Here is a 72,089-nt window from a genome sequence, read left to right as displayed (position 1 = left end):
TGGGTAACGAGCGGGTGTGGCAGAGACAAAGCTAAACTGTATTTTTATACTTTTCGAAATCGATAAAAATGCAAATTAAACAGCGCAAATGTGTGGAAAGGGCAGACTTTAAAGAACAAAATAATGTATACAGAAAAATTGCGTATGTGACTGGAGGAGCATCGGCTCGTTAAAACCAAAGGCAAGTCAAGAAAATTGTAATGCCGGAAAATGGCTTTTGTTTTGAGTATGTGGTGCACACAAACAGACATAAATATGAAAATATACAGGAATGTCAAACGGAAACAACTTTTCAAGTCACTTGCATGATGGAGAACATGCTCTGGCCCCAGCACGAAGATAGTTCCCAAAGGGAAAGCAGTCGAGCGACAAATGAAAATTGTAAAAATGATCGGAAATGACCAATTTTAAATAAAAATGTGGCCAAGTGTGGGCGTGTGTGTGAGTGTGGCTGCCACAAATATTAAATGCAGTTTAAGATGAGGAGGGCCCAACTGCAACCATGGGTGTGTGTGTGCGGAAGTGGAGCGCTTGACAAGGACAGACACGCACATCAACACAGGACTAGGAAGCGAATGCAGTCGAAGGATGCGCCTGGCACTCGGTTCGTTGGCCCCAAGGAAGCAGCTCAGCATTTCAGACGACGTTTTTCCGCCTTGAGTTTGTCACAAGTAGAAGTCATGTGCATGAATCGCACTTAGAAATAGGTTTAGATCATAATCCTATCAAGACTGACCCGAAACTTATTGCCAACCAGCTCTGCTGACAGAAAAATTAGAAATTTGTCATGTGAGTGCTGGCCACATATCATATCTGGTTCAGTCTTTGCTCGTAAGAATTTAGTTTTTTCCAAGCATTTTTACGGGTTTCTTGAGGGTGCACTGACCTCCATATGGCACGCACTCACACCGATGTACAGCTCATAACTCAAAGCTGTCATCTTAAGTCCGCATCTGAAAACAATAACACGCAGCACATAGAAGATTTTTGCATATATACGAGCTTTTTCAGTTCGCCAATAAATCAAGAAAATCTTTTCTTTTCATTCTTGCTTGAGCAGCAACAAACTTAAATCTAACCCTTTTCAAAAGACGCCCTCAGAAAATTTTCTTTTTGTCAACTGCTGCCAAGCAATTCATCAGGGATATATTACGGAAAACAATTTCGAGTAGAAAATAATAAACATTTGTTAAACGGGAAGGCATTCGAAATTATTGTGTGTGAAAATTAGAAAATGTTTTGTGCATCTTTTTTATCTCCCGGAAATGTGAACATTACTTTTGGAGTTGATGCAAACAAAGAATCTGGATATTTTTGCCCTGCAGCACTTCTGTGAAATCAGATTGTAAAGGCAAAGGATTTTTTCAAAAAGGAAAACAACGAGAAAGAAAGGCTATCTTCGGCACGCCGAAGAACTAATACCCTTGCAGACCCAAGCTTTTTATAATGCTTATAGTGCTTTGCCCGTATATAAGAAGTACCGGGAAAATAGTAAATGTCGAGTTTGGAAAAGATATCTTGATAAACAAAAAAGGTTTTTAATCAAAAACCTAGTTTTCGACCGAGCGTTCCTATGTCAGATATATGATATAGTGGTCCGATCTTAAAAGGATTTTGACGATATAGTGGTCCGATCTTAATAGGATTTCGCATATATATGAGGAGTATAGTAAAACTAATAAATGCCGAGTTTGGTCAAGATATCTTGAACAACAAAATGTTTTTCATACAAAAATTTAATTTTCGACCGATCGTTCCTATGGCAGATATATGATATAGTGGACCGATCTTAATAGGATTTTGCATATATATGAGGAGCATAGTGAAACTAATAAATGCCGAGTTTGGTCAAGATATCTTAATAAACAAAATGTTTTTTCATACAACTTAATTTTCGACCGATCGATCCTATGGCAGCTATATGATACAGTGGTCCGATCCAGCTGGTTTGCACATATGTGCTGCGTGCAACAGAAAGACGGACTTCTGCAAAGTTTCATTAAGATAGCTTTAAAATTGAGGGACTAGTTCGCATAGAAACAGACAGACGGACAGACGGTCAGACGGACAGACAGACAGACGGACAGGCGGACATGGCTATGACTCGGCTGTTGATGCTGATCAAGAATGGGGTCAGAGATGTCTCCTTCTAAGCGTTACACATTTCACGACAAAATTATAATACCCTCTGCAAGGGTATAAAAACATAAAGATCTTTCAGAAAATAAGGTGAATACTTTTAACCAACTTAAATATAAAGGCTAAAAAAAATATTTTATTGAGAAAGACATTAATATTTTCTTTTGCAGGCATGCGGAAGAGATATTTATTATTTTTTTCTAAATTTCAGCCCATATATTCTTTATGTCTTGAGTAATTTCTCAAGATTAAGATAAAAGTATACGATTTACTTAAAAGATCGCTTGCAAAGCATCCTATTTTTCTCATATTTACTTTGAATCAATTCATGAGGCATTCGCTTCCTTTTGTGGAAGGTTTTAAGTACTTTCCATTTCCTGAGTGCAACTATTTTGGCCAAAAATGCACAAAAGTGAAATTTGGTTTCCACTTTAACCCTGTCAGCAGTTTTTGCTTAGTTCTCTCGCTGACATTTTTCGGGCAATAACAATTTGTGTCTGTTTGCTTTTGTTGCTGCCGTTGCAGCTGTTGCAGTTGTCGGGATGTAAAAAAATGTGTCAACAACTTCGCGTCGCAATTAGCAATACGCTCGCAAATATGGCAACAACATTTTTTTGCTGGCTGTAATCAAATGAGAATCTTGCACATGCCATACGAGTGGAATGCCAAAAGAGCCATATGAAAATTTGCCAGTCTAAATTTAGGCACACACGCACACACACTCACTGATAAAACCTGAACTGCATTTTGGACATACGACCCACGTACAGAAGCTCTCGCACAGCTGCAAATGTCCGCTTTTAGTTTCGTTTTAGTTTTATTAAGTTTTTAATTAATGTATGAGCAGTTAAAACTTGTAAAAGTGCTGTCATGATAAACTAAAACAATATTTCTCACATGGGATCCCAACGACCCACACACACACGCTCATGCACACACGTCCACTCATGTCGACCAGGCGATGAGGCGTTCAGAGTGGGGCAAAGGCGAAAAGCTGTTTAAATAAATGAAGTTATGGGCTGCATGCATGTGTGCGTGTGTGGGCGTCCCTCTGTGTGTGGGTGTGTAAGTGATTGGTTGTGCCATTAAAATATTTTCGCCTCATTATTCACTAAAGTGAAATTTGTGTTTGGTATATTCGGAAAAATGTTGCTTGCGTTTTAGCTTTCTATGTTAAAGCATGACAAGCGTTTGAAAAATTTTAAATGCTTTAAATTAAATATTTATAAATATTAATGATTAAAAAATCGAAGTCAAATTAGGTTGAGCTGACAAAATTAATGTACTGTATTAAACTAATATATAAAATTTATTGTTATTCAAACTTTTAACATTTCATTTGAACAACTTTATAAGGAGGGAAAAAGACCAACTCCACTGACCTAGTCAATCGACGCCTTTAGTGAAGCATTCAGACCCTTAACAAAATAATTGAACACAAACAAATTAAACATCATCTTTCTACTAAATGTAAACATCTTAGCTAAGCTTTCTTAAGTTAAGTAATTGTTACTTTGCAGATATAAGTTGCTATACTATAGTTCCAGAATTTTAAATAAAAAAAAATTTTTTTAATTGCTATTTTAATGGTATATATTTTAACTCTCCAAGCTTAAGAGCAAAATTTGACTCTTAGTCTTTTAGATGCAATTTAAATTTACTTTAGTTGACAAAACGAACTCCACTTTGTTATTCTTTGTAAAAAGCACTAAAAAGTGTATTACAAAGTGTATTCACAATTAGATTATATCTGTCAAAGGAATTTTTGTACCATATTGCTGTTTATATAAAGAAACAGGTTAAAGCGTTTGTGGCTTGCCATTTTGGAAACGGAAGAGTTCTAGCTTATCGGGAAATTGAATTTGTGGTTGGCACCCAATGAGTGTGCTAAGTCATTTGGCAAACAGACTACAGCAAGTGGCACGGAAGCTTACGTAGACACACAGATACATGAACACACGCACACGTACGCACACACATTTTTCAGTAGCCTTGCGGTGCAGGATTGCAATGTGGGGGAAAGGGGCAGGGGCAGGAAACGTGTTGCAGTGAGTGTTTGTGTATGCCTCTCTAATCCTTTATGCATTTTGTGCCCCAGACACAGACTGACCCCATTCACAAAATTTAGAATGCCATCTATCAGCACACACACAAAGAGGACGCACACAGGACATGCAGGCGACACGGTCAAAACTTTGCACAATTAAAGTTTAAGTGTTCCACAAACTTGTGCCATGTGCTTGAGAGCGGCAACAAAGGCGATGATCACCATGATGAAATTACATTGATGATAATCCCGTTGCCGGGGAAAATGCATAAAATGCATTTTGTTATTATAGACTTTTCTAATGGCATGGCATGAAGGTGTATTTGCCTTAGCCCAAAAAATAACACATATTTGAAAAGTTCGGGACGCAATAATAAAGTGTAATTAAAAAGTTAGTCAACACTTGCATAAATAATGAAATCGATTATAAAGCGACGTTATGCTTAAGCTTCAGGTTAAATTTGTGGTCAAGGTCCTGAATATCTAGCAATCGAATTAAAAACTCTAAAATAACAATTTTTTGCATTTTCCTTGCGACTGCTTGCCAATTGCATTGCTCTCGCTGGCCATTGTTATCGTGAATCTAGGAATCAAAGCAGATTATTTTGATAAAAAACGGTAAATAAACGCATTTTTATGCATTAGTTTCTTTGGCATTTTTCTTCGTCTTTCGCTGTCATGACAAAAAGAAGTGAAATATATTAAAGAGTGAACTAGAAGCTACCCTCTAACAAACCTTTTTCTTGATTAAGGAAGAGTTTAAGGCAGTTAAATTAAATAGATTTGGCTCTGCTAAAAATAACTTTATAGCCACAAAAATCCTTTATTCCCAATTTACACACAAAGTACCCAGCTTGAATGTACACTAATGGCCCTCTTTTTTGCATATAGGTTATAAAAAAGGAAGAGAAATGAAAAATTGGCAAATGTTAATGCAATTGCTTGAATCTTTTTGCTAGGTACGCATTACGAAAACCAAGTTGAACTATTTGAATATCTTAAAAGATTTTCGGGACAGCTCAAGTGCTGTTCAATGGAAATTTAGGAGTAATTTGTTAAATGAACTAATTAATGCAAACTATGCTCACTAAATGGCCTTCCCAACAGCTTAATATCAGTTCGCGAAGAGTATGAGCTTTCATCTGACCATCTACCCTTACTTGCAACGGTATCTACGTCTGCTCAAAGGACTGTAAAAAAGCGAAGGCTTGTCACCCCCCAGTCGAACATACAACGCTTCAAAGCTGAACTGAATGGCATGATTGATCTAAGCATGCCAATCTTGACAGCCGAGGATGCCGACGCTGCAGTTCAAACCCTGCTGTATCAAATACATACCGCGGCTGCCAACGCTGCGCCAGCACAAATGTATTTTACGCCTACAAGCCAACCTACGAGGACGCTTCCCCCCATCGTTGAAGGCCTTCTTTGCCTGAAAAAGCGGCTGAGGAGGGAGTACGTCCGGACCCAGGACCCCAGAATCGATAGGATCTATCGCCGTATCGCCAACAGAGTCAGAAAGGAGTTGACCTTACTGAGAAGAAAAGCCACAGACACCATGCTGGAGGAAGCAACGGCAGACGAGAGCTCCAAATTCGCACTGTGGAAACTTACCAGTCGATACAAGCGGCAACCTGCACCAAAGTTTCCCGTTCGACATCCCGATGGCACCTGGGCCAGGTCGCCAATGGAAAGAGCCGAAGCCTTCGCCTGTAACCTGGAGGAGCGTTTCAACCCGTTTGAGACCGCATCGCATAGAAGGATACAGCGAGTCGCGCAAATCCTGGAGGCGCCGCTACAAACGGCACTCCCTTTATCACCAATCACCTTCCAAGAAGTAAAGCAGGAGATAAAGAGCCTAAAAAACAACAAAGCCCCTGGGGAAGATCGGTTGGACAACCAGACAATTAAGCTATTGCCATACAAGGCGGTGCTTTTTCTCGTAGCCATTTTTAATGCAACTCTTCGGCTAGGTCATTTTCCAGTAGCCTGGAAGAAGGCGCACATCATTATGTTGCACAAGAGCGGAAAATCCCCTAATCAACTGGACTCTTATCGCCCCATCAGCCTCCTGCCTACCTTTGGCAAGATACTGGAAAGGTGCATCCTTAGAAGGATCCTGGATACGAAGTTCCAGTTTGGGTTTAGACTGAAACACGGTACCCCTGAGCAACTCCATCGGGTCACAAATTTTATTTTGGACGGCTTTAACAGGAAGGAGTATGTGGTGGCAGCATACCTCGACATCCAACAAGCTTTTGACCGGGTGTGGCACGCAGGACTCCTCTCCAAGATTAAGGGCAAATTGAATCCGCAGCTCTTTAACATCATTGCGAGCTTCTTGAACGAGAGGACATTTAGAGTGGTACAGAATGGAGTAGCCTCTCAAACCAAACGCATAAAAGCGGGCGTACCACAAGGCAGCGTCTTGGGTCCCACGCTATATAGCCTGTTTACACATGACATGCCCACAGCAAATGCAAGCAGACGGAATGATCGGCAGGACCTTCTGGTGGCCACGTTTGCTGACGACACGGCAATCCTTGCAAAAAACAAATGTGTGTACGTGGCAACTGACCTCTTGCAGGAATACCTCAAGCGATTTGAAAACTGGGCTTGTAGATGGAACATCGCAGTGAACCCTGGAAAATGCGCCACGGTTACCCACACTCTACGCAAGGACTCATGCCCCGGACTTTTTCTTCATGGTGAGCTTCTAGAGCAATATCGTCAACACAAGTACCTAGGTGTCACTCTCGACAGACGACTTACATTTAGTAAGCACGTCTCTGCAGTAACGAGCAACATCAAATCTAAGATAAGGCGAATGAGCTGGCTCCTCAACTCCAAAAACAAACTCTCGCTCCGAAACAAGGTCCTAATCTACAAGGTAATCCTTGCCCCAGTGTGGCGTTACGGGCTTCAAGTTTACGGTATAGCTGCAAAAACACACCTGAACAAAATTCGCATCATTCAGGCCAAAACCCTGCGCAAAATAACTGGAGCCGAATGGTATATTCGCACACGCGACATCGCCAAGGACCTTAAGGTTACTATGGTAGGAGACCTTATTAATCAACAAACAGCAAGTCACTTATGTAAGCTCCGCAACCACCCTAACGTCTTGGCAAGAAACCTGCTAAGGAGGCGAAGAAGGAGGCTTAAAAAGTGTTATCCTATAGACCTGGCCAAACGCCGACTATAATGAAGCAAAATTAACATGTACATATATATACACATTGTAAATATTTAACTTAAGCTTTCATTACCCAAAACTCACGCTGATAAAAGTTGCTAAAAGTGAAAAGTAACAGAAAATTAGCAAAAATAAAAGTAACTTAAACCATAAAAAAAAAAAAAAAAAAAAAAAAAAAAAAAAAAAAAATCACTAAATGGCCGTTAATAAAAATGGAAATACTTAGAGATTGTAAATTTGTCGAGCAACAGAACTTATGGAGCATACCCAGTGGGTATTACCAATTCATATATCGCCTTTGGGCACTGTTGTTATAAATAAATAAACATATAACAATTAATTGACATATTTATATAAAGAAGGAATTATATTAATAATATCCATACATATTATTAATCTCCAACCACCATACGTATGTCATTATTAATTAAGTACAATGCGTGCGCTTTATGTGTGTGAAGTGTAACAATTCGGTCTGCTATTGATTTCAGGTTAATCATACATTTAAATTTAAGTAATCTGTTATTAATAAAAGAGATTAAACGGACAAAAATTAAGCGCAGAGGAAAAATTGTAGATTCCATCAATGCTGCACAATTAACAATATTAATAAGCTGTCGAGTTGATGGAACCTATATATTATTATTAATATCTGTAAAGAGGATCCAATAAATTTATACAAAAAATCCTTTTTTTCAGCTACAAGTACCCACAAGTGCATTTAATGTGTTTTATATATAAACTGCATCTTCATTATTTCTATTTAAAGGAATAACAATTAAAAACTTATATATTTTTTCTGTTCTTAATTTTTCAACATTATTGAAGTATTAACATTTTTAATGAACCAATCTGCAACTATAATCATACTCCACATATTTTGCATATATACTTTTCTGGCCAGCAAATTCCATGTGCAAAGTATACAACTGTTGTACTTTTTAATTAATTATTCATGACGTAAAAATTATTAACAAGCCCCCAAAGTCATAAATAAATCCAAGAGAAACATGGTATGCAATTGCATATAAATTATATTTAAAACGCGTTTCTTAACAACAAGTGAAATATATTAATAATAAAATGTAAATGATATGAAATACACGAAAGGGCCCAAAGAATGGTTTAAAGTCAATAAAAGGATAAACAAATGATGTGTGCAAAATTAATGAATGCGATAAACGTAACAATAAAATAAATATTTCAAGCGGATATAAAAAAATTATGTTAATTATGTAATGTTCAATTTAAGCATAAAATACAAAAGTACTGACTGTTTTGTCTTTTTAACTTAATACTTTATAAAGATAAAAGTGAAGCTTAAAATACCAACTGAATAGTTTTTGTATATCATGTATTTGCTGTTAAGTTGACATTTCCACAAGGGGCTTTGCGTTTCATCATCAATTTACAAACAATATTAATGTTTGTGATGCATCTCGTCAACATTATGAATTTGTTTGCCCGTTTGCGTCTATCCACATGAGCTGGCCGCTGTTGTGTTCGAGTGTCTGTGCAAGGCATGTCCACTTTTTGTTGTGGTTGTTCTGCTGAAAAGCCGACAAATGAATAGTGTGGTTTTAACTGAGCAGCAAAGCGGCTGAGCAGAGGCGGAAAAAATATGCGTACATGAATGCATGCATATAGAAATCCATGTACAGATACACAATTTTGAAGGCATCGATAATTAAACATATTCAGATACAGATGTAGAATAGACGTAGTAGATAAGACATAGAATAGATACAGATAATGACCAGCAGCGAATTAGATAAAGATATATGATATTGATATATATTTATATTGATAATAAATTAGATTTCCATATAAGTCAAGCTGAATTAGGTGTTGTATAGAAATATTTACATATATCAAACAAGTAAGAGGTTCTAGTCGGGAGCTCCCGACTAGGGTATACCCCGAACCCTCTTCTTCCAACATCAAATGCATATATATATTCTATTTTAGAAGCTATATGTCAAGTTTGGTGACTATAGCTCTTATTATATACCAAAAAAAAGACGGACAGACGGACGGCCAGACAGACGGACATGGCTAGATCGACTCGGCTATTTATGCTGATCAAGAATATATATACTTTATGGGGTCGGAGATGCTTCCTTCTGCCTGTTACATATATTTGGATTTTGCAACAAATACAATATACCCTTACACCCATTTTTAATGGGTTCAGGGTAAAAAAACAGATATAGTTACAGGTACAGAAACAGATACGTGTGTAGAAAATCGGATGCATATATAAAATAACATTTAATCGATTTTAGGCACAACACAGGCAACAACTTGCTTCAGCGTCCTTTTACAATTTCTTTTTCATTTTTCGGTTTTTCGGTTGCCCTAATCCAAAAGAAACACCTGCGCGATAAACTTTAAATACGAAGCGACAACAAACAAAGTTTTACGTAGCTTAAAACGGGCGAAAGCCCAAAACAGAAATAAAATCATTCGAGTGTAACTCAAATTTGTGTTGTGTGTGTGTGTGTGTGTGTGCGTGTATGTGTCGGTGTGTGCTGCTGACAAAAGTAAAACTTTTCGATTTGCCGCATTTATTAAGGAGTTATTTTATTGTGCACAGCTACGGTCGCCGAGCTTGTAGCTTTAAATGCAAATAAGAAAATTAAATGAAATTTCGTATTCAAAATTATGGATACCCACTCGTTTGGCACTCACAACACACAACACTCGCAGCACATTCACACCTGCTGCTGATGATTATTCACAGCGTGGACTGGCGGAATAATCATGCTGACAATGCAAATGTTAAAGGTATCTTGTCAGCTGCCAAATGTATTACGCTGAACTGTAGTTCTAGTTGGGCAATTATTCGTATTATCATTAATTTATTAGAGCCAAAATGTCTTTGACATACACACACACATACACATGCTTAGCTTAGACTGTGAACAGCGAAAAATTTCAATGGCAAAGTCCTGGCAACAATCATGTTTGCTGTGTCGCACATTTAGCTGGTTATTGTTTTAACATTTTGCAGACCCGCTTGGCGCTGTCTTCGCTTTTATCTTATCATTATTAACGTTCATTTTATTGCCCTGCTGTCGCTGCTGCTGCTGCTGCTACTGCTTGGCACTGTTTGTCCTGCCACAGCCACTCGCTGTTGCCATCATGTTTGTTGTGTATTTTAAGAGCGCTTTTTATTATGTCATTATTGTCATTTACTTAGCTCCTGGGCAACCCCCTCCCGTTGCCAACCACTCTACACACCCTGATCACTTCGCTAGCTTGCATTATTTTGATTATTTGTGACTTCGCTTGTAAATGGGCGCTTTCAGCACATTATGCTATGACTCTAGCTCGGCACTGCGACTCGTTGATATTTTGATGGCACTTTTCATTTACAGTTTCATTTTGTCTAAGGCCCCTTTAATGACCAACATCGTGTATTACTTGTTTTTGGCATTTTGGCATTTTAGTATTTAGCTGTGATTTACATAGCCCGCAGATTATTTTAATGACACACACAAATTTTCATGGCTTTGGCTTAGCCGAATAATATCTCTTATTGATGCTGAGCACTGTTTTATTTGCTTATCAGTATATTAATTCAACATGAGCAAAAGCTTAACTAGTTTATTGACCACCAAATTCGTAATTGTAGATGAATTCAATGGGTGAAAGAATTAAAGAAATATCAGACAGAATCTATACATTAAGGTAAGAGAATACATTAACATTTATAAATTATCTCTAAATATAAAACTGTTTGTCCTGACTGACTGACTGACTGATTGGTGATCAACGCACAGCCCAAACCGTGAGAAGTAGGCGCTGAAATTTTCACTGTAATTGCCTTATGCGATGAAGGTGCACGTTAAGACGTTAAAACGTTTGTATGAAACTTTTTTGTTTACCATCCGATCGGCCTCGAACTCAATTTCAAAGCTCTTTGTTCAACTTCATTTGAGGGGTGTTTCACACATTTCCAAAAATGAATTCCTCCTTGGTGGAAATGTGGGTCAAAGATTTGGTGGATGACGTTTCGATCAGTTTAAACATAATTTTCAAATCTTTTTGAGAACATTTATTTTATAGGTGCCACGGGCAAGACCGGGCTATACCCGGTAGTATATAATATTCTAGAAGCAACATATCAAGTTTGGTGATTCTAGTTCTTAACTTGTTCAAATATGAGGATGTTGATACCGATTTTTATCGATGGCTTGGAAACTGAGTAAGTTATCGATTATCGGAATCAAATTCGATCTGCGTAGGCACCAGGAGGACGTACAGCTTAAATTTCAATTCAATTTCTCCAATTTCTCCAATTTCTGATATCCTCGTGTTCATACATACAGACAGACGGACAGACAGACAGACGGACAGACGGACATGGCCAGATCGACTCGGCTATTGATGCTGATCAAGAATATATGGTGTCGCACATGCTTCCTTCTGCCTGTTACATACATTTGCACATAACATTATAACCTTTTTACACATTCTTAATGGGTTCAGGGTATAAAAAGGATTGACCAACGAGTGACATACGCATATAGGTCATCGATTATTAAGCGATGAGTAAAGAGCAATGTGTATACAGTAAGGATTATTAAGTCTAAGGAAGTGATTATAAAAAATCGAGTAAAAATAGTTGATAAATTGAATGTGAATAGGAACTGGGGAAATAGAAAACAGATGTTAGACACATAACCGCTATAAATTAAGAAGTTTGTCAGCGAGGATAAAACGAAAAGTGAAGAGCAATAAGTTTAGAAAAAATAATATCGAGTTTCACAATGGGCATATAGAAGCGTGTATTGATGAATTGAATGTAAATAGGGACTAGAGAAATATGCGACGGAATATGTCGATATTAGTTCCATTACAAAATTTAATATATGTAATATACTTAAACGAGTAACAAGTGCGCAACAAGTACTAAGCAACGAATACACCGCAAAGAATGGAATGTAACAGTAAACACTCGTCAGTCTAGGAAACTCTTGGGAGTCAGTTAAGTATCGGACCAAAGAGTGTTAAATAACGAATTGAAAACGGCCAAAAAGAGCACTTGGGACCGCATCTGCATGCCTTAATTAACTAAATGTGCAGGATCTTAAAGAATCTCAATAAACCAGATTCTATAGAAATATAGTGCATTAACAAAATGAGCAACTTTTTATTCATATTCTGCAACTTTTCTTTATATTAACCCTTAAGTGGAGGCTGTAAGTATCTAGATGAGCGGCACTTCAATTAAAAATTATTGTTAAGCCAAAGTTTGAGTGCATCGTTGATGCCGTTAATGTGAATTAAAATAATGAGGGCAGTCAGTAAACAAAAATCCGAATGCATAAATTGATTACAGTATCAATTGCTGAACTCATGACTTTTAATTAAAAAGCCCGCGCACACAATAAAAGAATCGACTGGCAACTGTGCTCAGTTGGCAATTTGGCTTAAAAAAGAATTGGAAAATAGCACGGGAATCAGGCAAAAGCCGCGAGAAAAACGCATATACATAGTTTGTGCGTGTGCTATAAAAGTATCCTGGCGGGAGCGGTGCTGCTTGAAATGGAAAAGCAAACAGGACGCGTTGTTGGCAACAGGAAAAGTTAAAATGCGACGCTGGAAAATTATAAATCAATTTAACATGGCCGACCGTAACGCTGGCCACACACAAAAGTGCGAGTCGCATAAGTAAATGTGCGGACAAGTTTCCATTACGGGCAACAGCGCCCACCGAATAACTGTATAAATTGCCAACTGAAACGGAAGTGCAATGACACCGGACGCCATTGACCGGGCCGAGACCGGGTACGGGCACAGGCATGGGCACGGGAACGGGTTTGGGTCTAAAGGCACCGGTCTGCTCCGTGGCTGGAACGCATGCGCGGCATGGTGAGCCGCTACATCATCCGGCTTGTCGCTGTCGGCACGGATGTACGCGCTTTAATCTGTAAACCACAAACGTTGGCATCAGCTACAGATACAGATAAAGCTATAGCTATATAGCAATGGATACAGCAGCCGCAGCTACAGCTTTGCTGACTTCGGTTTGCTATTGGATGGCTGCTGACTGCGGCTGCATTTTAAGTCAAGCAGTTAAACAACTGTTTGTAATTGCAGCCAACGGGGCAACATTCCCTGATATTGTGGCTGGGTCGTGGTTTACGGTTTTGGGAATGTGGGTTGGATGCTGGCATTGGCCGCGTGCTTGGGGGATCAGAGTTGAATTCTTACTGGCAAAAGTGCTTGTTACCGGATGTTGTGTAATAAAAATGCAAAGTATGCAAAAGTTTCTCCCCAATACCAGAGCTTAATGCCAGAAATGTTGCTGCTGCTGGTTACGTACTTTGGGAAAGGTTCAAATGGAGTAGAGTTACAATTATGTATTCTTTAAATGATAAGCACGAGAAACTGTTTAAGCAGTCTGCAAATATTATCAAACCACGTAATTGTGTGCAATATATAAACTATATTTAATTTAATATTATTGCTGTAAAGCAATTTGTATAAGTGTAAAGCATTCAAACCAATATATTTATAAGACAGAATCTGGAAACAATCCGAAGGGAATATCATATTTTACTTTTATTGATACCTTGATAAAACAAGTTTTTTATACTTTTCGACCGATTGTTCCTATGGCAGCTATATAATATAGTGGTCCGATCCAGCCGGTTCCGACAATTTTACTGCGTGTAACAGACAGAGGCACTTCTGCAAACTTTCATGGTGATAGCTTAAAAACTGACAGACTAGTTCGTATAGAAACAGACAGTCGGACAGACGGACATGTCTATATCGGCTCGACTGTTAATACCGATCAAAAATATATATACTTTCTGGGCTTGGAGATGTCTCTGTCAAAGCTATACACATTTCGAGACAAAATTATGATAAGCGCTGCATGGGTATAAAAATATTTCCAATCCCTATTGTTCCCGCCCGGGATCGGGGACCTTGTGCGTGTGAAGCACACGTGATAACCGCTACACCACGGAAACTTGTCGAATTTTAGAGCAAAATATCACCTTGAGAGATAAGGTTAATAAAATTAATATATAAATAGGTATGCAATAAATAATTAAATTATATTAAAATTAACTTACTTTACTTAATTTTAGTAGAAAAAGCCAGATAATTCCCAAATTTTATCTGAAGTTCCCGAAAGAACGTCTTTTATTACTCATTGAGTATCTGGAAACGGTTTTATGAAATTTTAAATTTAATATTAGACAAAATACACTTTCGTATAATGTAAATGTCAAATAATAAGCAGGCTTTAAAATCAGTTAAATTTGACAGAGTTGTCGGGCTTGCAATCTAGTTCCCCTAGTCTGAAGTCTAGTCTATCACTAGCATTCAACCTATTAAAAGTAACTTGATGAGCCATGTTAATAAGCATAGAGCTGCAATGCAAATGACTGACAGCTGATGTGCCAAGCAAAATGTGCAGTCAAGAGTCGATGAAAGCGGCAGCTCAATTCGTGGCTTAAGAACTTAATGATACATATGTGAAAATCACAAATTAAATTACTTATTTAAATGTGATTATGCGCATTATTTACAAGTTGCGCGGCCAAGGGGCACGGGGCGGCACGTTAAATGCAGCGCCAGAAAAACGTGTGTTGCATTTAAAGCACACTGGGCATTACGTATACGCAGCGGATGACATTGAGCGACGCTTGCGCTGGCGCTTATCGTATGCACGTCGCAGTTGCTGCTCCAGCGAATGGCAACTGAAATGACGCCCTGTTTGGCATAATGAGTGCCACTCGTACCCATGCAGCATGCAGCTTGCAGCATTAGCGTGCCAGGCCATGCGGTATGCCGGGCTGGATATGGAGATGTGGCTCGAAATCCTAAGTACGGAACGTCAAATAGCAAACAACGTCTTGCACCTGGAATGCATTAAATAAACATCATTATCGCTAAGACTGGTACAACGTATGCACATATACTACGTGTGTGTGTGTGTGTACCAGTCTTAGGGACACACATATGCACACACGCACACATACAAAGGTGCGCCAAACAATGCAAGTCTGCAAATTCGCACTTTCTCTCACACACAAGCACACACACGCGCGCATATTTGACAAGCAAAAGGATTTTGTGGTTGAATTGTGTAAACATAGCGGGAAAATACTGGGATGGATTTTCAACTCGCTGCTGCACACACCTAACACACACACAAAGCGTTGAGCATGTTTTTACGTGAAATCTGGTTTCATTGCGGTATGCATTAAGCTGTTTAAGCATAGCTGAATTTTAGATTTATGGCTTTCACTTGAATAAAATGTTTTAATAGTTGCTGCTAGAAATGTTTAAATATGTTTAACATTTTGTATACTTATAGTACTTAATTCGATTATTCGAATAAGGAAGTCAATTTTATGCAAATCTAGATTTTAAATTATTTTAATTTCCCTTAAAAATTAAATTGATCTATTTTTTTTAAATATTTGTCAATTTAACTCTTAAGATATTTTTTTTATTCTTTTTATACAACTTTTCTATGGCTAGAAAAGTTCTGTCGCTAATGTGCTGCAGGCAAGAAATAAGTTTATTTACAAATATTTGGCCATTTTTATTTTCACACATTATGCGACGTTTCTTACGCTTTTTTCCCACATACACACACACACATGTACACTAACACCCTGGCACACACATACAACGCGAAAACGCAGCGTGGCCATTTATCATTTTCACCCTATTGAAGTTTCTGTCTCGCGTCGACTACGACGGCGACGGCGACATAAAGCAGCGACAGCAGCGGGAGCCAGTGCCTGGCACGAGGCCGAGGAGGCGTGGCAGCCATAAGCAGAAGGCGCGCTGGCCAGGCGAAGACACAAAACAGCAGGGTTGCCAAAAAAATATCCCAAAAACGTAGCCGGGCACAAAAACTTTGGCCTAAAACCGAAGTAAAGGCGAGTCGCACAAAAAAATACCAAGTAGAAATGGATGCTGGGGGCGTAGTTGCGTTGGGGCAAACATTGGCTGCCATTTGTGAGCGTATGACATAATTTACGGTTTGTTATTTTTGCAAAGAAAAAGTATGCAAGAAAATATGTTGCGACTCTTTCATAATTTTCTTCGACTCTTTCGTTTTTTTTTGTTCTGCTTTGGTTGCTTGCACGAATGAAACAAAAGTTTGCACACACGCCAACAGTGGGTGCAAATGATGTGAAGACTTTAAGCATACAATTTAAGTCAATAGCGGGCAGTAGAGGAGTGGAGTTTTTGGACAGTGTAGCTGGGCCTTGGCATGCATTAATTAAAAGTGCAAACACAAATCGACAGCAAGAAAATGTTTGGCAAAGCGCTCGCTGCAAATTGCGCATAAATTAAAATCGCTCATTAAATATTTTCATATTAAATAGAAAGCAGCGCCTCAACTTAATGACCATAAATCGAAATTAATGACATTGCCAAACGCTGTCGCTGGCCAATCCCCGGCTAAGGACCATGGCCTGCAGCTCGTGGCCTTCAGCCTTCGTTTACGAGCGACCGCAAATGGACGCACCTGCTGCTTCTGGTGATGCCGATGCCGGTGCCGATGCCAGCCGAGGCTGGTAAATTGCGAGTGACGTTAATGACACCTGCGAGACAATTTCAATAACCAATATGTGCCGTTTTGGGGTCTGTGAATCAATGGAGCCAACTTAAATAATCGATGTCCGTGGTGGATCGTGGCTACGCTTTCATTTATCAACGTATGCTGTGTACCACAGTACGTATACGTACTACATATTACGTATACGCAAACCAAATATAAAAAATCTGGAAGTAATTTCTTAGCATGAAAAATAACTTCTTTATAAATCCAGCACAAACTTTTTAATTTTTCTATCCTGATATTTTTAATATATCCTTTGACTAAAAGCCCAAGTTAACCTGCATTAAAAATAAATATTACATTTTTTAAAATCAGCTACTTAATAGATTTTAAGCTCATAAGCAAATACTTTTAGGAAGTTCAATTTTTATGCCTTCGCGAATTTGCATATTTTATTAAACCCTTGCAGAGGGTATTATAATTTTGTCGTGAAATGTGTAACGCATAGAAGGAGACATCTCCGACCCCATAAAGTATATATATTCTTGATCAGCATCAACAGCCGAGTCGATAGATATAGCCATGTCCGTCTGTCTGTTTCTATACGAACTAATCCCTCAGTTGTAAAGCTATCTTAATGAAACTTTGCAGAACTCCCTCTTTCTGTTGCACGCAGCACATATGTCAAAACCAGCCACAGGAACGATCGGTCGAAAACCAGGTTTTTGATTAAAAACCATTTTTGGTTATCAAGATATCTTGACCAAGCTCGGCATTTACTATTTTCCCGGTACTTCTTAGATACGGGCAAAGCACTATGAGCATTATGAAAAGGTTGGGTCTGCAAGGGTATTAGATCTTCGGCGTGCCCTTCTTTCTCGTTTTTTGTTTATCATTCTACCATTATTTTTGACTTTAAAAATGTGCTTTAACATTTAGGGGAAAAAAAAGAAAATAGCTTGACAGCCTCCAGGCCACGCCCACAATATAACAATGAGGTGTCAAAACAAAGAAAATTTCTTCGCTTTTTTTTCCTTGGTTTATTTTTTTTCTTGCTGACTCGACTGGATTCCTGGCCCTTCTTGCAGTAACTCGACGGCGTTCTTCCAGCTGTTTACTTTGTTAATGGTCTTTTTTGGCTAAGCTTGTCAGTCGCACGCGTCCTCGAGCCACCCCTCCCGCCATGAAGGCCCAACCATTGAAATTTTGCTCATTTTCTGACCTCCAAAACGCGGCATTGAAAACATAGAAGCATTTTGATTTGTCCAGCAAAGGACTTTTTTAATATTTATATATATATTTTTTTTGTCTGAGTGCCTGCGAAGCGTTAAATAATTTATACAAAGCTCCCGTTGATTTCATTTGCTTTTGTTATACTCCGATATTTAATGGGAAAGCGGAAAAGCGAACAGAAAATGAATAAGCCCCGCCCGCAACGCCCCCCGACGCATTGCTTTGTTGATTTTGTTAAATACTTATTATTTTTCTTCGGCAAAGAACATTTCATGTGTAGTGTGAAGAAGCCCAATAACAAAGGCGCTTGAGAAATTTTTTTTTTCGTTAACTTTTCTATGGTTCTAGGATTAAAAAGTTTTAAAATATTTAAACTGCTTAATGAGCAGTCGATATGGAATACATTCGGTTAACTTATGCTTAACGATGTACATACAATTTAAATGGGAAGAGGAACTTATAAATTTAAAATAAGCTTATTATAGCAATATTTACATTTGCACTCAAGTTGTACAGAAACAAAAACTTACTTAAATCTTATTCATGAATAAATAAAATATGTCAACACAGAAATAAATGGCAAATTAAACAAAACAACAACTTGTGCTGGATTTTTAACTTGTGCAACTTTAAGTTACCACCCGAAAATTCATTTCCTTTTTTGGCATTGCAATTAATTCCTCACCCCCATAAACCTGCGAGGGGATGCGCACATTATTTTAAATAACATAAACCGTTCGTGTGTAATTTTTGTCATTGATTTGGCCCGCCCCGGCAGCAGTTTGCCGAGCACTTAGTACATTTGACCCCACGACAAAAGTGAACTGAACCCTTAGCCGTATTTTGGATGGGACGGCGGGGCGAATGGGGGGATTCGGCAGTTGCTCAGATTCAACGCCTTGAAAATTTATTACATTTTCGAGTATTTTTCCGGTTCTGTTGTCCGGAAATTGCCGAAACGTGTGGACGGTACGCCAAAATCCTTGAAATGTGCTAAAATAAATTATTAATAATTTCTATAACGCTTTCACAGTCCGCCCACAGCCTGACCCCAGAGCGCACAGACTTGGGAAATTTACACGTTGAATAAATGAATTATTTATTTTAATGCCAGTATTTCGGCTAAGCTAACTGGTTGCTCTTGCTGTTGTGTTTTTATACCAAATCTTTGAAGCTATTTCCCTTATCGAATGACAAACTGTTTTGTCATTTGCCAAATTTGTTTGTCGCTCAAACACAAATTTATAGTTAAAGTTGAAGTTTGACAGATGCTTGGCATTTTGAAATTCACATTTAATTTCCAGTCAGCTTTAATATTCTTATTTCTTAGTCATTTATTTGTAGCATTTGCAAGCTTTAAAAATTTAACTCTAGTTTCAATATGTCAGTGACAGCGACTGTCGAAAGATGTGGGGTAATTTAAATCTATCAAGTGAAAGACGCAACCGATGAAAGGAAATGTTATTCAATGAAACGCTTTCACTTTTCAATTAACAAGCCTAAAAACCAAAAAAATAAATGTATATGACAAGTCAAAGGAAAAACCGCATGCTGTTGCTTTATATACGAGTCAAGGCTTTGCAATTTAATTCCAATAATTTCAGAGACGCAGCAAACTGTCAGTCAATGGAAATGGAATGAAATCAAATCGATTGGAATTTAATGACATTATAACAATATTTTTGCATTGTTTTTTTGCATCACTTCTGGTTTATTTTTTGTAATCGTATGCTGTAATGACACGCAATTATTTTCACATTAAACCCCATTTCCGTTATTGTAGCGAGATATTAACGCCCGGCCACATCCGGTAAACATCTATGAGGGCTGTCAGTTAATGGCCAGCAAACAATATTGACGTTTCGTTGATTAAACAATCAATACTTCAATCGCATGCTCAATATTTTTTTTTCGCTGCTGTTGCTGCCTTTTTGAATGCACAATTTTTATCTCTGGCTTTTATACCCTGTACGCATAGGCATGTGTATGCACGGTATCATTGAGCTCTACAGGTAATGTATGCATATACTCTCAGTATCAAAACTTATATGTATTTTTCTGAGTGTAAAAACTTCAATATGCGATAGACATAATGAAAACAACGACTTTTTTCCATCCTGAGCACATCCCGTCGTGAAGCAAACCATATTCCATAGTTAGCGTTGCGTGATATCTGTTCTTTGAGCATGCTTGTCTAGAACATTTTTACTTATTCTGTCTGCTATTGTCTCTTCGTAATTAAAGTGATATGTAGGTGGGCAGACTGTAACGGTTCTCCGTGCTCATCAGCATTATCATTATGATTACTATCTTCATTATTATCAACAAGAGCCGGAGCTGGAGCTGGAGCCGGAGTAGCGGCAACAGCAGGAGCTGTGTCCTTGCTTGGCATCCAACATGCGCATATTAAAAATTATTTTTGCATATGCTGGCAAAATGAAAATGGGCGTGGCTCAAAAAGGAAAGCAAACATTTTTGGAATGAAAAAAGTTGCTGAAAATTGCATTTTAAAGCGCGCGAAAATTTTGCAGTCATAGCTTTAATAAATACCCATTTTTCGCATATATAATAACCATTTAACACTCTTTGCCCTATTTATGCTGTCAGGACACTCAAATTGAAATACACTGCAAATTGTCTTTCCTTTCAATGGGCAGAAGTATTAACATAACATCTATTTGTGTTATTTTCAGTTAATTGTATTTTAAATGGCTGCGAACAAGTAAAGGAAAGCGAAGTGACAGTTCTTTGAGCTACATTAGTAGTACTTGCTCCTAGGACATATTTGTAGTGGCTTAAAAATGAAATTGTATCAAAACTAGTTCACATTGAGTTGCAATTGTTTAGTAAACCAAGGAGGTTCAAATTTCCATCTGATTGTAGCCCACGATATTGTATAATTTTGCGTTGATAATTAAATACTTTCTACTGCATACTCTTATGCGGTTGGGGTATTTTATATATAAACACTTATAGAACATGTAAGCTCTTTCACGTCCATATTTGCAGGTTTCAAAGGACATGCTGCGTCCCAACTTTATCGTTTCGGCTTTAAGGGTTTATTTTATTTTGAGTAGTTGATATTTTTATTTAATTAATTGTTTTTGGTTTCAATTTTCCTAATTTTTTTGTTTACCTTAGCTCCTGCAAATTGGTGCCCCTTTAGTTTTTTTTCATGTTATGCAGAATGCTTAAGTCGCTTGTTATAATTTGGCCATGTCTAGACACTTTTAATATATACTTATAAATACTTTGGACCTGGGCACATGTGTATTACTCTTGTTGTTGCCCACTACTGTCTGCGTGTTAAAGTTGAAAGCCCTCATACGCCGCAATCCCCACATAAATCTTGGCTACGAGCACACTTACAAACATTTGGCCTACTATGCGTGTGTGCGTGTGTAAGCATGCACATTTAAAAGTTTGCCTAAGAGCTTATGGCGCCATTTGTTAAAAGCGATTTTTAATGCAGCTTCAAAAACTCAACCCTCACAGTCATCCGCACACACACACGCTTAGGAAAATTGGCACCCCCAATGCCATCGCTGACACATCTAATGGCTTTGCACGCAATAGAAGCAAAAGTTTTTTTATAATGAACAAACATTATTTTCATACACTGCAGCAGGGTAATCGAAATAAGTCGATGGAAATGAAAGCACATATTTTAAATATTCCTAAAACGTTTTTTAGTTCTAAAGAGAGTGAACAAATAATATTTATCTCTCCTGTAGCTAGAGTTTAATGGAAAGTTCAGCCATTCTAAGGGTTACACATCGGAATCAATTTCACATAGAATTAAATTAAAATTTGGGTGCTCCGTGTACTTTATTAACTTCTATTAAATTAAATAGAACTGTAGTAAGCGTATTTGGCATTCGATATGGTCAAAAGTAGTTTTTAGACGGTGTTTAGCATATTTCAACTGATATCCAGTTTATTGTGTGAGGCTTATTGTGGGTGGGCAGAGCGGGCGGGCACCGACATTGGCTGCTTCATAATTAGCTGAAGCGCATTATATTGGAATTAAATGATTTTTGTCAAAGCTTGACATTGGCGGGATTTATCTGAAATGGAGAAGGGATTAAAGACCTTCACTGGCAATTGCTGTCGTTTAATCAATTTAACTGTTTCAACTGCTCATAAAGTGCTTCGCCTGCATTTCCCACTGGCATTTTAATTGAAAAACTAAATAGGATAAAATGTCTGTGCATATCTGAAATTAAATCAAATCTGCGTATGTGTACATGTGTGTAAATTGTTTTTTGTCCAATAAATATATTAATATTTCAATTTCATGCTAAGTTTGCTTTACACAAAACAAAAATCATATAAATGATAAACAAATAACAAACAAAAAACAAACGCATTTAAAAATTTGTATAGCTATGAGTTTTGTTTGCTGCAACATTTAAGCATAAGTAAATTAAATTAAAATTTTATGATATATTTTGCTTATCACATAAATAAATTTTTGCAATTGGCTGAGAAAGTAAACTACAAAATAGTTCGTACATGATAAATAAAATTGTCAAAATTTTTAGATTTTTCAAAGCAACGAACGTTGTGCTTAAGTATAGTATACAAAGGGTATAATGACAATGCATACTCTAACCTGACGCGCCCTTTGGAATATTAAACAAACTTAATTGCACCAAAAGGCTACGCAGTAATAAGTTAATCTCAAAAGAAACATTTTTTGAAATGTTTCAATAAAAGTTATAATAAATATGAAAATATATATTTTTTTAAGGCTAACAAATATGCAGAACGCCATTAAGAAAAATGTGTATTAAGCATTAATTGAATACATATTATGGCGGATTAAATTTATGTTGATGTCATTAATCAACGAAAAACTGTTTGCTACCAATTTGAGTGCGACATTCGCCTGAGGTCAGCGTGAGGTCAGAGTGAGAGAAATCATTTAAAATCAGCTGTTATACTGACTTCAGCAACGCATTAATGTCAGTCAGCTGTGTAAATAATGCGGTTAACTGAACAGCAAGATCATCATCAGTAGCAGCAGCAGCAACAGCAACAATTGCAGCTGCAACAACAACAGCAACAATGAATGACGTTGGCTAATATGGCTAATAATATGGCTAATCTGTCTGGCACTGATTTGATTAAAGCAGAAACATTTGCCATTCAGCTCTGGGCCGTGCAGTGCGATGCAAATGCGACATATTCGCGGTAGCTCGAATGTCAGCAACATCATCAACATCAACGGCAGCAACAGAAACACCCAAACAACAACAACATTGACATCAAACACGTCAGGGCGAGGGCAATAATTAGCACTTGACAGCTTGTCGGTGTCTGTGTGCAACTACAAGAATTTCGTATTTGTTCTGTTAGTTGTATCTACATTTGTATATGCGGGCTTGTTTTAGCCAGTAGCCAAAAAGGCTTTCAGTGTCGACCGGCGTCATCGGCAAAGTTATTTACCGCGGGCAATTAATTAAACGCGGCGGCGTGATAAATTTTGTTTTCCGCAAATTCTCTAGCACGAATGAATACTTTGACTATTTGAAACGCGTTGTTTAAGTTAAGCACGTACGAAACCTTGCTATTAAATATGCCCAATTGCTGTACATTTTGTACATAAAACCCAAAAATAATACCTTCGCCTGAGCCAAACCAAAACCAAAACTTCTCTTCGTAGGAGCTAAAACTATATTTATTTAACTCGAACTAACGCAAAGATAATCTATGCTAAGCCTAGATCAAGATCTAGGCTTCAAGTGGAAAGGAAGGTACTGAGGATCTAGAGCTAAATGCCAATACGTAGGGTTGTGAAAGAAACCAGATGTTCCAGTGCCAGCCTAATCAGACTGCCTTAATCTTTCGAAATCGCCCTAAAGAGAAAAAACCAATTCAGCTTCTTTGAACCGCGATCATAAGGGCAAGCGTAGTGTAAATTATTGGTTTATATTTTCACTCCTACAACAGAATTAATCATGCATTCATTTGTCATATGATCGATGGACTAGACTGGTAATTGTCATTAGCTACAAAATTCTATAATTTTTGTATTTTAGGCTCAAATTTGTGTCAATTTATAACAAATTTTTTTAAATGCATATTTTTGTAAAATATGCACTGACTAATTTTTGCTTCTCGCCTAATTTCTCTTTTGCATACATTTATGCACATTTGTCTCATTTAATTATGAGCTTTTGCACGAAGTGAAGAATTTAATTGTTGCTAATAAATAAAAGAGCAACTTAAAAAATGTTCAATTCAGGTTCTTGGCTTCTTTGTATGGTTTTAATTTAATTTTATTGTTGCATTGCGCTTAACTAATTTAATTAATTTACTAGATTTTTATATGACGAGGAAAGGGCGTTAGCGTTGGCAGCGGACCGCGCGGCGGACGCGGCGTTGTGGACTGAAAATATGTTGCATACTGACGGATGAGCTCGGACGAGAAGCGCGAAGAGCCGGAGGTTCCGCTATCAATGCTGTTGGTTCTGGCTTCCACGCGTGCGCTCAGCTGCTGCGGCTGGGCAACATGTGGCACGCTGCGCGCGCTAGTGCTGCTTACAAACGGTGGTTGCTGCGTAGTGACGGCGGCGACGGTGGTTTTGCTGATGCTGCTGCTGCTGGCTGCCTCCACTTGTGGCTGCACCACATCCTCAGCGAAGGGCGGCAACAGATCCAAGGCGAGCGCAGGCTGCTTGGCGCTTGGCAGCTCAGCCCTGATGACCGTCTCCTTGGTTCTGGCCTGCTGCTGCTGCTGATAGTATGACTTTTTGGTGGGCTTTGTAGCTGGCGTCGAGGCCTCCGTTGTGGACTCCTCTAGTGGTGGCGGCAATAAATCATTGAATGGCACCAGTACGTCCTTAGGCGCCGCTTGATTTATGTGCGCCACATCGGCGACGCAGTGGAAAATCAATGCGGCAGCTGCGATTAATAACTGTAAAATAGTTGGGAAATGCTCTTAAGTCGTGTGCGGACGATACAAAGAATGATCGATGGCTTTTGGCGTGTGTTATTGTTTTTTGTGTTTTTTTTTTTTGTGTTTCTATTTATGTTTACACAATATAATTAGCGTTGCTTCTGGGCACAAATTATGCAGTCGTATCTGTTTTGGACGGAATTTTATGGCACAGCTCATTTGGTTATAGTCTAGATTTGAGCTTTTGTTCGCATAGTGGGCAGCGATCATTTTGAGCTGACCTCGAAAGCAATATCGTGAAGGGGAAACATCTGTAACCTTGCATTGTTTGATAATTTGTATCACATTCCGCCTTAAGAACATATATATCCTACATAACTTAGGTGCTAGCTAAAGGTCGAGACACGTGCCTCATTAAAAGTTGACATAAGTTATAGAAAATGATGCCTAAAACTGAGTGCAAGCCAATTTATTAGCCAAAAATAAACGCAAATTCACTTTTGCCTATTAATATTATAAACCTGTTGTTCTACATGAAATTTAAATTTTTGCCAACAAGGTTTTGCTCGGTTATGCTTCATTTCGTGTATATTTCTTCTCAGAGCATTAGCTGAAATACTCTTGGATTATTTATAAATTGACATCATATTTCAAATTAATTGCTGTTCATCAAAGCATCCGCAATATGCAAATCACTCTGGAACCAGAGGGTAAGCACGGCATGGGTAGGAGTTCTCAATAAAAGAGGCAAAGAATAAACCTGCAAGTTGAACGCCCCATTTAGGCTTCCTGCATAGTTTGCATTCATCTAGCATATTAAACATTTAAAAGTATGTATATAAATTTGTTTTAAGCATGTTATGCAAATTCAATACTGCAAAAATAAATTTGAAATTTTTCCAAATAGTTTCTTGCCAGAATAACTTGTTATGCCTAAGCGGTACTAATCATGCGCTTTAAGACGCTTATATTGACGTCACGAATGTGTGCCACATTTGACAAAGAAGTTTTTTTTTTTTTTAATTTAAAGTGCTTAGCAATTCGACCACCTGCTGCTATGCAAATTACTTTCTAATATATTGCAGGTGAAACTTGTTACAGATGCAGCTTATTGATGTGACAATCGTCAAGCATACATTTCCATTAAACTCAGCATATATCACAATAGTTAGCAGTTAATTGAGTTCAGTAACATGCTTGCAAGGTTGCTTCCACATTAACTGCTTTTCTAGACAGCGCCTTTAAGAGCTTCTCTCAACACAAATATTTGCTTAAACCATTTTATTTATATTAAACTCCAAGTACAAGCCCATTATCGGACTTGCATCTTCATGCTCTACACTCACAATGCGAAGCGTCATAATTCCTTAACTGTTTCGAGCTGTCGCGCTTGGGGAATTTAAGTCGACTAAAAGATGCGCTGCGCATGCGCCACGTTTTTATAGACACCGGCTTTAAACTAAAAAAAACTTTGAGCATATATTTTAAAAAACTGAAGCACTTTTAAAGAGCGAGAACTTACGCAGAGCGGACGTCACAGTCGAGCAGCAGACGAATGTAAAGTTTAATAACCGGATTAGGCCACGTTTTTTAACGGGTTTCGCGGCTCTTGTTGTTGTTGCTGTTGTTCTTATTGTTGTTGTTGTTGTTGTTGTTGCCGCTGCTGCTCATGGAGCTGACCATTTAGGGGACAGTGGCAACTTATGTTTTTGCACAGCGATGGATTCGGAGCCGCAGACTGTATCTTGGCTGATGGATTTGAACTCTCACGGTTCACGGATGTATTTGATATATCTAAATCTGTATCTGTAGCAGGTGCCGCAGAAAAGTTAAGAGCGAGAACTATATTTCAGGCATTAACTGTGCATTTGATACATCGGATGTAATTTATATAGTGCTAATAAATGATACTGTCGCACCTCGTAGCTGGTTTTTAATTAGCCGCAGACAACTTCCTACTTGCTACCTGTTATCAATATGTGCAAGTTTGTTGATGGATTTTCTGGGCGCCCTAATTGATTTTCGTTCGACTCGAGCAGGTTCTCTTTTTAAGCACTCTTTCTAGTGTATAAACCAAAGAGCATATTCATTTCTTTTCAGCCAAGTGAACGCTTCCATTTGCATATAAATTGAGGGGACCAATGAATTAGTAGCACTTAAATGCTTTGTGCTAGGGGGTAATCCATTTGCTATCCATTTTTGCACTTTCTGAGCTTTGGTTTTTACTGGCTTCATTCGCACTGAGATACATCTGCAAATTATGCAAATTATTTGGCGCTGATTTTTAACACCGCAACTCTCAGTGTGAAGGCTCATAAATTAAATAAACATATAAATTTGCCAGCACCGTTGAGTGTTATTGGCCAATGTTGAACCGGATTTCGTACAATTTAGTCCATGAGATTAATTGCTCTACAGCAGATTGTTAAGATCAGGCTTATGACATATCTGATAAGATACTGTTTCTATGTATAAGCATATTGTCGGTCATTAAGCAATTATTTATGGTCTTTCTAAGTATGATTGTCGACTTGACAAGCTTAATAAAGTTTTTTTTTATTTAAATATGATATATTTATGTATTCATGCTATAAAAAAAGATAAAGATGTCTGCCAAAATGTTATAATTCATTAAAATGAAAAAATTAAAAAACTATAATTTCCTTTTTAAAGGTGTTATTAAGTCCAACGACCAAGTTCCTTATAGTTAATATAAATCTATATTTACTAGTATTATTTTTTTTGTGGTGTATGCGAAGTAAACAAAATGGAGACAATAGGCAGCCAAGTAGAAGCATTCGCCAGCCGATACAACGAACGCTTGCAGAGACACTGCAATCGGGTAGCAAGAGCCCTCGCTGGGAGGTGTGTAGTCAGGAGGCTCAAGAGAAGATCTTTCAAGGACCTCCTCCAAACTAGACCCCAGAGCTCCCCGACAGCCTTACTCAAAGAAGACGCCTTTTATCAATACGAAATAGTTAAAATTATTGCCATTTATATGATAGATATTAAATTATATTTTTCGTAAAGGTTTTTATATTTTATTTTATTATTTACCGAAGACAATTTGGTTTGTGTCCTCAATATTTAATCAAATTGTGTGTCTATGGAAAATAACTTTTTTTTTTTAATTTATTTTTATAGTCCAGAATTAATCTTAGCTTAATAGATTTATATTAATTTTTTGTTTTCAGTTTTAACCGCGAATTCTTTCAGCAGCACAGTAAATCCTTTAAATTTTGCTAAATTATTTATTACTTTTGCATATAAACGTGCCGCAATTTCATCAAAAGAAAATTATTTATGCCGCAAGCATTGTGGCAGGCAGACTCTGCTTCAAGTGTTCAAATTACCAGTCATCGGCTTGTTGTTGTTTTTATTTGGATTTCTCGCTGTTGTCCTTGTTGTTGTAGGCGTTGTTTTTGTGATTCGATTGTGCTTTATACGGAACTCCAATTCCGATTCGCTTCGTTTACTTAAATGCATTTATTTATATTTATGTGGATGTGTGTGTATAAAACGACAGCTCGTATGTCGGCCCATATGAGGCTGAGTTTTATTGGCCTGGTTCCTTCAGGAGGACTCTACATACGAGGACATACGTGGTTCTTGTATAACCTGAATTCTTTGCCTGTATTTCCGAGTTTCTTGAGTTGCTTTTATACCCTATAACCAAATAACAGGTATAACACAGGTATGGTATTCACTTTGTGCAATTAATTCTAGACGACATATAAAGTTATTTTTTCAACATTGACTAACTTAATTTGCTTTATTTAATATGTTTAAAAATGATTTTAAATGTTTTTTTTTGAGAAATATATAGTATATAATATATAGAACATATATACGAATTTATACAAAGTGTAAAGGATAAAAATATATAATGTATCCTTTAGCTGTGCATTCATGCCACTTGTCATTTATTGATGTTTTTCTTTGGGGTGGCATATAAATCGAAACATTTTTGTACCAAACGAAGGGAGAAGTGGGGCCAACGATTCCTGTCAACGTGTGATATGAACAATGGTTAAGCCGCCATTGAGAGTACGAATTCTCCAAACAAGCCCGCAAAACACTCAATTCAAGCATGTAATATAAACGTCGCATATTAAAAGCAAAGAGTCTTTAATAGAATAAATATAAATATTTTCTTTGTATTTATATGTTTATTAAAATCTAACCAACTGTCAAGTCTCAAATTTGAGATTGTCTTTATCTGGTCATCATAGCAACTCGGTCAATTTTAGAAGACATTTCTGTCAAGGAATATGTACAATGATATGTTTTTGTATATTTCCGCAGTTGCTGTTTCTGTCTCTTATCTTGTGTATATACGAAACTGATTAAGTGCTTGGCACCCCTTGTGCCGGGTTCAAGGCAACAGCTCGGAGCGCGCTCTGACTGTTGAGGCAACGTCTTTCGGCTTGTGGAACGTTCAACGTTTTACTTTGCAACCGGAGCCAGCAGTTGTTTTTTTTTTTTGTTTTTGGAGCTAGTAGTTGCCAGGTAAACAAGCCAAGGCAGCACTTCCTACTGCATTGTATTTTGACCAGGCGAGGTCGTTTTGCCTGCCAATCTGTTTGCTCACGAACGGGCAGTTCGGAGAGTGCCCGGAGGTGGAGTAGACGCAGCTGTTCAAAGGGGAAAGAGTTGAAGTGTGCTATGAAAGGGGAGTTCAGTTGTCGGTGCTTTTGTTTTGGCTGAGTCGCTTACAACTTCCTGGTCACGCTTTTGGCCTTGCCTTGCCTTGGCTGGGCAGGGCTTTTGGCTGCCTTCGGCTTGTCGTTGACTTTTTGGCCCGCGTGCCCTGCTTCTGCTTCTTGCCGTTTATTGCTTGCCCCTTGTTGTTGCGCTCGGCCACAAGTTTGTTTTCGTTTTCGGCTGTTGCCAACTCGAGTGCCCCATCCATCAGCAGCGGCAAACTCCAGCTGCAGCTCTTAGCTGCCAGTTTCCTTGTAATTAGCACAAAAAAGAGCGTAACCCAAATGTTGGCAACTTTAAGTTTTATTTTTATTTTTGGGGCACGGCAACCCGCTGAGCGACAGCGACTGCGGCTTCGACTCTGGCTACGACTCAGAATGTTGCATGATTTGCGGGCCCAAGTCAAGCCACTCGCTGGGCGCACTCGAAAGTCATAAAGTGCAAAAATTGTTACACTCAGGCAGAAATGAATTATGAAAGTAGTTTGCAGTTTTTGTTGCACTCGCAACTAGAGAAAGATAGAGAAAAGTGCCGGACAAAGGCGCCGGAGATTGCGGGGGTACGGCCCACCAAAAACTGTATAAGACATATTTTCATCTTATTATTTTTATTTTTACTTTATTTCTACTCTCTGCCCAGCGAAAGTTTTAGGTTCTTGGAGTTTTGGAGTTTGCAAGTTGGGTGTATATAATTTAATTCAATTTGACTACAAAATATTGCAGACCTAATGAAACAAACTTAATAGAGTTTTAAATACTTAAACTTTGTCAAAACATAAATAAAGTTAGGTGAAATTTCATTTACACCATGCACACCTCAGAGAAATGTTTTTAACAAGAAAATTCTGAATAAAGTTATACCATTAAATGATTTTTGTGGTGTCAATTTAGTAACAGGAGGTTATTTTTAGATATCGTTATAAAAATTATATTTTAAATAAATAAAAATTGATTTATATCTTATCAAGGCCTTGCTTGAATATAATAATAACTAAAGCAATATTTAATTAGCCTTTGTTTGATAAATGTGAAATTTCCTTAAAAATAAAACCATTTTGGCTTTGAATTTGATATGTCACGTCCAGGAGCCAGGGGCTCGTCCTGTCAGCCACTGTCACGTTGGGAAATTGTAAACGAATAAATTAAATTAAGTTTGTGTGAACAAGTAAACGCAATTTTCGCAGCCACTGTGGCCGTCATAATGTGCAGGGGAATAAAAAAATAAATAGAAATAAATACAATTTTTAATAGCTACCCCATTTTAATTACGTTCATTTGTCTGCTATTGATTGGCCATATGGCCTAACTAATTGGCCTGGGGGTTAATTAAATCTCAACTTCAAATGCAAATAATTTCGAATGACACCCAAAACATTGCGCACTGCGCCTAAAAGTCGACATCGGAAAACTTTGCCGTACACAAAAACAAACACACGTGGAGAAACTTGAGAACTTTTTGGTGCTGATGCTCGACATTAGCCGGCAGGATTTTTGAGAGCGGCGTGCGGGTTAGTGTGTTAGTCGGCTTGGGTTATTGCCAGCACAAAAACTTTAATTAGAAAGTTTTGTCACATGCTGGGTGCCAATGCCCTCATGTTACCAAAATAAAACTTTACATATTGGGCGAGAGGGTAAAAGATATACCCATAGCCGTCGGTAACATGGCTGGCAACATTATGAAATCTGTGCACTCCAAATTTTTGGTAGCTCGCACCGATGCCAAAACACACAGAGACAATCTAAACTTTTCGAATCAATTTTAATTACCATAAATATGGCTGAGCTTTAGCCCTACCGCAGACACTCAGATACACTCACTCAGTCGCCAATCGCAGAAATGTAGGTCGCGTATTCGTCATTTTACTGCCACGACCTGGCTCGGATCTGGGATCCTTAGGGGAGCCAAAGTTTTGTATCTTTCTGTGCACCTCTCAGCGCAAAGGTAGCGCATTTAACGTACAACTAGCTGACGTGTATTTTGTTTCCTTTGCGTACAACATTTTCGGGTTGTGCCACAAAATCTCGCTATTTATTTGCCCAAACCATGGCAATATGCGGGTGCCTTGCGTCTTAGGTGGTAGTTGCGATGGATGTTGAGCCGCCTGCATGTGCTTATGATGGGATATATTCATGATAAATTGGCTCAAATGACAGCCAAAAGTGAGGCAAATGCAAACAAACTTTGTTTTCGTGCTTCTAAATTAGTATTCCATTCGTATTACATTCGTATTATATTCGTATGCTTCAATGATTTAATTTATTTTTTAATGATTTCTGTCTGAAGTATTCCTGTCACTTGTCACTAAGTTCACATTATCGCTTACTAATAAAATTAATGATAATAAATTCAAGATTCTTTTTCACAATTTTGTGTACCCGTTTTTATACACTCGCTGGGTACAGGCTATAAAAAGAGAGTTTTCATTGCTGGCATCACGTAGGCACTTGCAATTGGAATCCCAGTACACAAAAGAATTTATAGTTTCGTATTTTCATTATGAAAGCAACGTTATATGTGCCAGATTCATGTGCCTGTCGTTCGAAGCTAATGGGACAGGCTCATCGACAGCTCAGCTAAGCTTCAATGTTGGAAAATTTCATTATGATGAATGCTTCAGGGGGACCCAAGCATTCACGTAGAACAGAAGGTAATAAATTGTGAATTCTGCAACTGTATTTGCCTGAAAGATCCTGCCCAAAGTTCTGGCTGCCAGAAATGTTGAAAACTGCTAACAATTAATAGGTAAAATGTGTTACAATATGTTTGATGGTTCTCTCGACTGTTGACAGCTTATGGCATGGCTTATGACTGGGCGAAAAGGTGAGTGGTTGGCTGGTTGGGCGATTGCGTGGCTGGGAGGCTGCAGGACAGCTAACTGCAGAGACGTGCTGAATTTTAATTAGGTTTCATTAAATGGGGCTTGCGGTTGTTTACTTAGTTGACGGACATTGTGCAAACTTTATGCCAGCAGTACTTTCTGGGCGCTCTCCAACTTAAGTTAGCTGCCATGCTATAAATTTTAGTTTCACACAACTTGAGTACTCACTCAGTCAAAATATAGTTAGTACCTAAGTCTAAATCAAAGATACAGTGGTGGGTTCTAATAAACAATTTAGCGCATGAATTTATTTTAAATGTCAGGAACTATTTGCGTCATAAGCACGAGCCCCAGAGACGAAAACCAAATCCCAGAGCTGAATTACACGTATGAATCATAAGAATAATCAATCATGTTCGAGTGCCAGCAACTTGGGTAAACAACGGGGAGCTGATTCGCAGCACAGCGCAAATGTCAGCAGCGCCGTAATATACACTGCACAGATACAAGATACAAGATACATGTGCGACAGCGGCTCACATTAAGTGGAATATAAGTGGAAATCAGCAAATATAATCTAAATAAGTGGTTGTTAAACAAAAAAAGTTTTTTTGCTTCTTGTGAAAGAGACAGCGAGGGGCAGAGCAAGAGTGAAATAAAGTGAGAGAGTGAACCCGCGCTTCTGTGCTGACATTGCCTTGTATAAATTTGTTTTGGTAATGCTGTCAACTATAATGGACTCTTGTGTGCCATATCGAGAAATGGAAATGGAACCTGAGCAAACGTCATACACAAATTGAATAAAAATGTTAATGCTCACCGCGGCAGCGCGGCGCAATCAAACCTGCGGCCGAAACAATTCAAATTGAAAAACAACAGCGGCTCACATTTAATGAGCTTCAGCATGAGTTGGGGCAATGGCAAAATGAGTAGCGAAATCCACTCGCGATACGTGTCAAAGCTTAAGGAGGCGCCACCCTCCCCTACCACCAATAATGCGAGGATTTAAATTAAAGTGCGCCACGCAATCTTTCGATGATGAGTTGGCAAATTGGAAAGATTGAAACGCCGTCCGACTGCCACCCTGTGGACTGCTGGCCGGGCATCCCATTGGATGCGGGCAAGTGGCGAAACTTTCATTGCTTTTATCCGCTTATTTAACACACATTTTTCGGCTATTTTGCGCAGCTTTTTGTTTCAGCCACGTGCCAATAGTTTTTATGCCAAAATTTGCATTGTCATTTTGGAACAATTAGCAGCGCATTGCCACAGCCGCGTCATAACTGGCGTATGACCAATGCCGCTTAGTTAGATGTGTGTGTGTGTGTGTAATAAAGCTGCACGTATTCTAGTTTGGTTTATCTTCAAACAGAGCTTTCATTCATTCAGTAAATGAACAAACTGTGTTTTCCATTGACGGTTCCACATATATGTACCTTGTACACATTTAAGAAAAAAATACTTACTAGTTGAAGTTAGTTTATTAGGCGCACAACAAATTTACTGCATGCTGCCAACAACAGCACATTTAACCCCTTACTATGCGATTCTCATAAACTCAAGTAAGACAATAGCAAATGGTTCCGTGTAATTATGTTTGTTTAAGATTCATTTATTAAGTAAATATTATCTGTTCTCACTGAAATGCTGTTCAGATGTTGATGCCTTACACATTACACATTATTTTTTCGTTCCCCCACTATATTTTGATTAATAAATCATTCGATGGATTAAGGCCACAATGAATGGGTATCCTATGTATAAGGGTGCAAATTAATCGATATAACCCAAGCCTTTGACTAAATAATTAAATAGATTAATGTGTAACTTATATCGTGGTTGGAGCCTAATGAGACGTTCCAATGACATGCAGTTCGCGTTGATTTATTACAAGTTAAAATTTGTATTTAAGGTTTACTGAAATATGTAAATAATTTAAATAGAAAAAATTTTAACATTCACTCGCATGACCGCAATATGGCAGATGGGTGCATACCAAATGCACCCACTGTGTGCTGTAAAGTATGGCTAAAGGGTTTGCAATTTATACCAGAAATTCGACAATTTATTTTGGTGAAATTGATTTTCCAGCTGCCTGCCATTGCCGGCCCCCAGTTCAGCCATTGTGTGAGATCTGCTTGAACCGACAGTCAAAGCAAACGAGCATCGATAAAAAAAATAGGAAGGGAAGCGCAATTGCGATGCGGCACACGTAAAACGCTGTAACAATTCAATCAGTTAGCGTCGAGGCAGAATCGTTAGCTACCAAATTGATAATATTTGAATGCAGCACATTGGAAAAATTTCCACTGCAATGAAGAGCGACACACAAATGCTGACCGTGCTCAGTTAAAGCAGCCAGCAAAACATCTTCAAGATACATAACATAATATCAAGAGTACATAACTTAAAAGCAGTCCCGCTGAAAAATATAAGTGCACACACTCTTAACTCTCAATAACTTTTTTTCCCTCCAGCCATTTTTTTTGTTTAAAATTTGAATTTGCGCATGAATTTCTCATGTAATCAACGCTGGGATTGGAAACGGGTGCTGCCCTAGACCCACACACAACTCCCACACACACAGGAACACTTCATTAATGTGGAAAACGTCAGGAAATGTGCAGAGGATGAAGCAATTCTCTCTCCAGGGATTGTTAATAAGCGCAGTTGCATTGGCTGCTCGACTATCCGCCTGGATAGTTGAACTGAACTGACTCTGGAACTGTTGGACTCTGCACGTACAAGCTGTGATTTCGAGGGGGTGTAAGGCTGTGCGGGGCAGGTGCCACGTTTTTGTGGTTCGTTAGAGGAATGCGCTGGGCAGGTGCTAAAAGTTCAATATGCCAATGTTGACTTTAAAAAATATATATGTAAGACGTAAATTGCTTGAGCTAGGGGTGGCTCGACAAGGTTGGTAATGTGTAGTTGGGCGAAGTGCGGAGTGTGTGGCGACACTTGATTTTTGCTCCATGCATGTTTGGACACAGCTTTTATGTTATATGAATTGTGGGTAAACCAAAAGGTGAAAAGTAAAGTCATTTTTGTAACTTCCCACAGTTCTACTTACATATAAACAGATAAGGAAATAGTTTACGAATCTTACAAGAGCGACATAATATATCCCATAATGTAACTTGCGTAAGTCTTTCTTCAATAACCACTGGCAGAGTAAATAACACATGACAATAAAAAATATTTCAATACCAAACTGCTCATCTGCATAGAAATATTCAACAAATCATAAAGCTGGTACAAATTGCATTCATTTTTATTTATATCATGCAATTTATGCTTGGCTTTCTTTAATTCTTTCTGTTTTCATTGTTTCTTTGGAAACGGAAACCTTTGTTATTATGTGTACCTACAAGTACAACGTCAGCAGCGAATGCTGAAAACCCTCCCAAAAAGCGAATGTTTTATGGTATATTTTTTGTTGCTATTTTTTTAAAGAAGAAACTCACTAATTTTCTTTTATGCGGGCACAAAACAGACAGCAACACGAAGTGCTCGACAAAAATAAAAAAATAAAATACAAGACTCTAAAAGCAAAATGGCAAAAACAAAACGAAATGTTGTTGTGTGTGTAGGTGAGTGTGTTGGTGTGCTATAGTTGAAAAGAAAAAGATGGCTGCATTGACACGGAATCAGTGCGAGCAAGAAGAAGAAGCAGCAGAACTATAACAACAGGCATGGCTGGCAAAACGGGAAACACAAACAAATGTCACTCAACAATTTTTATGAGTCTGACAAAAGTGAATTATAGGAATGGACCCAGGACGCCGACTCTTTTTCTAACGCAATTTATCTACGTTAGGCGAGAGACGGGTGTGCCCCAAAAAAAAAAAAATGTAACACACAAAATAAACACAGTGCACACCCAGGGACATTCCCGCCCAACAAAAGAACCCTCAACACCAAGCTAGACAAATGGAAAAGTGTTGAATTTTTAGTGCACTTTGTCGCCGTTGTTTGGGTTCTGTTCTTATTGTTGTAATGTTTGCGTTTGGCTGCATTTAAATCTCGTTTTGGTTTTTATATTTCTGACCTCTTCTTCTGCTACTTCTTGCCTCAGCAAATGAATTACAATACTTATGGTACATATCCATTTCGGCTTTGGACTCATAATTTTCAAAGATTTTTTTTTTTGTTATTTTGTGTTTTTCTTGTTTCACTTGACTGCGTAAGGTCAGGAGAGTTAGGGTTAGGAGCCAAAACGGCGCTGTTTGCCTTTTAGACTGGTCGCTTTTTATTTATGCTTTTAATTTCCTTTGTTTTCTTTGTTGTGCTGTGCTGTGTTTTCTTTGCCCCGTTGACAGGGCCAATATTTGAGAGCTTTGTCAATGTCTGCATCTGGGGTTTGGCAATTTCGGTTTATCGGCTGGCATTCTGACTGAATTTCGTCAACCGAATTTGTTTTTGGGCTCACAAATAGTTTCATAGCAAGGCCACATCTTTTATAATGTTTATAGTTTTGTTAGGCCAAAGCCTTTGGCTTAAAGCCCAATCAGCTCGGGCCATGACCTAGTTTAACTTTTAACTGTGATTGCTAAAAGAAAGCAGAATTTTCCTACAACTGTAATGGCATTGGTTTCTAAATTCAATTTAAAATTTATTAAATTTGCATAAACATTTCGACGAGAAACTATTTCGAATTGAAGCCCTTGCAACTGCAAACATATTGTAAGTGTGGTCTGCCTGATTTCCAAATGTCATAAATCTGGCAAAGCTGATTAGCTTTCTAAATCGGATAACTGAGTTTAAAGAGATCCAGCTTTTCTGTCCAAAAGCATACTTTAAGCCGGACAAACTTTTAAATTTTTGCATTTAAGAGCTATGCACTTCTCTCAAATCTTGTACTCTGTGACCTCCTTAGTTTCTGAAACACTCTTTCAAAAAAATATTATAAATAAGATTTTTGTAGTTAACAGAAAATATATTTTATTGGCCATAAAGTGGAAATTTGTACCATTTATCTGAGGTACTACATTTTTTAGTAAAAATTTCGTTTATGACATATGCTCGGCGTACGTGTTTACCATACCTGCTTAATGAACGCCATTTTTATTGGCCATCAAGTCTTGGGCACTAACGTGGGAAGTCATTTTGGCTGTTGAATTCTTTTAGCAGCGTTCATTAAAGTTGTTTCGGCTACGAAGCTAAATTGGTCTGCACACACACACACACACACACACACACACACAGACAGATACACTTCCACACATATTTTTGGGATAATTGCTAATCAACGCACGTTTTCGCTGCTCGTTTCAAAATGTTTTTTGTGACGCTATTTTGAAGTGGGCCAAGCAACCCGGCGTCTGGCACTCGACGCTTATCAGACGGCTTATCAAATTCATTGCCATCCTTTTATTATTATTATTTTTTTTTTTTTTGGCGGGGTAGGGGGGTGGCGAGCACTCGACAAACGGTTTTTATGTGCACGACACTACTACGTTTCCTTTTTAATAGTTATGATTTTTTTCCACTCCTCTACTTTTTTTTCTACCAGCCTCTGATTAAAAGTTGAAGTTGATCTCAAGTACAGGCTCGAGTTGCTAATTCAAGTCACGCATTGAATTGCCTTCTTGCTATTTATAAGCATTGTCTATATTATTTCGACTGTGCTCCCCCCGTTTCCCTCGGCTCACTTCAGCTACCCCCTGCATTCCTTTGTCAGGAAGTTGTCTGTCAGCGACATGCGCACTCATTTGATTTACTTTTGTGCTTAAAGGAATCCACATGAAGCCTGTGAACGCGGTTGGCAAGTTTGTTAATGCTGCAATGAATCTAGGGGCTGTTTGGCCCCGCGTGGAGGAGGGGGGTTGTGGGGTGTGGTGTACAGGTGCGGGTGGGTAGGCACCATTACAGCATTTCTTTTGCACGCTGCTGGATGTTTTGGCAGCACCGCATCGTATATTTTGAAATGGTTTCAGCTGCAGCATAAAAAGAAATGTTTAAATTTATATAAAAATAATTCATACTATACAAAATAACAATCTAAAGTTGCATTTTTACATTTGATTAGTTAATATATAATTTACAAATTATTTATGTTTTTGTCGTAAGAAAACAATCTGCCACATGACCTCCCCCAAAGAGTAGATGTCTAATTCCACACCTTCCACAGCTCCCCCTACACTAAACAGACAAAAAGATACACGCATTACTTAGCTGTTAACGTTGACAGAAAATATTTATTTTTGTTGATATTTCAATTAATATTGGAAAAAATGTTAAGCAAAATAAACCATTTTGGTATTTCTATGTTTTATTGAATTCAATTATTATTTAGGTAGGAATAAAAATACTCAATTATGTGAACTTCACACATACCAAACCAAAAAAAAAAAACTTAATTTTGTTGCCATAGGCTTGTCTGTCGTTGCCAGAGTTGTCAGCTGCATTGCAAACGTTTCAACAGCATTTTTGTAGGATTTAATGTGCTTTAATACTTAAAACACTTAGCTTGACTCTCCTTAACTTTGTTTGATGGCACACCATTTGCATGTTAAGCAACGCCTCGACTTCATCGCAGTCAAAATAAAAAAGCAATTGCCAAACAAAATTAATACAATTTATGTAGCAGACAAATTGTAGGTGCCCTCTTTACCTCTCCCGGCTGAGTTACCATATTCTTTCAATGCAGTTAAGTATACGCCCACATTGAATCTAATTTTGCGCAGTTTTTGCCATATGCAGCTTGCAAAGCCTTGCTGTGGCTTAGTTATCCTTGTCGCTTCACCGGCCATCAGGGCTGGCTAGGCACAAGGCCCGACTGGCTTTTAGAATGAATTTAGCTTGCTCTTTTCTGGCCAACACTTTCAGCTGTGCCCACAGACTAGTCCCGGTTTTGTGCTGTGGAAACGGCGGCATTGTCTCCAATACAGAAAGTCCCGTTCTACAAAATTGTCCAACAGTTTTAAGTGGCTAAAATTCAGAGACATACATGCATATATGGACAGGACAATTGCACAGTTGAACGGGCAGGAGGCGAAGTTTTAGAACAACACTTTTGTTGATCGAAATGGCTGGTGGAATTGAAAGAAAAGAGGACACGGGGTATTGGAGTGGTTACCTTGGTCTAATACCCAGATAATTGCAGTTAACAGTTGGCATATAACCATTTATTATATATGCCACACATGCTGCACGCCGCATGCTGCATGCCACATGCTATTGCTTTATTTTAAACGCTTTCGGGCGTAGCGCTGGCAAGGATTAGTCACACCATGGCCACAATGTGCATGCCACTGCAACCAAAGAGGCACATAAAAACGCGTCAAGGCGTCACTCTATCTAGCTCGCTCTTGCTCTTGAATTCTCTATCTCTTACGCCATCTCTTTCGGTGGCCGTCTCTAAATGTCTCCATGTCTGCCATAAATCTTGCTAACCTGCATTGTCCTGCGGCCGTCGGCGTCGCTTCCTTTGAAATGCCAGTTCAACTTGCCCATAAGTGGCTTAAATGTTGAATTCCAAACACAATTCGAGAAAAAAAGCATCCGGAAGGGTGGGCTGGATTCGAGGCAGTAGCATTGTGGCAAGTGCCAAGCATGTGCCTGGCCTCGCAACGCAGCGCAGCGCATCCGTCGCCATAGCCTGTGCCACATTGCGTCGCTGCCTCTGCCTCTGTCTGTGCCTGTGCCGTGTGCCATGAATGTCCTTATAAATTGTCTGCAATGTTAAATGTTGCATGCGCCGCTCTCTGCGTGGGCAGCCCTGCCCCCAACCGCTCACTCTGTAGTTTTGCCTGCACCACAGAAATTTATGGCGTTGCCACACAACGAGCACAGGCAACTAGCAACTGGCAACTGGCAGCGAGCATTGCAACAGCTCCACGGCTCCTGGTACGATTCCTGCCACTAATCAGCACACGTTTTAGTTGGCGCTGCCAAGCAGCGGAAGCTCAAATTGTTAAAAGCAATAAAGCTAATAAGTGATGTGGCAAATGGGCGGCCTTGCCACCAGCTCCCTTTCTCCTTCTCTCGCACCCTCTTGGTATCTGCCTCCCTCGCTCTCACTTTGCCTGTCCTTTTGTTTGCCTCTATCTCTCGTTTTTGCGGCCATGTATGGGCTCTTTTGCCATTACAGTTCCTGTGCCACTTTTAAATATATGAATCCAGTTTGAGATGGGCGCGTGAAACATATTGAGTCGTTATTCCCAATAAAAGCCTAGCTCTGATATTTTTTGAGTAGATGTTCACAAAGGATATTAAAATTGTTTACCACTGATAAGATTTTATAAGATAAAACAAGATTTAATCAGCCAGAACGAAATTTGACAATGTTTCTGAATATTAAGGGCAACTTTTGAATTGAAAGTTGTTTAACAGTGGAAGAGTGCCCCATTATATTAATTACTATGTTAATTATATTATCTATTAATTATACTCCTTGATCTTTGTTCTAAGGCTAAGATTAGGGCTGTCCAAAAGGTTCGCCATTGGAGTTTTATTTTAATTATACCGCCAGGGAAAATTGCAATTTACGTACAAGCAATATAAAAAAAAAACTCAATTAATAGGCAGTTGAAGTTGTAAAAAGTTTCGAAAACATATTTTTTCAATAACTCCGTGTTTACCAACAAACTATTTTTTAATTCTTGCGAGTTTTTATCAGTGTCAGCCATAGTTTTCCCCTTTTAATAAGCTTTGCCTTTTCACAAGCTCGAAGAATTTTCAGTTTTTTGCTTACAGTAAAATTACAAGTGTGTGTGCTTGTGGCATGTGGTCCATACCTAGTTCCTGCGGCAGCTGCAGTTGCCAACAACGGGAAATCAGCAATTAGCGACAGACCAGTTGGCCAATCCCCTTGCCGCTGCACTCTTCAGTGGGTCATAAAACCACCGACTAGCCTGGCTGGCTGGCTGGTTGGCTGCCTGCCTGCCTGCCAGGCAACGGACCGCTTAACCACCCAACCCAATCACTGCGACAGGCACGCATTTCCGCCACCGCCAACTGCTTCCGGTGGCACTTTGCACTTTGACTTGCCTGCTCGACTGCGGCTGCTATTTGCACGGCCTTTGTGGGATTCTCGCTCTCTCTCTTTCTGGTAGATGCCCATCTCTCTCTACACCGCCACTCTGGCACTCGGCTGGTATCCTTGTCGTCCTGCTGCTCGTCCTGTGTCATGTAATTTTATGACTAATTAGTCAGCTACTACGTCAAGTTGGCAACTACATAAAGCGCTGGTGGTGGGCGGAATGCGCTGGACGGAGGAGCGGTACGGGTACGTTTAGTTTAAGTCTTGAACAGCTGAGGGCGTTACTTGATCATAGGGCGTGGCCGTTTATTTGCTTTGCTGCGCTTTTAATTGCAAATTTTCTGGTGCAGCATTTTTATGGCACGCGTCGGCGTCGACGTTGACGTTGACGTCGACAGCAACAACAATAGCAATAAAGGCGGCAACAAAAACAACAACAACTGCCTCCGGTCTGTCTACAAAGTTGAGTTGCAGTTTGTTAGTTGCCTGCTGCCAATTGGCTTTGTTGGGCTCTTTGTTCCCGCCTTCTTTGCCCCCGACATCCCGAAACAGACCTAACCGACAGCCCCTAGAGCACCTAGAGCCCTAAACACGCCGACATTTTCTTTGTTCTTATTTGGCTTTGTGTAATTTTGCAGCAGAAATCACAAAGCACCAGCTTGAAGAAATTTTTGAATCTGCTTCGGCAACTTCATTGCGCGCAATTTGTAAAAGGTTTAAGCTAGTTTCTGCCAGTGGACTTGAAAAGATAAAACACATGACCTTGCACCACATCCTGGTAAGATCTGAATATGAATCTAGCTTTAACATTTAAGAGGTGGAAAAATAAACATAGGTAGGAAAAGTTGTATTTAGGCGTGTTCACTTAAAGATAACGGTTATAAATATAAGCTTTTATATTCATGCTATAATATATGCAATGCATTCCATTATATCAAGATCTTGAAATCCCTTAAATTTAAAAAAATTAAATAAATTTATTTTCTCTGAGCCTTTTATTTCCGGCTTCCAAAAGACCATAGCACACCATATCTGATCTGGGCCCTTATTAATTATACTCAAGTCATAAATAAAAGAGCCAAAAATTGTGTTAAATTTACAACTGACAGAAATACGACAAATGATTTCCGCTACTAAATTATCCACTTCCGTTGCATGTACAAAATTTGTGTGCCCCCAATAGCAGTCCCCGCCCTAAAATCCAAAAACTGTCGAGTCAACTACGAGCAAAGTTGGGTAACACCTGCAGCAGGACCTGCCCAAAAACCAGGGCTACAGCTGGGTAAACGGCAGATGGCTTAAAGCTTGAAGCTTGGGTGTATGTGTGTGTGGGGGCTGGCTTGACTTGGCGTGCTGAATTTTAAAAATACATACGAAATTTAAATGACAAACAACTAATGGAAATTGTTAACAATTTTCAATGGCAGGTGGCAAGAAACTTTACCAACCGGCTGCGACCTGCTGCGCCTTGCTACTACTCGAGCAGCAACCCTTGCAGCAAAAATCAGCTAACAGCACAACAAATGGCTTCATTTATTTGCGTCTTTTGTGCAATGTTAGCGGCACTTCCGCCCGGCGTTGGCGTGAACAGCTCAAGAAATCCTGATTTACGTTTAGCACGCCCCTCAGCAGCCGTAGAGTGTGAAAAGTTTGCCTTAAAAAGTTTACTACCCTTGACTTTGGGCAATGCCGAAGTTGAAATACCCTTGCAGATACAGCATTTGCGCGGAATTTAGTTAACAAAACATATTACAGTAATGATTTTGACTGGCATTTTTCTTTTAAGACCGACCAGTTTTGGAGTTTTATAAATAAATTTACACTAATAAATGTTATTTTTTTTTTAAATGATTCCTAAAGAAGCAACAATAAATATTTAAGTTTTATCTTTATCGATGCACTGAGAATACGGAGCACATTGAATGGAATAAGGAGAAAAGGAAATGCAACAAAGCGTCACATATTTCACAACAAAATTATAGTACCTACAAAAAGGTATTGTAAAACGTCCAAAGGCAAAAGAAACATATAATTTTTATAAATAAGACGAAAGAGGAAAGTAGAAAGTTGTAAGAGAACTTATTGCTGTTGTTGTTGTTGCAGCACTTGCAGTGATTGAATGGCCAACAGGCTTTAATGTTCCTTTTTTTTGCAGTATTTTTGCTTTAGCAAACTTTGAGTTCGGCTGAAAGGAAAACCTCACTTTAAGTTTTTCCGAAAAATTACAACTTTTGGACATCCCTAAATGGCAGCTGCATTGCGGCTGCAAATAAAATAAAAACACACTGACATTTTTCAATCATTCTTCTAATTGTTCCTCACCCACTTCAGGTATCAATGTTTTGGAATTTCTGACAGGAGAATTATCAATTGACGTGTCGAGACTCGTTAGAGAGCGGCGCACTCTGCGTTTACCGCTGCCCTCGGAGGCAATTAGCGCCTTCTTGAGCTCTATTTCCTCGCTATTTACCTTCAGACAAATGTCTATGAACAGGATTAGATCAATGTTTTTCAGACGTTTGGCATATTTAAAGGCTATAGTTAACATTTCCTTTTGCCTCTCAACTTTGCCCAGCACCGTATGCGCTTTGCAAGCGATTAGTGCGCTCAAAGCGGCCCATACGTAGCTATTGCCCTTGATTGCTTCTGAAATGTTTTATGTTATTTGAGTGTAAGCCACATACTCTCAATAATACTAACCATCCATGGATTTGCGAGCCAGCAAGCAGCAGGTATCGAAGGAATGATTATCGAGATTCGCCTGAGCCGCTTCATGGTACAAGTAGCTGCGTTCTATGGGATACTTGGCAAATCGCATGCGACTTTCAAATCGAGCTATACGTTGTCTAATATAAGGATGAAATACTAATTAATAGTTATACATATGAACATAATAATCAGATCTAACTTAAATATCTCTGCCTTGGGATCAACAAGCTGCTCTCGCTTAATTTGCATTATATTATTGAGTTTGACATTGGCGGCTGTACCCAGTTCAATTGGGATCTTGAGTAAATTCAGGAGACGTGTTCGTCCCGATAATGTTTTGATGGCGCTTGAAATTTTGTATTCATTAATGCGGGCCAAACCCAAATAGTTGTAGACCTCATTAATGAATTCAAATTTCCAAGGCATAATGCGGTGGGTCTTGATTGTTACATAGTCGCCCGTGACCTCATCCACAAATTTCGTCAATTTCTGAAATATACAAAATAAAAAATAAAAAACAAAAAACAGTTTTAAAAACACTTTTGATAATTAACCTTTAGCTGATGTTTGCTGATCAGGGCTCGAATAGTTCGCAATATTTTAAACATATTGCGTCTCGTTTGATACTGTATGCGGAAAAAGTTCTCCTCCTGGTTCTTCAGATACAGTTCGTTGTTCGGATACGTCTTAAAATGTTTACTGTACATGGGGCAGCGGGCGTGTAGCATTTTCTAGATAAATGAAATATACGCATTTAGCCATTCACAGATAAGAATTAAACGCGAAAATAAACATACTGTAAATGTTCGAACTGTTTTGTATTTTTCATTGGCTAGACGTTTTAAATATTTCGTTGACTCGACGGATTCTTTTAATAAGAGGTTTGGATTTTCACGTAAACTCTTAAGAAAAGAAACATCCATCCAAGATTTGTTTAGATAGGCTTGATTATAGGTCTTGAAGCGACGCTCGCGGCGCTTTTTCTCCAGCGGTGAGAGAAACTCTTCCTGAAAACAAACAGAAATATTTATTCCTTGATTCCCAAACACGTATTTGATTGTTACCTCCTTCTCCAATATGCTGAGCACATCACAGTCCGGCTTCACATATGTGGGCCGCTTGGTTAGACCTGATGTCATTTTGTCTATAAGTCTATGCACTGCCGGTGCTGTTTCATCCGAAAGCGCATCATGTATATTACCATTGACCTATGACCAGTAGTGCCGTGGTGTAGGCTATATGGTATATACATAATATATCAATATATAGATGTATCTAACTAACCACACTCAGACGATTCAGCAATGGCCTTGCTTGCGAATAGCAAAAGAGCCTCAGATTGTAGTGAAGATTTCGCTTGGCATCCTCAAACTTATTCGATTCATACAGCGCATCACAAATCTCCAAATTGATTTCTGGATCGAACTTAAGCCTATTTTTTCTTTTTAAAGTATCTGCAAAATTGAAATAAATATTTTATAGCCTTCGATGCATATGTATATCGAATTTGGCTCTCAACTTTTTGCCTTTACACAGTCAATGAGTGCCTCCGGCGCCCGCGCCACTTTCCTTTTGATTTGACTTCGCCTCAACAGGACCTTCGTATCATTTGGGTCAATAGCCAGCGCAGCATCAAAGTATCGACTACCAGCATGTAGGTTCTGCCTATGAACAAAATAGGAGCCCCAATCGGTGTACATGGCTCGCAGTTGATCATCCGTCCACTTGAGTACTTGCCATGGCTCCAGGTGCTTTTGCACTCCAGCGGATGGTGCGAATAGTTCCGCGCTCTGAGACATTGTCTTGTGTTTGCAATTGGGGGAGTGTATTAAAAACGGATAAAAGATCGTCTAAAACTATATAAAATAACAATTAAAAAATGTTAAAATTAATTATTAAAAAATTGTATATATTAAAATCATTTGTGTTTAGTGTGTCTAAATCTAAGTTATGACAGGCAAACACAGCTTGATATCTGGGCTCCTGAATTTTTAATCAAAATCTGACAGAAATGGAATGGGTACTACTTCCTTACTCCCTATTAATAAGACAAAATTAAATTTATTATTTAAAATCCATCCATAGATGGACTCTAAGACTTTTATTTGTTCTGAATACAATTTTATTAAATTTTTATAAAATCTTAAAGTACAATTTTGTAAATATTTATGAATCGTGTACAAGACATTTATATTTCATATTTGTAACTATTTTTTAATACATGCTGTAATAATAAACGTTTAATACCTTTGGTGAACATCCTTGTATTAACTGGGCTATTTTCATCAACAATATATTTTAAAGAGTATACCTGTTCAGTGTTTTCAACAATTGGCTCTCCCAGAGTGTTCCCGTGTGCTTTGGTATTATAACTGCTTTGGGAATCATTTAGGCAAATGGGCCGCTCTTTAGCCGAGAGTATAAAAGGATTTATCATACTCAGTATAGCTAGAGGCTTGCTAAAAATATATAAAAATTATATTACTTCATATTTAAACTATTAAACTATTGTGTGCTTACAATGTTTTCAGGTCCACCTTGGCAATGTTTCGTACTTCGTAGCCATGTTCCTGGTTTGCATTGAATCCAACCGACTTATTGCCCAAAACTATGGTGTAGTCTGTAGGCAATTCGGAACTGCTGGAAAAACAGTTGGACACAGTGAGCACATAAAATGGGTCAATAATTGAGCCAAAGCAACGAAATATATAATTATTATTTGAGATGCGTTGAAATACGCTGACCAGCCATGGATCTTCTTTAACTGTGTCAAAAGTTCTTCCACAGTCAGGCTTGCATTTTAATTTAGAAAGTTTAGTATTGACCTTTGACCATTTCCCATTCGTTTTGCATTTGAGTTCTTCATTGGAAATAGTGGATGTATAGCCCTTAGCACAATGAATGATGGCTCTGGTTGAGGCCACAAGTGGATCTGTGGCGCAATCGATGGTATTGTTGTTGGAAGTACATACGGCCTGAATACTGGGATCATTTATGATACTGTTTCGATCGCAGGTATTTACACACTCCGCCCACGGTGCCTTCCAGTCACCATTATCGCAAGTGTTTACATCGCTGCCCTGAAGTGCATACTTCTGGCTGCAGCTCAGTCGCACCGTTGTCTGATGGGACACGGTTCCACCGTTGAAATATGGCATGCCATTGTACAAGGTTCTCAGACGCAGCTGCGCGCCGATCACAGTGCAGCTCTTCTTAAATTCTGGCGGCTGAACCGTTGAAGTAGACACAGCCGTTAGATGCGGACTTTTGTCGGTTGTAGAGATTTCCCAAGACGGTATGTACCAGTCCTCAGTCGAGGTCTTGTTGCTCATCTCGTTGCATAAGTCAGACAGTTCATCGGACCCATCTAGGCAATCAATACGGTGATTACAGACCGCCATTTTGGAAATGCAGGCGCCGTAGGCACAACGAAAGGAACCGGGTGGACAGATCGAGCCTACACAAACTTCAATATTTTCATCCGAATTATCCAAACAGTCCCCAACGCCATCGCACATTTTGCTATGGGGAATACATTCCTCAGATTCTCTGCATTGAAACTGCGTGTAAGTTTTTTCACTGAAAATTTCAAAAATAAAAAGAGAGAATTGTCTAAATTTTAGTTAAAAATTGTTGAGCAACTCACGTGCATTTACCACGAATTTTTCGATCGAAAAGACCTGGGTCGTTGGTACAATCGAACTCGTACTCATCTGTATTATCCCAGCAGTCCTTTTTTCCATCACACCATTTGGAGCTCTTGACGCAGGCGCCATATGAGCACCTATGTTCATTGCATTTGATATCATAGCATTCCACAAATGTCTCATCGCTGCCATCGGCACAGTCCATAAATGTATCGCACTTGAGAGAATCAGTTATGCACTGACCATTCTTGCATTGAAACTGCCCCTCAAAACAGCCACTTTCTTGCCCTGTATTCGCATAGGCTGTAAATATATAATTAATATTAATATTAATATTATATTATAATTAATATTAATATAATATAATATAAATATTAATATTTAATTCTACTTGCTTTTTCCATGCAAATATATGTATATTATTGCTTACAATTACCATATTTCAGGCACAACAGCACTAGGCAAATTCTAACTACTTGAAACATTGAAGTTGTTCCGATTATAACAATATATGTAATGCCGTTGTATCAAATATCGACTGTTCGCTTTTGAGTTTCTTTGTATACTGAATTTAAACTATTCCAAGCTCTGTTGATATCGGAGGACAGCCATGTTGTATATTCATATATAAACACATACATATATGAGAAAACAAATACGATTGAAAGCGAAAACAATTAAGAGGTTCCAGTTGGGAGCTCCCGACTATGGGATACCCTGAACCCTCTTCTTCCAACATCAAATGCATATATATATTCTATTTTAGAAGCTATATGTCAAAATTTGGTGACTCTAGCTCTTACTATTTACCAAAATTGCCCAAAAAAACATGATATCGATATCGATTTTTATCGATCGCTTGGAAACGGACTAAGTTATTAAATATCGGAAACCAACTCTGCGCGGGAACTAGGAGCACCTACATCTAAAATTTCAAGCTCTCTAGCTCTTATACGTTCAGAGATCCTTGCGTTCATACATACGGACGGACGGACGGACAGACAGACGGACATGGCAAGAATATATATACTTTATGGGGTCGGAGATGCTTCCTTCTGCCTGTTACATACCTTTGGATTTGCACAGCTACAATATACCCTTATACCCATTTTTAATGGGTATAAAAAGTCACACAAGCACATACAGTACATATGCGTATACATGAAGATTATTATTTTTATTCATGATCATGATTATTATATTTTTATATTTTTTTATCACGATATAATAATTTTTATTAATTTCAATAATGATTTAGTTTTTTTATTATTGTTACAGGGTAGTTTGACGTCAAACTATTTGTCATATTTGACAATTATAGTGATTGGAGTATTCGTCGTTGTTCCTATTTCTTTGGCTTATAATTATGGTAACAAACTGAAATGTGCGCAGATTCGATCAAAGCATTCAAAACATTCACACACTCGACTTGACACCCTTTCATTTTAAACACACAGTTTTTCAATTTGTTCTTTCAGTGGGTATTTTTTTTTTTTTTTTTTTTTTGTTTTTATTATTTTTTCCTCGATGAATTGCGGACCTTGTTAGAAATTGTTCAAAGCGGTTTTTTCGCACTCCAATGTTTCAATACATACTCGTTGCCTGCCCATTGATTAAAAAAACTAGTTTTAGCATTTGAACGCAAATTAAAGACGGGCCTTACAATTGAATGGGTTGCACTACAAAAGAAAAAATAAAAAAAAATTAAAACCAGAAAGAACAGTCATGTTCGGTATGATGAAATTTTCATACCCTTGCATATACACTAGCATTGGAAATTCATATATGAAAAAGTGCTTCGATACCAAGATGCTTCTAAGATTTTATATTGTGTTGTAGGTGAAATGAAGCTCGTGAGTTTCGTTGAGATAGCATGAAATATAAGAACAAAAATCAAATGTTTTCTTATAAAAAGTCTCTGCAAGGGTATTAGGCGCTTATTTGATACAAGGCTGAAGGAACACAAAACTCATAAGGCTGGAAACCAAAATGCATAATTGACGCCTCTAAGGACTCAATTGTGTCTAATGCTTATGCTTATAAATTTATACTGTAACCCGGCCTTGCCCGTGGCCCGGATAAAATAAATGTTATCAAAAAGCTTTGACAATATTTTGAAAGTAATCTGACGGTTAACAAATAACTATCATACAATCGTTTTTTGCCAATTTGCCACTGTTGCGGGTGGAATTTCCCAAATCGCTAAAACAGGTAATCCTTAAGTTCCTTTTTAGAGCTTTGAAAATATGTTTGATAAAAATCGGAAAAAATTAAAAACTTAGCCCAAAAAATATTTGAAACGCATTTCTACCAAAGAAGTTTGGAACTTGCGAAAACACGTCCCAAATGATTTTTCTTATTCTCAAAGTCTTTGCCCCTTTTTCAACAAACAAAGATTTTTGAAATTGAGTTTAAGGCCGATCGGATGGTAAACAAAAAAAAAAGTTTCATACAAACGTTTTTCGCGATTTTTCGATTTTTGCGGGTGTAATTTCTTAACGTGCACCTTCATCATAAGGTAACTTCAGTGAAAATTTGAGCTTCCTAGCTCTAACGGCTTGGGCTGTGCGTTGATCACAATCAGTCAGCTAGTCAGTCACGAAAAACAGTTTTATATACAGATATATATACATATATATGCTGGATGCTTTTTAACTACTTTGTGTCTTTGAGGAAATTAACTATTTTTAATTCAATTAAGGCAGAGGGGAATCCAGTTTCAGTGTGCTTAGTTTTGTTGGAGTGAGTATTGAATTAATAGTTGGGGGTTGTGAGTCTTGAATTCAAAATGAAAATGATTGTAGCATAGCAAAGGCAGCTTTTGATGTGTCTGTTGGGTGGTGAATGTAGTCGGGATGGTTCGGATGAAGTTGGGTAGTGTAGAGTGCAGACAACATAAAGTGCACAAGTGACAATGGAATTGTTTGTAAATTGACAAACAAAATGCGCTTTTGTGATTCACCAAACGGCAAGCGAGTACGACAAACGGCATTTCGCATGGCCAAAGGGGCGCATACGTTATATGGATTGACATGAGCTGACACTTACACTCACATACACATACACACACAAACTGTTTACACTGACAAATGAGCGCAAATTGCATTGCCAGTTTGTCGTTGTTACCATTTCCTTTATGTTGTATCATTGTTGCTGTTTTTGTTGTTGTTTCCAGCACAACTTTGTCAACAGCAACAACAACGGCTACATCAGCGGTTGCTAAAAATCGACTCTGCGTCATTTGCATTTCGATTGCGGCACTCATGAGCTTGAAGCTCTTATAGCACCGATCCGCTGACATAGTCCCTTGCAGCGACATTACTACATTTTGCATTTTTTATGCTAATAAACTTTGATAAAAAGAACAAAATTAAATATATATTACAATTCTGCAATTTGTAGGCTTGCAAAAGCGTATTTTATAAAAATATTGAAATTTAAATAAATATTCCATGCCTGTGTACTGCTTGCACTGGGCAACAAATATATTACATTAAATAAATAATTCATATATTTAAAAGATATCATATGTTTGAAAAGCATAAAAAAATTTCATTAAAGTATCCACGAAAAAATTAAAAAATTTCATGTATAAAATATATCATTAATTATTATATTTATTTTCCTAATAGAACAATTATTTAAAAAAAAATAAATGAGGCTTAGAGATCTTGTAGGCCAGTGTTATGTGCGTCACAAGGCGTGGTCCCTAGGGGTGCTGATAATATTTCCGTTCGTAAACGAGTTGACTTTGTTTATCACTAGCAATAAATAATAATTTCAACCTGCATATGCAAAAATTATTCGAATTTAATTCGTGTTAACAGAAACTCTTATATCTAGAAATCAATTTGGATTTTTGAGGCATTACCCAATTAATTAAGCTTAAAAGTCTGGCGGACAGTGCCGCGAGTGCAGCGACAACTTTCGACTAGCGCTAATAACCAAAAACTGTCGCCTCCTCCACTTAGTCATCGGCAGAAGCCCAAACGGAACCCACAACAAGATCTTGCGGCCACACAAAAAGCCAACCGACAAAAAAGGTCGTCAAAACTTTTGCCTAAAGTTTGCATGGGCCGAGGGAAGCTGCACTGTTGCGGCATGGGGCCGAATGAAAGGCAGGGAGCGCTATATGGCTGGCTCTTATCCAATTAAGTCATAACTCAATATGTGCTGAGAGAGAGAGAGAGAGAGATAGACACTTGGCCATAACTTAGGCAAAGGCAAAAATTTTGCTCTAATAACTTTGGAGCTGATGCTTTCCTCCGTCTTTTTGGTGGCAAGCAGATAATTTTCGCACCCCACAAGTCCCACCCGGAACCAGAGCCGCATTCAGCTGCAGCACGTACCCATGTTATTTGCTAGTCAGAGTTGTGTGGGCGGGAGTCTTGGAAAGAAGTGGGGCGATATTTTAGTTTATGCTGAGCAACAGCTATCCGGCTGCCTGGCATTGGCTTTTACGGCACCAGCGAGACGCTGCCACAACTCATTTGGCGTTGACCAGGACGACTTTGTTGGGCCATACCGTCCCCCTGTACCCTGCCACAACCCCTGTTGCTGCGAGTGGCTGGAACAGCTCTCCAACTCCATCCATCTGCAGTTGAACGCGTGCATAAATTATTCATTTGTAATGTGCAGCAGCACTCGTTGCCGGGTTGGGCTACATGATGGGGAGGGCTGAGGGAACACTGTGTGTGCACTTTTGGCACAGGATATGACACTGACACTCAGCGCCCGGCGCTCGTCCTGCGTCAACAACTTCCCAGCGGCAACTGGTATAGGGTCTGAGGTCCTTGGTCTTCGCTCCCTGCACCCCGCTCCCCGCTCGACGGGCTGGGTCTGCGCTCTTGGCGTTTATTTTCGGTTTGTAATTTCCTTCTGGAGTTTGCGGCGCGAAAGGAAGACAGCCAGAAATGGCGAAACCTCCAAGAAATCTACAGCAAAAGCGGCAGCAGCAAGCGGAGAGTATATTGCAAATGACGACTGCAACTGAACTGGGCAGCATACCACACACACACCCCTTTGGCTTACCATTTTCTTTGGGGAGCAGCGTTCGTAGCATTTGCAAAGTTTAAAGTTTGCGTCAGATCTGCAGCTGTGTGTAAAAGTTTCATTTGTGAATTGAAAAATTATTTCTAGTTTCATATGCAGAGTGTGTGCCATTTACAGAACGAGACGCCCAGCTAACCCAACAAGCTGAGCCAGCCAAGCAGCACACAGCCATTGACAAAATGGAAAGTTGTTGACTTAGTTTCCGCTTGTGCGCCGCTACCGTTACCCCAGTGTTGCACATTGCTGTTGCAACTTTCAGCTAACGCTGCGTATGTAACGCAAGAGTCTTCAGTCTGGCTTGTAGGCGCTTTGGCAACACTTTTAATTATGTGCTGGCTACGCTTAAATTGAAGTAATAGCTTAAGTTTTTGCTGGTTTTTGTGGCTTAAAGCAGGTGCCAAGCCCAATCCATTGAAAATGCTTTCATGCAAGTGTGCAGAATATGTAAAATAAGGTTCCTCTGACCGCATTGCGGGTACATACTCTGAGATCAGCATCAAAGTCCAAGTAAATTGAAAAATCTCAGTCTGCCTTTTTTTTTTTTGCAAATACTTTTGTTAATTTAATGAGTACGTTTTTCTTTTCATACTAGTATTAAAAAGTTTGTTGCCAACATCGGACTTCTTTTTCATACAGCTCTATACAATGATTTGGTTGACGAATGAGTTATATTTCAGCTTTTTGAAAAACTTTTCTGCTTTTCAAAATAGCTTAATCAACACCATCTTATTTGTTTTAGTTTTAGTATTCTGCTGAAAAATCCGAATTATATTGGGATGGAATAGTTTAAGGCTTCTATAAAAAGAATCTCTCAAAAATTAAGCCATATATTTTCAAGGATATTAATCCGTCGGCCTGTTTAAATAGTTTTTTTCGCATTAAAAATAAAATGAGTCAGCCAGAAAGAATGCCGACTATTAACAATTTCTACATATGTTAACTAAAAATTTTTAAACTTTAAATTTTAAATTTGCGTTTATAAATTGTAAACCACAGAAACAACTAAAGGCACAACATTTATATTCTATATGACAGCCAGTAGAAGAAATTAGCAGACCAAATGGAATTAACATATGAAAGGCCTTGCCTAAAGTAGAACTCTCACAGATTTTGCAGTTCCAAACACGTAGCATCGTCCATTTGGTCCGTTCTGTAGAAAAGTCATAAAAGTATTTGCCTTGCTGCAGTTAGTTGCAGTGCGAAACATGTGGCACGTGCGCACACAAAGTTGCAACAAAAACTGAACTGAAATGCATGAAGTAATTAGGTATTTAAAAAGTAGAGAATATTGTCGGACATGTGCGCAAAGCTGGCGATGAGATACCAAGCAGTATAGCTACGACTAAGTTTAAAGAGGCCCAAATCATCTATAATCTATGCACGATCTTTTTTCCTTAGAATCGATCTAATAATAATTTTATTGAAAAATTATTTTATATCAAATTGTATCAAATATATTAATATAAAAAAGCTTAAGATATCTAGAAGTGATGAATATAATATATAACAAGTAAGAGGTTCTAGTCGGGAGCTCCCGACTAGGGGATACCCTGAACCCTCTCATCCAACATCAAATGAATATATATATTTTAATTTAATGGCTATATGTCAAGTTTGGTGACTCTAGCACTTATTATTTACCAAAATTGCCCGAAAAACAGGATATCGATATAGGTTTTTATCGATTGCTTGGAAACGGAGTAAGTTATCGATTATCGGAAACAAACTCGATCTGCGCAGGCCCTAGGAGCACCTACATCTAAAATTTCAAGTCACTTATAGGTTCTGAGATCCTTGCGTTCATACATACGGACGGACGGACGGACAGGCAGACGGACATGGCTAGATCGACTCGGCTATTGATCAAGAATATATAGACTTTATGGGGTCGAAGATGCTTCCTTCTGCCTGTTACATACATTTGCACATTTTGCACAAATACAATATACCCTTATACCCATTTTTAATGGGTTCAGGGTTTAAAAATATTAAACATGATATCAGAAACTATGATTTTCTGCCGGACTGCTGCTATATGCCAGCAGTAAATTTATGGTGCAACGGAGACAAATTGTGTTAAATTTTGAAGAAACGACGCTTTTAACAATTGAGCTGGACTGGCTAGAGCAGTTGCGCGCAACCGCAGCAGAGTTGTTGTTTTTATTTTAATTTTTGGGCAATGTTGTTATTTATTAAGCTTGCCATGAAACTGACTGCACTTCACCGCAAAATTGTCAACAGGCGGGCCTTACACGCACACACACAAGCATGCATTAAAAGAGCCGCAGACACGCACGTGTGCTGCAAAAAACGGAAACGGAAACAGCAGCGCGGTCGTCTTTTGAGTGTGTGTATGCGTGTGTATGTGTGTGGTTTGTGTGCCTAGGGTGTCTGTTTGCATTGGTGCTTGCACGGGCTTTGACAAATATTTCGTGTGTACGTGAGCCAGTGCCCATGTGTGTGTGTGTGCTTTGCCGGATGCGAAAGTTTGTTACTGCAAATAAAAGGTTTCGAAATTAGCAAGTAAAATATGCACACAAATGCCAGGTGTAATTGTGTGCGTGTACAGAATTAACGGAAACGGACTCTATGTGGCATATTTAATTTATGTGGCATCATTGACGGCAACAAATTTAACAGTTTTGAACAACATTTTTGTAGTATTTTTTAACCAGTTTGAAATTATTTGAAAATATTTTGAATTTACATTATGTATTTGTGTATTTAATTGTATTTAATTCACCATGACTCTACAATAGTTAAGCATTTGGTTTATGTGGGCGTGGTCGCTTAGTTCAGACAACGGCAGCCTTAAATCAGAGCTCGTATGCTCATAATCAACGCAAATGGCTGTCAGATGGACGATTGCAGCTGACAGGATGCTGCCTAATTAAAATGGCAAAATGTCAACCACAACAACAACAACAACGTCGCCAACAACAACAACAATGTCATTGACAATGCACGTCGAACAACGGGTAATTGTCATGCAAATTTATGCGCCAACTGGACACAAACAAATGAAAAACGTCCGAGGAACACAGCCAGCGTCGACTCTCCGACAACATCGCAGCTCCAACTCAAACCCAAAACCAAACCAAGATCCCCAAAAACTAAGCTTTCAAATTATGCAGAGCACATGCAGACATGCTACAGATACAGATGCTGTTACATAGCCGCAGATACAGATACAATTTTGGCGATACTTGCAGTTGTACATTTTCCTAGCGTTGGGTTCGTGATACACGCGATGCAATACTTCGTGTTTAATTTTCGCGTTTTCAGTTTCTGTTTAGCAAGCCAACACGACTTCACACGACCAAACAAACTACTCCACCCTCTTTTATATTTTGCATTCCATAAACGTTTTTATAAACGTTTATATAATACAGAAAAAAACGAAAGTATAATAGCACATAAAAAAGTGGTGAATAAAAATCACGACAAGCGCCCATATCTTGCATTGTTTTATGCTGTTGTACACATGTTGTTAGTTATATAGTTTTGTCGCAGGGGAGAGAGGGAGGGCGATGATAAATCTGTTAGCCGCGCAGCACTTGGCCAAATTGTAAATAAATTTTAACATGATTAACGATTTTGCGGAGCTCATTTTTGGCCCCCTCCCCCAAATTGATTGGTCAATGGCTGCACTTTCTGGCTAGCGTCAAACAGTTTCAACTGCGAAATTAATTTGTCTCTCTCATGCTGGGGTCTTAATTGCATTTTGCGTTACGATTCATTAACTTGGCCAAGTGAAGTTCAACATTTGTGGCTGGTTGTGTTGGCCAGTGTGATTTTGGGCGTGAATCGCGGCTTGTGTGCTTTCAATTCAGTTAACAGGTCAGCAGTAGCAGCAGCAGCAGCAGTAGCGCCTGCCTGTTAGCGCTTATTATCCTTATCACATTCGAGGACCAACGCGTCGCGCCTTTGTGTACCGTTTGTTCCTGTGGTTGTTGTTGTTGCTGCTATGCTAACAATTTGCCTGAGTGCTGCGAATTCCTTGCAGGTAAATGCACATACACACACATGTACACTCACTCAAACACACTTATCGGCTGGATTGAGTAGAAGCGAATCAGAAGTGAGTGCTGTGTGAATGTGGAGTGAGTGTAGTCAATGCCTCGCCAAGATTGAATTAGTTTGCATGCTAATTCCGTTTGCCAGAGTTGTTTGCGCACTCGAAGTACGGACGCGATGGTGTACTCCCTGGTTAATTTGATAATTGCCTAGCGATAAGCGCTGCAAGTATAAATGCGCCCTTGTATAAATTATCTAGAGTCCCAGCAACTGATCTTTGATATGGATAAATGTACTACTTAGCTAAATATTTGCTATTATTTGCTATGACCACAAATGAGAGAGTTTAGAGCTCTTTGGAATTGGACCTGCGCTCTGTAGCCAGGGGATAAGATGATTTAAATTGCACTCGAAAAGATTTAATGTTAAATGTGATTAAATAAATGGAAATATAACTATTGCTAATCAAATTGTCACCAAATAAGTGTAACTATACTAAATTCGAGTTAGTGCATAGTATCTGCTATTAGTTTCACTAGATTGTTGTGAATTAGTCGATTTTTGGCTCTGCGAAAATATTTTAACACTTCAATCCGCGCAGTGCTATATAGCTTGCTCTTTACTAGTTCTGTTCACATTTCAAGTGGACATGTGGCTCAAGCAGCAGCAACAGCCGCCAGAAGTGGACTCCAATCTAACCGCCTACTCATGTACCTCATACATGCCTGCCGGTCAGGACACTTTTTTTGCAGTCGCTGTGCTCGTGTATTTTTACATCGTGGGGCATTGATCAAGTGTCCCCTTGGAGCGGCTATTGCTGTAGCTGGACCTTAGTGCATATGCCACCACACTCTGCTTATAGCTGACCAACAATTGTCATACTCCATGTCATGGTAAAAATGGATAGGATGCCAGATCTGAGTCTCTCTATGATGCATTTGTAAAGTGTATTTTTAGCTGGTAGGAGCCGCCTGCCATCCACCCAGCCACACACCAAAATGTCAGCCTATGTATCTGAATGACCACGAGTACCTCAAAAGGCCTTTGAGATACAAATACATATGCATTGCGTGCATGACTGCCGCAACCAATGTGTCAACTAATTTAGTGTTCGGCTTTAATTGAGTTATTCCCATAGACACTGCTAAAGCATTGTGGCTGGGCCATTAACTCAATGCCCGGACAGACGCAGACAGCAGACAGTATTAACGAAAGTTACATAGACAGCATAAATTAATTAGATACACCATAAATTACTCATGTGCCAAAATCAGCTGATAAACACAATAACAGATACAGGACAGCCACAGACCATTGTTTGTTTGCTGGAGTACATTTTATTTCGCAGTTGATGAAGTGGAAAGTCTGGTGACAGCAAATAACTATTTAATTCCATTAGCAACTTTAATAGTAAAATAAGCGACAACTTTGTTTAAAATAACAATATATTTCTAAATACCAATCAGTGTTTTTAAGGAAAAAATTGAAACCAATTCGACTATGTAAAATAATAAATTAAATTATTAACTTTTTTGCTACACTTGTGATTGCCATTCTATATATTTATGAAGTAAAATGTACTGAGCATTGGAAAACCTTTTTCACTTCTGCTATAAAAAATAAAAAATGAAAAAATAAATGTGATCTCACAGAAATCACAGCGAAAAGAACTAAAAACAAATACAAAAGCGTTCTCAAATAGTGCGAGAAAAAGAAACGAAGTGACAAAAGCAAAATCAAAATTAAAGGCAACAAGAACTATAATTTCCTAAAGGACTTAATTATTTTATAATAAGCACGTAACACAAGCGAACTACAAGCAAAACGCAGCCCCAAAGGCAGGACACAGCAAGACGGGACTAGAAAAAGCTGTGGTCAACGGGCCACAGGAAGAGTAAAAGATGCCGCGTAAATTCAGCGCAAAAGTTGCTAGTGTTTTTCCACTCACAAATCGGACAGTATAGTATATGGAAGGGCATGGCAGAGCAGGACTTGAGTAAACGGAGACAGCATAAATTGTGAAAATATTGCAGTTTGCTTTTATCTCACTTCCCTGGCAAGTCCCACCTCACTCCTTTTATTTTTCCCTATTGTATTATTAATGCATTAATTACAGCAATAAATGAAGATTTGCAAAAGTTTCTTCAGATTTTGCAAAGACCTTGCCTAGTTAAGTTAGTTTACATTAAATAAATTAAAATGGTTTGAAAACAAAACCAGTAGTAAATATAAAATTGTACAGTAATGAAATTTCTTAAAAGGGTATTGACACAAAATACATTTTTATAATTAAAATCAAAAGTTTATATGCAATTCATATCAATTACTTTAATTGCATAAAAATCATTGAAGCCACTCCAAGCACTTTTCCTAATTTAATTTACCAAGCATTTGGGTAGCTCATTAATGTGATTTCTTTGAGCTCGGCCTATTCGACAGCCGATATATTTATGAGAGCCCAGTTGACCTTGTTCCAAATCACCATCTAAGCTGCGAGTAACTGAATTGATATTAGCACAAGGCACAACTTAAGCTCACTGTAGCAACAATAAGGTCTATGCGCTTAGGGCCATCAAATTAGATAAGCATGAAATGGCATTACGTATACGCACCATTGGACGATGCTGGCATGAAACAAACATTTAAACTCTTCAAAAACAATATAAATTCATTCAGCATTCAGCCAAACGATAGCCAAACTATAAGCATAAGCCATAAACTACATGCACAGGCCAAATGCAGACAGGCAACAGCAGCAACAATAAATAAATGCCCAACAATTGATACTTTGGCCAGAGGAACAGTCAGAAACGGCAAGGCCAACGAGAACAAATGCTTCTAGTTTATATATGGAGTAGGAGTAGGGGCGGCTTTCGACAGGCATAAAACAGAGCACAGAGCTAAATAGATAGTTAAATGCCTACACACACACTAAAGCATAAACACACACACGAAATAGCATTTGGGTGCTGATGGGAATCAATAGGAGGGTTGAAGAAAAGCATCAAATTCATTTGAATTGCAAAACAAACAGAGACCGAGGCACAGACATGAACTTAATCTTGTTGTAAATTTACATAATTTGACGTGTAGATAGGGTACAATAAAAAAGAGAGAAGTAGCTCTAGATGAAATATATGGTTAATATTATTTGTATATATTTCAATCAATTCGTTAGCTCGTCATAAAATCGACTTTGCTAAATTATTAGTAAGGGCTGAGAGGATTCAAAGATAAAAATAAGATAAGTCGTTCATACATGTGGGACTTTTAAAATGTTTCGAAAGAAGAACATCTCTTAGCTCTACTGACGATTAAAATTGTTTATTATATTTCATAATTTATAAACAAATAGCAATTGTGTGATAAAAGTGAATTAAACTATATTATCAATAAACAAAATCATAATTTTATTTCAACATTACATTTACACTATATTTAAATATTTATCCTTTCTGATAGTAGATTAAAAAAAATTGTTAAGTAATTATTTTGATTCACTCAGATTACCTCTATATACGCTAAGGTATAAAATGTAATTTTCTTAGAAATTCTTTGTATTCCCTGGTCGCCCCATTAACTTTCAATGCCTTAAGCAAAGTTTTTCTAATGAGCTACTGCAACTTGATTACCTCGGGGCACAATCCAAGGCTGTCGGCTCCCTTTTCCAGATATAATATGCTGAAATTACATTAGTGCGCATTGGCAGCTGAGTCAGGCTTTCTTTTATAGGTAGCTGTCAGCTATAATGAGCCTCAATTGCAGTTATTCGCGACTCGCATGAAACTATCAAGAGGTGAACCAGACGCAATATGCACTATGCATTCCCCAGTCTGTCACACATTATGACAATTTAATTGAAGGTTATGCGTGACGCAGTCAGCAGTTGGCATCGGACTAATAGACATGCCCATAACCATTCAGTTTTATAAGGTCAGATTGCGCGACAATCGTCAGTTGCATTTTAATATGATTATTCTGTAATAATATGTTTGATTATTACAACAAATTGCAGGGATCCTTAAATGGGGAGAGAAGCAGAGAAAGAATGAGAAATATTCTTTACCTTAACTTTAACTCGAGCTGTATCATTCTTTTAAAATTTCATTACAAATTTTATACATTTGTGCTGGTTATGTTTCACGTATCCCTTACAATTGTTTCTGAATGTTAAATAATATTTTTTAAGAATTTTTATAAAAAATTTAAATTTATGTATATATTTCTATATATAAAACTGTTTGTCCTGACTGACTGACTAACTGACTGACTGACTGACTGGTTGGTGATTAACGCACAACACAAACCGTAAGAGCTGGGAAGCCCAAGTTTTCACTGTAATTACCTTATGTGATAAAGGTGCACGTTATGACGGGGTTTCGAGAAATTCCACCCGCTAGTATGGAAAAATCGCGAAAAACGTTTCTATGCTACTTTTTTGTTTACCATCCGATCGGCCTCAAACTCAATTTAAAAGTTCTTTGTTCAAATTCATTTGAGGGATGCTTCGTACTTTTTGGAAAATCCATCCCTCCTTAGTGGAAATGGGGGTCAAAGACTTGGTGGGTGACGTTTCGCGCTAAAATTCATTTCTAAGTATTCATAAGAAAAATAATTAGAGTTTCAAAATCATTTTCAAAGCTTTTTGAGAACATTTATTTTATACGTGCCACGGGCAAGGCCGGGCTATACCCGCTAGTATATATATATGTATATATATGTATTTATATATTTTCTGAGAATAAGTGGACTTGACTCTAGAGAGTTAGTTAACTTTAAGGCTTGCGGTCTAATATATAAACTTACTGTCTTGAGCTGTAGCTAGTTAATGTTTGAACACTTGATAAGCCAAAATAAAAGAGCGCTGAGCTGTAGAGAAATTTAGTTAGCCTGCTTCTGGGCACCTTGCAAGTGTTTGCAGTTTAATGGAATTTTTAATTTTAGACCGCTTCCATTTTCAGCTCACGACATTAAAACACATTTTTTATTACAAAACATTAAAGATTCAAAAACTGACCCTTTTCCCTCCATCCAGCAGTTGCCTTGGCGCGCGCCTTGAGCCAGTCTAACAGAAGTTCCAGCAAAAACACCGTCGAGCTGACCAACATGGCCAGGACCAAAGTGAAGAGTGCGGGCGCAAAGTGTTTGAGGTCCACTTCCACCTCGGCATCCTTGAAGAGCGTGCAGTCGGGCCTGGGCACAGTCCACATTTTGTCATTGTAGCCAATCAGACCCGTTTCGCCCAAATAAAGCACCGCATGGTTCAGATGTTCGCGCCAGGGCGAGCTTTTGGGCAGCACTGAGGCGCCCAGATACGGCGGACTGAACATGATCTCCTGCAGCTCACAGAACAGGCGCTCGTCCAGCAGCTCATTGAGCAACCGGTACAAGCGATCGATGGCCGTGTGAAAGGCAAAGCCGCCATGCTTGATGCGCTTGGCGCCCTCCTCAATGGACAGGATATTGTGCTGGCGATCGCGGCAGATGCGCTTGCTATAGACATTGCGCACTAGCTGATTGGTAGTGTTGGTAAACAGCTCATAGTTGTAGGCAATATCCTCCATGCCGATCTCCAGAGTGCTCTCGTACAGCGCCTGTAGATTAACAATGCTGCGCGGTGTATCCGACAGCAAGGAGCCCACAATGAAGGCGCCATAGAACTGCATAAGCATGAAACTGAATATGCAACTTGCGCTGATCAGAATCTTGGTCGAAGGCAGCTGAAATTGACCCGTTGACGGTCCCTGCTGCAAGAACGTTTCCAGCATGGTGAACCAAACAAATGACATTTGCCGTTCCACTGGCTGCGCTAGGTGCTGCTGCTGCTGCTGCAGGCGTAGCTCCTGGCGTACGTGCAACAGCAGCAACATACCGCTGCCCACCACCAGCGCTAGGACGCACCACCAAACCTGTGTGCTCAGCGGCTCGAAGAAAATGTTGCGTATGCTGCTGTGGCGGGGATGGCGAAACAAAAAGTGTATCCTGCAACAGAGTAGAAATCGAAGTGGAAAAAGTCATGTATCAATTACACTTGACAACGAGGTATTCTTGCCCAAAAACGAATCAAAAAATATATATATATTATTTTACCATATATATAAGTTACACCCATATAAAACATTTAAAAAATTGTAAATATCACCTGGTATCTTACAATTTTTCCAATCTACTTTATGAGGTCCTCAAAATTTCCTCAAAACCAACTACTTAAGGTTTCTTATATTTAATTTTAATTTAATCAAACGTTAAATATAAAAATTTAAATGCTAATAACTTTGTCAAATAGTGTCAGATATCACAATTATAATTTGTAGCATTGAGCTTAGCGCAGTGTAATTGGTAAATTAGGGACTTACAGTTGCGTATGGAGCGCAGGCGTGTATTGTATATAGCGATGCCTTTCGGTTACAAATCTAATGGGGCATACAGCAAAGTGTACCTCGCCGCTTGTAACGTGGCCCATTACACCTGTCCAACTGCCATTTGGCAGCAGCTGCCCCCAAGTTTCCCGAAAGCGTACTTCCAAGCTGCAAGTAGTAGTAATGGTTAGCTCCAATGACTACCAAACTGTAGGACATTACCTCAGATTATACATACGCCCCATGAGCAGAAAGAGCTGAAATGTCTTGCGTTGCATAGGATCCAGTTGGAGCAGATCCTTATTGTTGCTCAAATAGCTCAGATCATCCATGCCAGCCGGCTTCTCGATCAACTGTGAATGAAAATTGAGTCTTCTAACTGTCTTTTGCTACGCACTTGCCACAACTTGCCGCCGTGCTGCCTATCAGCGTTATGTTGCCCAGGTTGCTGCGACGTCGCAGCCAGCTTCCACTAAAGTTATCCCAGAGCTTATAGCCAGCGGCCGGACTCCACTGGCCCTTGGGCTCCACGCGCAGTGGTGTATCCTGACCCACTCGGTAGACATCGTACAGCAACCTGCTCAGGCTAAACGCAGTTGTATGACAAATATTTCGCATATGGGAATCAGGTGTGGTTATAAAAATAAACTTTAATAATTAAATTATTGAGCATATTACTTTTTATAAGTATTTTATATTTTTTTATTTTTACTTTTTTATGTAAGTTATTTTTTAATTGCTTAAAAATGTAATGGGGGAAGTTAATTAACTATCTAACGATTTTTTAATGTTTTATCCTCCCTTTATTTGCCGTACTTTATAAAAATTTATGTTTTTTTAATGTTTTTGTTATTGGTTAACTTAATGCACCCCGCTGTGCAATTCGCGCTCCGCTACTCACCTGGTCGTCTGTGGTACGCGCATTGCAACTGTTATGTCCGCATCGATGCTTATGTTATAAGCAGACAAGTGCAGCCTAATGATCTGCTCATCTGTCCGATTTGCCTGACATTTGCCCAGCATGAACCATGCCTGGCTATTGTTGAAGTAACCCCCCGCGGAGGCCGCCTCGTAGACCCAGCGTTTAACGTGCTCGCCCTCGAATGCAGCCACAAGCACCGCAGTGCGTGGCGCCTCGTAGTAAAACAATTCTTGAAATTGCACGCCCCTTTGGGGCGTAAAAAACTGCATCCTGTAGTTGGCGAACAATCTCTTATAGTTTTCAATTTGCCTGGACCAGTTGGGGCCAGGTCCGGGTTCGGGTCCGAGCAGCAGCGCATGCTTCAAGTGTTGGGCACGCAAAAAGTCCTCGAAGGCGAGCAGCTCATTGGAATTTATGTTTTCAATTTGCGCGCCACATAAAAACGTTGCCGAAATTATAAAAATCCATAGAATTATTTTCACTTGCAACTTAATCATTTTATATGGCTCCACTTTCACTTGGCCGACTTGTTGTTGGTCAGCTGCAAGTCTGTTTGCCCCGCTGTGGCATCTTCTGTCCCCTTTTATGTGTCAGTCGAGTCATGCGAATTCCCGCTCGTGTATAATAATCATTTATAATTTATGCGTTCTGTCAGTTATGGTGCAGCGCCTTTTTATCATGCCATACACAGCGAGTTGCGGGGCTGACACGAAAATTGTGCGTTAACTGCAAATGGGAAACGACAGGATAATTACTTAAGCATATAAAGCAAAACGAATTGTGCAAAAATTGCAAATCCATTATGAATAAGAAAATATGACAATTATAGAATATATAAGCTATTGTCTTTGAGAGAGGTTAGATTGTTTTGCAAAAGGTTCAGAAGCTTTCAGTTTGCAAAACATTATATACATTACATAATGTAAGCGAAGATCCAGGACAAATTTATAAACAGTTTTATTCTGTTTTAGCAGGTCGCAGAAGCAGCTTAAAACAATATACAAATGAAAATAAAGCAAAAAAATACAATGTAGAGCCAGATCGTGAAATAATTATTTTTGAAATAATAAACAAAAGAAACGAATAGAAATCTTAGTGCTTGGTAAATCATGTTGGAACTTGAGTCAAACATCCTAGAACATTGTATTAATTATGCGGAAGAAAGAAATCGTCCGGCAAGTAATCCAACCTTTTATTTTTCCGTTCCTTAGGACTTGTAACTTTATGGAAAACTTAAGGACGAAACGGCGCATTAAACAACACTAAGCTGCCGGCACTATCGTGACAATATCCGACCTCAGCCAAAAAGCTAGAAGAAACGACAGCAGCGCGTGTTAACATCGAGGGAAATGAAGAACCTTCCTCAGTTACTAAAGGTCTTTGCCTGTACCTTAATGGGTCTGAGTGAGTGTGTGGGGCAAGACAAAAAACGCAGCAGGGCAAATTTGGTGAAAGTTAAAAGCAAATCCTAGAGCTTGCAACTTAATTTCATGGCATGCGGCTGCCGCGTTGCATGTAGCAACTTCATTCGCGCAATTTGCTTCACGAGAGCTTGCCACGTGCTGCACAAAAAGACGGAAAGCGAATGTGATAGAGAGAGACAGGGAAAGGCTGCCAAGAGGCAAAGGTTTTTGATAGCAACTACGAAATGAAAAAAATTGCATTTAATTTGCCGACATTTCGGTGAAAACATCTTTGTTTTCTTTTTTGTTTCATTCGTGTTGTTCTTTTAGGGGCGTGGCTGTGTGGTCGGCTTTGCCAGTAATGACAGAAATATTTGCTGCAAGGCCACAATGCAAATGCACAGCAACAACGCAGTCCTTACGACCATAGTTGTAGTCCTTTGTGGGCGGGAGCGGAAAGATGTTTGCATCAAATACGCGAGTTGCATGCGGAGCCAGCACAACAAGAATTTTTGCTATTAAAAAGGAGCCAGAACGCAGACTCACACAGTCACACACACGCACACACATGCTGGAAAGAGACACACATTGCGCATACGCCATGTATACGATAAAAGCGCAAGCGACGTTTAAACAATTCAGTTTAAATTTTGTTTGAACTGTGCTTTTCTTGTTGTCTTTTTGTTTTTTGTTTTTTTGCGTTATTTTCTTTTGACATTTTGTCACACATGTCAGATTCAACGTGCGCAAATTCGGCAAAACAAAATAAGTACAGCAGAAGTTTTCATTTAATTTTTTATGATAAATATACAATGTCATGCAGTGTGTTTACCAGCTTCCCCACCTTTGTGCAAAACTAGCCTGCAGCCACATTTTCCTTTCAGTGTCTGCCTTGGTAAGCTGCGCGCATTTTGACAGTTCACATGTGTTAATTCCCAAGCGAAAAACAACAAATTTTGTGTTTCCGGCCTTGTCCGATCATGGCATGAATTGTCTACATATTAAACATACCATCAATCACAAACGATTATTTATTAAAGTAATGCCAATTTAGCTTTTAGCGTGACATTTAAATATTTTCACAATGCTATATTTTTATCATTTTAAGAGGGTCCATAATACACAACAGTTCCCACGCACGGATTCATAACGCTGATTTTTTAACCAAAACAAATCATCTTCGCGGCAGATTGAAGAAGGCTTTTTGTAGTCATGGCAAAAGTACCAGGCCATAATAACAAGAACTTAATTGTTGAAAAATCTATTTTAATTAATTTCACAGTAGCGTACATCATTATGATAATATGTTTATTTTAGTTCATTTTTTTCCTCACAATCACTTTGGCATTTCGAGTGCCAGGATTTTAATTGTATAAAAAGGAAAAACAACAAATACAAGAAAACAGCAAAATCCCTTGCAGCTATGAATCTAAAAACAAAATGATTTAAGATGCCTGACGGTCGAGGACTTCTCTTTTCGCAACAGCGAAATATTCCGGAAAAATATTTAAATTACTTCAATAAAAACAAGTAGAGGTTCCAGTCGGGAGCTCCCGACTAGGGGATACCCTGAACCCACTTCTTTCAACATTAAATGTATATATATATTCTATTTTAGAAGCTATATGTCAAGTTTAGTGACTGTAGCTCTTATTATTTACCAAAATTGCCCAAAAAACAGGATATAGATATCGATTTTTATCGATTGCTTGGACGGAGTAAATATCGATTATCGGAAACAAACTCGATCTGCGCGAGAACTAGAAGCATCTACATGTAAAATTTCTCTAGCTCCTATAGGTTCTGAGATCCTTGCGTTCATACATACGTACGGACGGACGGACGGACGGACGAACAGACAGACGGACATGGCTAGATCGACTCGGCTTTTGGTGCTGATCAAGAATATATATACTTTATGGGGTCGGAGATGCTTCCTTCTGCCTGTTACATACATTTGGATTTTGCACAAATACAATATACCCTTATACCCATTTTTAATGGGTTCAGGGTATAAAAATCAACAAATGTTTCTAGGCACAAAACTAGGTTCACAAATGAAAAAAAAGGAAACTAGGTTCACAAATGAAAAAAAAGGAAAAATAATAAAAAAAGATCCTCAATTTAATTTCATATATTTCATCGTAATCACGTTCCTAGTATTATGTGTTAGTCTTAATTTTTCATTATTATTTAATGTTCTCGTGAACAATTTTCCATCTCGACAGCAGCGAAAAACAAATTCCCTCAGCAGTTGGGCTGCATTAAGTCAACTCATTATGAAATTACTGCTGGCAAAGGAAGAAAAAAACGTCGAGCAGTAAAGAAAATAGGTTGAAAAATCGCCATGACGATGATGGGCAGCACGAAAAGCCGGCAAAGAAAACAAATTAAATTTAATCGATTTGTGATTTGTCTGCCAGCCAGCGCAGACCGTCAACAACAACAATAGCAAGAACAACGGGAAACTAGAACTTGGCCAAGTCGCATCGTAAATTAATTGAAGTGCTGCGACGAGGTCCAGACAAACCAGCAGCAGCAATGGCCACTTGGCGTGCAGCTCTAAGCGCATTCTAAACAAATTAAAATTCAATTAAAAAGATGAAATGGCATTTCCAGGCTTAATACGCAGCATCAAAGCCAGGCAGCAACGAATACCCACAGCTGACTGGCCAACCCATCTTCAATATCCAGCGTTCTTGCTACGTTATACTGTCCTTCAAAACTATTAATAATTATTCGGAGTTCGGCTGTGAAATATCCACAAGCCAAGCATGAATATTACATGGATAAATAATGCTTAGAGGCAGAGCTCGAGTGCAGAAAATGTATACCAAACATCCGTATTATAGCTTCATACTTGTTTGTAATTATAATTGTAATTTAAACAAGTAAGAGGTTCTAGTCGGGAGCTTCCAACTAGGGGATAATCTGAACCCTCTTCTTCCAATATCAAATACATATATATATTATATTTTGTTCTATTCTATAAAACAGTTTCTTATATGATGCTTTATATTTTCAATTCGTTCAAATTATATTTCGGGGCAAGTAAAAAAAACAAATTATTTCTAATAAATTTTATTTTTTATAAATTTTTTAAAATAACCAAATAAAGCCTATTTTGAGTAATCTAAACCACATCTAACCTGATCTACATTTATAAGGAATTTATTATACCAGTTATTTGCTTGTAGCACAGTGCAGTGCATAAGGATTCACCCAATATATATAGAGCTTGCCAGCACGCAGATGCTGATGCTGATGTCTGGTTTGTTGGTGCTGCTGTTTAATCTCAGCTAAAAGGCATCGCATTCAATTCATTTAGCGACTACGCGTTATCACAGCCGTCAACCATCATCAGCGTCATCCTCGTTTGCCAGCGCATTGTCAGTGTCAGCAACAACAGCAACGCCAACAAAAGCAATCAGTTCCCTCGTTGTGTTGGGGATCGTGGTCGGGCAGGGAGGAGGTGTCATAATGCTTCACGCAACTTGAGACCTGAAGCATCATTTCCAATTACAAGCGCAGCCCACCGACATTATGCCGCTTATGATTTTTGGTCAGCCGTTTGGACTCGTCCATTTTTCCATTTCTGCCAGTTCCCTATTTTCCATTAGCCCCACCCAACTCGCCGCTAGTCATGGTCATTGATGTTGCCCTCATTATGAACATTGTTGGCCATTGTTCTCGCTGCCAGCCAACCGTCATTTTGTCTGCTGTCCTTCAAAGCAGCATTAAAATTTGGCAGCACTTTTCAGTTCGTTTCAAATTATGCGCCAGCTGGGCTGTTATTTTTTTTTTTTTTTTTGGTTTCTTCTCTTTTGATAGAATATTCAATAGTCAAATTTGTTTTAAAAGTGATCAAAAGGAATATAGTTTTATTCGTGATTAAGATTATAGACAGTGAAGTTGGGAAAATTGAAAAACTTATGAAAGTTGCTAGACGACTTGATGAATTTCATTTTATTTGATTTTAGTTTTTATCCTAACGGAATTGATTGCATTTGTTTTGTACAATTTTTATTTAAAGGAAGGCAAAGCTCTGAACTTGACAATTAACAAAAATGTGCCTTTTAAATTGCCAGTCCCATTTGAAGTCTGACCCTTTAGGATTTTTCTTTGAAATATATATTTTATTTTATTTTATTCACTTCACATTGAGCATGCTTGAAGCATGCTGTCGCTGTTGTTTAGTGGAACTCAAGCTGGCCAGAAACGAATTTCACCTATATTGGCGCTTGTGTTGTGGCTGAGTGAGTTTCAAATGTCCAAAGTTCAAGTAGATTCGGCGTCGAAGCATGAAATTGTCTGATGTTTCTGGAATTGCTTGCAAGTGCAGACTGCATACTGCATGACTTTAATTGGAGAAGGCAGTATATATTTTAATAGATAATATTTTTCAGCTACCTGGGTGGTCACTTAACTTCTAGACACTTCATTGTTGCCAATTGGCTGGGCTGCCACTTGGCACTTGCTCAGTTGAGCACTTGAAGCATCCGGCAATCATCTTTGTCCAATTAAAGTCCCTTCTCTGTAGTACTTGAGGCAATTAAAGGACTGAACAAAAGTCATGGCATGGTGTGGCGCCTGCTTAACCCGTTGCCACCGCCGCAGCCGACAATAAGGCAGCTCAATTTAAAATTTAACCCTTTTTGCTGGAAGCGGTGACCGCAACGCTTCCTGTCCCTGGCCAGTGCCTGGCCCTTGTTCAGCGCTGCAATGATGAAAAAATATTTTCTTTCCGGCGTCGGCAACGAAGCTGACGACAGCTCGGCAAATAATTTTTACAAATTATATACGCTCACATGCCAACTGAGCAAGCAAGGCAAATAATAAGGGCAACAGGATAGTGTAGTCGACTAAGAGATACTCTTTTTACAACTAAAGGGTCATCTGCATCAGTTGAGTATCTAAGATGATACATTTTGTAACGTTAAAAATGGTTTAAAATGATGGACTCTGAGATACCCTGTTACCGGAGCTAAGGTACTCTTTGTATATGAGAACTCTCTAACTTTAATTAATTTATTGTTTGTCCTACTATTATTTACTGCTTCCTTTTGCATACTTCTGTTACAGGGTATTTAATGATACAGTTATATTGAAAAGCTGAGAAAAACGAAGGAAAATTGTGTAAAATCAAGAAAATGACTGCAGAGAATCAAGCGTCAGCCTGAGCTGAGCAGCTGGTCAGCCAGCTGGGTTGGGTCCAGCGGTTAAGGATATGCGATGATTGTGTTTGTTGCTGCTCGAACTGAACCAATAATAAGTTCAAACAATGGCTGCCAAGCCAGTATGCAGCTAGCAGCTAGCAGCTCGAAGCGTCGGCCATGTTTGTTTAATTTTTGCTACCGCTGCGCCTTCATTTATTGTTATTGTTGTTGCTCAAATGGCGCTGCAATTGTTCCAATCGGCCGCCAACTGCTCGTTTCCGCTTTTGTTTTTGCAGTCAGCTTTTTCTTCTACTTGGCCGGCAAACAGGCTTCAAATTGAACGGAAGCCTGCCACGAGTTATGCTCTAGCCATGCCCAACCGAACAGCCAAGCCCGCCCTCGCCCCGCCCTATCGGCCTGGCCCATGCCCACTTGCAATCTCCGGCCGCGTCGGAGGCATTGTTCCATGTCCATGGCTAAGGCCCGTTTCAGCATCTTTTGTTGTTCGGGGGCAGCCGCCCTTTTGTCGCTGCGCTTCCGTTTTACGCTTTACGTTTTTTTTTTTTCATTCTACTTTTCAGCTACTTTTTTCTCCCTCTTTTTTTTACCGGTCCCGGGGCCGGACTTCATAGTTGTGCCCAATTTTTCCTGTGCTGCGCCGTTTGATTTGCGCTGATTTCTTCGCTCGCTTTCGGTGTGAGTGTCCTTTAAAGACTTCTGTTTTTTTTTGCTGTTCTGTTTTCAGTCCTTCACTCTTTTTTCTTCTTTTCTTTCGTTCAATTTTATTTTGTTAGTTTCCATTTCATTGAATTCTCACATATCCGCATCCGCAATCCAGCCAGCCTGGCAGCCAGCTAGTTGCTCAAATTGTGCCATTAACCGGCTTTGTCCTTGTTACCCATTTCCTAGCGCCCCAGCATTGTCCTTTCCGGCAACAAAAGGGTTTGCGCCGCTCCCCATGACCACCCGCCTCTCTGCACCATAAAATAAGCAATTTGCATAGTTTAGTTAGTTGGACGCATCCAGCGACAGCGACACTTGTGCTGTCCCGTTTCCTATTGGTAGCCGACCGACCTAAGCCTATATATCTATATATAAATATATACATACAAATGTATGTGTGTGCGTGTGTGTGTGCGAGCATAATTGATGACTGTTGACAACAGCTACAACAAAAAGAACAACAATGGACAACAAACAGTGTCGAATTTTAAATTATCTGCTTTCCTTCTATTTTATTTTTTGTTGTTGCT

General features: G+C 38.8%; 4 protein-coding genes and 1 long non-coding RNA gene across 7 annotated transcripts; all 5 read right to left on the bottom strand.

The window, feature by feature from the left end:
* Positions 1 to 23,357: 23,357 nt before the first annotated feature.
* LOC115761507 lies at positions 23,358 to 25,391 on the bottom strand. Its single transcript, XM_030703275.1, has 2 exons — positions 25,385 to 25,391; positions 23,358 to 25,107 (listed from the first exon to the last, which is right to left on the bottom strand). Exons 1-2 carry the CDS (start codon positions 25,389 to 25,391, stop codon positions 24,485 to 24,487), a joined length of 630 nt encoding a protein of 209 aa, XP_030559135.1. The 3' UTR covers positions 23,358 to 24,484.
* Positions 25,392 to 43,574: 18,183 nt separating this feature from the next.
* Positions 43,575 to 46,177, bottom strand: LOC115761731. Of its 2 annotated transcripts, XM_030703615.1 has the most exons (9): positions 45,800 to 46,177; positions 45,565 to 45,734; positions 45,345 to 45,488; positions 45,078 to 45,287; positions 44,835 to 45,011; positions 44,480 to 44,769; positions 44,272 to 44,417; positions 43,898 to 44,217; positions 43,575 to 43,834 (listed from the first exon to the last, which is right to left on the bottom strand). In XM_030703615.1, the coding sequence occupies exons 1-9, from the start codon at positions 46,077 to 46,079 to the stop codon at positions 43,607 to 43,609; spliced, it is 1,965 nt and encodes a 654-aa protein (XP_030559475.1). In that variant the 5' UTR covers positions 46,080 to 46,177; the 3' UTR covers positions 43,575 to 43,606. The 2 variants fall into 2 exon arrangements, with proteins under 2 accessions (XP_030559475.1, XP_030559476.1); XM_030703616.1 differs by lacking the exon at positions 43,575 to 43,834 and having other exon boundaries at positions 43,842 to 44,217.
* A 290-nt stretch (positions 46,178 to 46,467) lies between these two features.
* Positions 46,468 to 48,463, bottom strand: LOC115761431 (modular serine protease-like). Of its 2 annotated transcripts, none has more exons than XM_030703197.1 (4): positions 48,358 to 48,463; positions 47,927 to 48,230; positions 46,801 to 47,859; positions 46,468 to 46,739 (listed from the first exon to the last, which is right to left on the bottom strand). In XM_030703197.1, exons 1-4 carry the CDS (start codon positions 48,410 to 48,412, stop codon positions 46,469 to 46,471), a joined length of 1,689 nt encoding a protein of 562 aa, XP_030559057.1. In that variant the 5' UTR covers positions 48,413 to 48,463; the 3' UTR covers position 46,468. The 2 variants fall into 2 exon arrangements, with proteins under 2 accessions (XP_030559057.1, XP_030559058.1); XM_030703198.1 differs by having other exon boundaries at positions 48,364 to 48,463.
* Positions 48,464 to 61,993: 13,530 nt separating this feature from the next.
* On the bottom strand, positions 61,994 to 64,774 carry LOC115761506 (glutamate receptor 1). Its single transcript, XM_030703274.1, has 5 exons — positions 64,257 to 64,774; positions 63,767 to 63,935; positions 63,578 to 63,708; positions 63,353 to 63,523; positions 61,994 to 62,978 (listed from the first exon to the last, which is right to left on the bottom strand). Exons 1-5 carry the CDS (start codon positions 64,772 to 64,774, stop codon positions 61,994 to 61,996), a joined length of 1,974 nt encoding a protein of 657 aa, XP_030559134.1.
* Positions 64,775 to 69,474: 4,700 nt separating this feature from the next.
* Positions 69,475 to 70,384, bottom strand: LOC115761412. The gene is made up of 2 exons (XR_004017738.1): positions 70,091 to 70,384; positions 69,475 to 70,030 (listed from the first exon to the last, which is right to left on the bottom strand). It is a non-coding gene; the product is annotated as an uncharacterized LOC115761412 (long non-coding RNA).
* Positions 70,385 to 72,089: the final 1,705 nt, after the last annotated feature.

This window comes from Drosophila novamexicana, unplaced genomic scaffold (genome assembly GCF_003285875.2).
Source record: "Drosophila novamexicana strain 15010-1031.04,08,12 unplaced genomic scaffold, DnovRS2.1 tig00000485-arrow-pilon, whole genome shotgun sequence".
Classification (NCBI taxonomy): domain Eukaryota; kingdom Metazoa; phylum Arthropoda; class Insecta; order Diptera; family Drosophilidae; genus Drosophila; species Drosophila novamexicana.
Note: the sequence above shows the minus strand (reverse complement) of the source record. Positions and strands in the feature narration are given on the sequence as shown.

Excerpts from the sequence above, each read along its gene's own strand:
- LOC115761731 (XM_030703615.1), bottom strand. The coding sequence starts at position 46,079 with ATGTCTCAGAGCGCGGAACTATTCGCACCATCCGCTGGAGTGCAAAAG. Across the intron at positions 45,288-45,344 it reads TCAGCATATTGGAGAAGGAG|GAAGAGTTTCTCTCACCGCT; the intron begins GTAACAATCAAA and ends GTTTGTTTTCAG. Across the intron at positions 44,770-44,834 it reads TCAGCAAACATCAGCTAAAG|AAATTGACGAAATTTGTGGA; the intron begins GTTAATTATCAA and ends TGTATATTTCAG.
- LOC115761431 (XM_030703197.1), bottom strand. The coding sequence starts at position 48,412 with ATGTTTCAAGTAGTTAGAATTTGCCTAGTGCTGTTGTGCCTGAAATAT. Across the intron at positions 48,231-48,357 it reads GTGCCTGAAATATGGTAATT|CCTATGCGAATACAGGGCAA; the intron begins GTAAGCAATAAT and ends ATATATTTACAG. Across the intron at positions 46,740-46,800 it reads AAGGTGGACCTGAAAACATT|CAAGCCTCTAGCTATACTGA; the intron begins GTAAGCACACAA and ends ATATATTTTTAG.
- LOC115761506 (XM_030703274.1), bottom strand. The coding sequence starts at position 64,774 with ATGATTAAGTTGCAAGTGAAAATAATTCTATGGATTTTTATAATTTCG. Across the intron at positions 63,936-64,256 it reads CGCGTACCACAGACGACCAG|CAGGTTGCTGTACGATGTCT; the intron begins GTGAGTAGCGGA and ends GTTTAGCCTGAG. Across the intron at positions 62,979-63,352 it reads CCTGCGCTCCATACGCAACT|GATACACTTTTTGTTTCGCC; the intron begins GTAAGTCCCTAA and ends ACTCTGTTGCAG.